This window comes from Triticum urartu, chromosome 3A (assembly GCF_056163025.1).
Source record: "Triticum urartu cultivar PI428250 chromosome 3A, HENAU_Tu73, whole genome shotgun sequence".
Lineage (NCBI taxonomy): Eukaryota > Viridiplantae > Streptophyta > Magnoliopsida > Poales > Poaceae > Triticum > Triticum urartu.
The window spans coordinates 565,135,697-565,207,137 of NC_141875.1; the positions used below are offsets into that span (position 1 = coordinate 565,135,697).

General features: G+C 47.0%; 1 protein-coding gene, 1 long non-coding RNA gene, 1 other non-coding gene and 3 pseudogenes across 7 annotated transcripts; 4 read left to right on the forward strand and 2 right to left on the reverse strand.

Annotated features, from left to right (window-relative positions):
- Positions 1–19,132: 19,132 nt before the first annotated feature.
- On the forward strand, positions 19,133–25,063 carry LOC125542477 (FAD-binding protein). 3 transcript variants are annotated; one of them, XM_087547727.1, is made up of 10 exons: positions 19,133–19,516; positions 20,217–20,610; positions 21,015–21,471; positions 22,159–22,226; positions 22,818–22,958; positions 23,180–23,289; positions 23,657–23,693; positions 24,065–24,198; positions 24,337–24,435; positions 24,518–25,063. In XM_087547727.1, the coding sequence occupies exons 3-10, from the start codon at positions 21,377–21,379 to the stop codon at positions 24,644–24,646; spliced, it is 813 nt and encodes a 270-aa protein (XP_087403853.1). In that variant the 5' UTR covers positions 19,133–19,516; positions 20,217–20,610; positions 21,015–21,376; the 3' UTR covers positions 24,647–25,063. The 3 variants fall into 3 exon arrangements, with proteins under 3 accessions (XP_087403853.1, XP_048561484.1, XP_048561485.1); XM_048705527.2 differs by lacking the exon at positions 23,180–23,289 and having other exon boundaries at positions 19,143–19,516; positions 23,652–23,693; XM_048705528.2 differs by lacking the exon at positions 23,180–23,289 and having other exon boundaries at positions 19,143–19,516; positions 21,341–21,471; positions 23,652–23,693.
- Positions 25,064–28,734: 3,671 nt separating this feature from the next.
- On the reverse strand, positions 28,735–28,816 carry TRNAS-AGA (transfer RNA serine (anticodon AGA)). The gene has a single exon. It is a non-coding gene; the product is annotated as a tRNA-Ser (tRNA).
- Positions 28,817–29,322: 506 nt separating this feature from the next.
- On the reverse strand, positions 29,323–33,119 carry LOC125542476 (phosphatidylinositol N-acetylglucosaminyltransferase subunit A-like; annotated as a pseudogene). The gene is made up of 9 exons (XR_015619404.1): positions 32,788–33,119; positions 32,344–32,487; positions 31,674–32,246; positions 31,220–31,374; positions 30,477–30,567; positions 30,262–30,378; positions 30,013–30,116; positions 29,666–29,756; positions 29,323–29,590 (listed from the first exon to the last, which is right to left on the reverse strand). The product of XR_015619404.1 is annotated as a phosphatidylinositol N-acetylglucosaminyltransferase subunit A-like (transcript).
- A 2,544-nt stretch (positions 33,120–35,663) lies between these two features.
- On the forward strand, positions 35,664–38,292 carry LOC147980543 (uncharacterized; annotated as a pseudogene).
- An 8,027-nt stretch (positions 38,293–46,319) lies between these two features.
- Positions 46,320–47,934, forward strand: LOC147980544 (uncharacterized). The gene is made up of 2 exons (XR_015619405.1): positions 46,320–46,887; positions 46,993–47,934. It is a non-coding gene; the product is annotated as an uncharacterized LOC147980544 (long non-coding RNA).
- A 2,983-nt stretch (positions 47,935–50,917) lies between these two features.
- Positions 50,918–52,264, forward strand: LOC125548739 (NDR1/HIN1-like protein 13 pseudogene; annotated as a pseudogene). The gene is made up of 2 exons (XR_015619406.1): positions 50,918–51,073; positions 51,182–52,264. The product of XR_015619406.1 is annotated as an NDR1/HIN1-like protein 13 pseudogene (transcript).
- The last annotated feature ends 19,177 nt before the right edge of the window (positions 52,265–71,441 follow it).

Genomic DNA, 71,441 nt, shown 5'->3' on the forward strand with positions numbered 1-71,441 from the left:
CAGTCCTTTATTTTCCAATACAATAAGATTGGCGTGAAACTTCAATCCTTCAAACTCAATAACCACATCCTGACAGTAATTCTGAGTGACTTGCTGAATCCCAGGGGACTTGATGATCATGGATTTCTCCAAAGGAAGCATCGAAAAATTATTTTGCAAAGCAAAAAATTTCGAAATGAAAGAGTGAGAAGCTCCAGAATCAAACAAAACCATTGCAGGTATTGTGTTGACAGGAAACGTACCGAGTACGATATCCGGAGCATTTTGTGCCTCCTCTTTGGTTACGTGGTTCAGATGACCCTTCCTGTGGTTGTTGTTGGGGTTGAAATTGTTTCGCTTGGGTGCTGAATTATTGCCACCATTGTTCGGCTTTGGGGTCGAGTTCCTTGGCTTGGGGCACTGCTTGGCATAGTGCCCTTCCTCCCCACAAGCGTAGCAAGTAACGCCTGGGCGATATGTGAACTCCTTGTCCCTTGCATGGAAATTCTTGGTTGGGCGTGAGATGTTTGTCGTAGGTTTGTGTGTCCCACCTTTCTGAAAATCTGTCTTGCTTCGGTGGTTGCGCGCAAGAGTAGTCTGGTCTCTTTTTCGCTTGCGGAAATCCTCCAAGCTACGTCTCTCATTTTCGAGAGTAATGGCTTTGTCCACTAGTGTCTTAAAATCTGGAAAAGTGTGCACGACCAGTTGGCATTTAAGCACGGGCGCCAGACCGTCAAGGAATTTCTCCATCTTCTTGCTTTCAGTCATATGCTCTTCATTGGCGTAGCGAGACAATAGAGTAAATTGACCGTTGTATTCTGACACTGTCATGTTCCTTTGTTTGAGGTCATCGAACTCTCTCTTCTTGATTTTCATAATACTCTTAGGAATGTGTGCACCACGGAAACCTTCCTTGAAATCATCCCAGGTTATATCACTTTCGTTGGGGTGCATGTGCAGAAAATTCTCCCACCATGATGCAGCTGCTCCTGTGAGACAGTGCGGGGCATATAGTACCTTCTCGGGGTCTGAACATTTTGCAATAATTAATTTTCTCTCCATATCTCGAAGCCAATCCTCGGCTTCAAGAGGCTTGTCAGTATGAGAAAATGTTTGGGGATGTGTCTTCTGTAGCTCAGATAACTTGGAATGCTGCTGATACTGTCCATGGTGATTTCCCATGTTGATGACTTGGTTCATCATTTCCCGATGTTGTTGCTGACTCTGCTCATAAAGGCGACACATTTGGGAAAATGCTGTTTCACTATCCTGTTGACTCGACTGTCCTTGAGTGAAATTGTTGCTGGGTTGTGTATCATAATTTTCCTCTGGTGGAGTTGGCATGGAGCGAGTCCAAGGACGAGACATTTTTCACTCTGGGGATATATTTTGTAAAACTCATAAGAAAAGCGAAAAGGGTCGCAAAAACAATTCCATAAATGCACAAAGCTGGCAAATAATTTAAATGACCAAGATCACGCAAGAAAAACAAATCGATTGCGCATGGAGAAGGACTGCTCATACATATCTTACACGCGGGTGGTAATTATACAATACATCACTCAGGATATGCGTACATATTCCTGACATGTTATTTAGTCTAGTGCACTTCTCCCGGTTCCTACATGATGCGCAAATAAGCTACTCCTCACAACCTATGTACATATAAACATATCGTACAAAGCGGTACATTGCATGGCGGCTAAGCGTACTCAGTCGGAGATGTTGACGCTCTCCTTTGCCCTGCCGAGGGTGAGGCGTAGCGAGGCTGGGGACTCGACTTCCTCCTCATTGATAGGCTCCATACGTGTAGTGCTGCGCCGGTTGGACGGAGCGGGCGCCAGGGACGGAACAACACGAATAGGAGTGGGCGCGAAGGGTGGTGCAGTGCGCGCTGGAGTGGGCGCAATGACTTGGTTGAACTCTTCGGTGGTAGGCAGGCGGCGAGTAGGTGCATAAGATGCTGAGGACGAGACAAAAGCCAGTGGCGGTGCGGTGGGCAGGAGCTCCCTCCTGTTGGCGGCACAGCCATGGACTGAGTCCATGCGGGCAGCCACGAAGTCGTCCACCAGGTTGTCGAAGGCTGCCTCCAGGGCCCGAAGATACTCAATAAGCATTTCAAAAGCCTCGTCTCGTTCTCCTCTGGGGCAGGAGAATGCGTAGTGATAGGTGTAAGGCACATGGCATGGAAGATAACGGTAACGACGAGCCTTCATGACGGGTAGGACATCCCTGAGACGCGCTATCGCCTTGCGGGCTGCCATCTGCATAGCATGCTTCTCCGTAGGCATGGCTCTTCCCACGAACCGGAAGCGGCGTAACTCACCACGCCCTCCCTTGAACTGCACCACGGCCTGGTGCATGGTCAGACTGTCGTTGACTCTGTGCTGACAGAGTGTGAAGACTGGGCGCACGGATGGCCCCATCGTGACCTGAACGATGAAGGAGAGAAGCTTGACGAACCCATCGGGCATGTTGGCGAAGGTCTGAGACTCGCAGCTGTTGTTGGCCATCTACAAAAGTAGGTAAAAATCCTGAATGGTCAGATCATAAATTTATGCTGACCGTCAGAAAATGACTACAGTTGCAAAAAAAAATATAAATGAGCTCTTATGCTAATAACCAATTAGCGATCGCACCTAGTGGCTTCCTACAGTCAGCCTGGCTCTGGTACCAAGCTTGTCACGACCGGTTTTCCAATAAAAATGTTTATTGAGAAACCAATCTTTTGAGTCCAGTATGAGAAAAATCCTCCTTACTGGTAGACAAATTCTTGATACAATAAGCCAGTGGCATAAAATATATTACAGGGTCGAGCTACGGTTGCTCAACCAAATTATTACAAGCACGCCAATAATTATACATAATGGCGGATATGACACAGTGGTGTGGAGGCATACTACTGACTCAAGGATAGGGTGGTGGTGGAAAATCACAGCGGGGAGTGAGATACATGACTCTAAAACTGGCATCTCATCGAGCGTCGAGGTGAGGCTCGATGAATTTATTTGGTAGCGGAAGCGGATATAATACAGTGACCAAATCCAGGGTCGCACGAGACTGACTGGGATTCCTCTAGGCGTCGGACTCGCTATCAAATTCTTCATCCATGAGATCGCCTTCGTCAGCATCTGGCCAAATCAACAAGCCAGGTGAGTACTTTGAAAGTACTCGCAAGACAGTTCGGACGTAAGATATAACAAATGCATGCATGGATGCGTCATGATTAATTTACCAATGCACATTCAACATTTAGCAGACAAGGTAAGTAAAAAGGGAATCGGCGGTAGTCCGCCTGAAAACCCAACAAAAAGAAATAATAGCAAACCGATCGGGTGTCTGAAGCGACGCCTCGAAGGGTGAACAAATAAATAAAGATCATGCCACAGTCGGACGTCTAAGCGACACCATGTAAAGGGCTTAAACTGAAAATAAAATACATGCGTGCCACAGTCGGACGTCGGGGCGACATCACAGAAAGGACTTATATTGAAAGTAAATAACAGTACTGCCGCAGTCGGACGTCTGAGCGACATCGCAGAAAGGGCTTTTATTGAAAGTAAATAATAACAATGCCACAGTCGGACGTCTGAGCGACATCGCAGAAAGGGCTTTCATTGAAAGTAAATAATAACAATGCCACAGTCGGACGTCTGAGCGACATCGCAGAAAGGGCTTTTATTGAAAGTAAATAATAACAATGCCACAGTCGGACGTCTGAGCGACATTGCAGAAAGGGCTTTTATTGAAAGTAAATAATAACAATGCCACAGTCGGACGTCTGAGCGACATCGCGGAAAGGGCTTTTATTCACAAGTAAATAATACTCATAATAAATATTCAATTCATGATAATAAACGGGTTAGTCCATCCACAGGAATAAACATTTAACCGGACTTAGCACTCATGTGATTCACCGGAGTCTCTGTCATCAAAACTGACATTTGTCAGGATAAGATAATACCGAACTTGGACATGGAATAGATGATTCAAAGGGATATATGACTCTGCAGAGTTTGTACGAAAAATTTTCCCACAGCCAACGGATTTCCGTAGTCACGAAGGACTAGTTCCGTTTACGGTATTTCGGAAGAAAACACAGCTAACCAGTACACACCCATCCTACCTCTTGATGCCAGGAATCACCCTAGACATCGTCCAAGAAAAACTTTTGAGACGGGGAGATCACAATCTCGAATAGCATGGGATCAAATTTATATACGCGCGCTCTAAGGGGTGCCCCCCTCTCGGTCCCAACCGGAAACACCCATGCCCCCTGACCGGATGACTGGCTTTAATCCAGGGCCATGGAACCATCATCACGGCATCTCCTTTTGGTGTGTACCAAGAAAGCGGTTTGCAACTTACTAAGCCATATTCCTTGCGGAAAACATGTGGTAGTACAGGGAAGTAAAAATGGAAGGAACTGGATCGATACGGGTTGACGCTGAAGTCATATAGTCTGGCATAAGACTGGCATGCTGCAACACTGCCATCTTACCCATCCTCATGCCAACACATGGCCATGCATACTCACATCCATCCACTTATGGATTTTCGAAACTCACTTGCCTCATCGTTGCATGTAACATGACATTCGTCGGTATGCTCATCAACATGCCATGAAACTACTTAATGCAAACATGCCAAAACAATCATCAAATCAAAAGTTCAAACATGCTTGCCTGGTTCAGAGTAGTCGGAGCCTAGGTCGGTGAAGTTCGCGGTCCCGTCACCTCCTTCGGTATCTACGGCATAAAGAAAATATACGCGCTATCGTGAATACCGTGAGGTGCACAAAAATTTATTCCAAATATTTTTCAAATAAATCTGATAAAAAACTAGACAAAATTCTAAAGAGGACAGAAAAAGAATCAATCAAAAATATATTTTTGTTTAAAAGTTATAAAGGTTTTTGTCCAGGGACTCATCTGTAATGAAACAGAAAGTTTCCAGGGTTTAACTTATAAAAACAGAAAACGCTTCGATAAAGAATACGCCGGCCCAGAGGGAAAACGCATTTGGCAGAAGACGCTTTCAGAAAACGGTTCATTTAGAAAGGACAGAGAGGCTGACAGGCGGGTCCCGCCCGTCAGGTTTGAATTTTCAAAAAGAGGCGGCAGAGCTCGACGGTGCCCGAGAGCCGCGATGGTCGACGGCGGCGATCCACGGCGAGGCAGGGGAATCGGAGGGTACCTCCGTGTTCAGGGCGTCATTCCGCGTCGGTTGGTGGTGGTGGTGGTCGCCGGCGAGCACCACGTCGACGGCGGCCCGTGCTCCGGCGGACGATGGTTCGGGCGTTGATGGAGCTCGCCGAGGAGGGCTGCAAGGATCGAATTGAAGTGGGGGTTAGCTCTTGGGTTGCTCGAGGAAGTTACTGATGAAGTTTGGGCGCCGGGGACGGCCTCACCGGAGTGGAACGAGGTGGAGGCCGAGGCGGAACGAGGCGGCCGGAGTTGGGGGAGGAGACCTCCTCGAGGTCCTCCTAGTGGCCTGGCGGGGTGTCTGTGGGGTGTAGTGAGGGTGTGTGCTCGAGGGTGAGCTCGGGGTCCCCTTTTATAGGCGATCCGAGGCGGTGGCCGTGAACGGGGTTCTCCGGCGATGGATTACGGCGGCGCAGTGCTCGGTCGGGGAGTTTAGGAGGTTGGGCACCAACGTGGAGGTCCACTGGTTCCATTCAGACGCTAAACGGACTTGGATTAGGAGCTTGGGATGGGTTTCGACGGAACGGGGCGGCGCGGGCCCGTCGGCGGTAGAGAGCGTGCCCAGTGCTTGCCGGGCCACGACGACGGTACAGCGGGGTGTGCTGGCGTGCATGAGGCCACGCGGAGCTACCAGGAGGATTGGGCGGCGCCGAACGGCGTTGAGCCGCCGTTCTGCTCCCTGTCGGCCGCTACGGTGGTTCGGCCGCCGCAAGGCACGCCGGCGCAGGCGGGCCAGGGTGCCACCGACGCCAAGAAGGCGCCAAGCGCGCGTGTGGAGCTCCGGACAAGCAGGCCAGGCGGCGAGCAACGTGCCAAGGGCACTGTGGACATGTGACCGAAATCTGACGAAGAGAAACGACACTGAACCCTGAAGTTTCTCTGAATTTTCTGAGTGTGCAAAGGAACAGTGCAGCTCAGGTATTCGACAGAATGTTTTTGGTATGAGGGAGGCTCTGCTTGAGCTGATTTTTGGTGGAGTGGCCTCTCATTTCACCAGGAGACTGCCTGAATTTTTGTGGAATTTTTGGGGAAGTGTAGATATGAATTTCACCAAATTTGGCAAATCTGGTCCAAACTTGCAGTGAGTGAAATTTGAAAATTTTGAAAAGAAGAAGAGTGGATCAAGATGGTTCTAGGTTGTGGGTACTAAGGACTATCCAGGGGAGTTGGTTTGAGATAAAAACTCAAAGGCAATGAGGTACTTGCTTTGAAAATCACTCAGGCTCAAAATAATTGGCAGAAATGATTTGAGAGATAAAATAATTGAAATAAAATCCAAAACTTGTTTGGACTTGTTGAGACAGAGAATTTAGATTGTGCAAAGGTGGAGGGAGGGATTTTGAGAAGATTTACTATAGGAGACATGGTAAAACCATGGGTGGTTTTCAAGATAAGAAAAACCTCAAAATTCATAGAGTTCTTTTTATAAGAAAAAGAATAATTTCCAAAAATATACTTTGAGAAGGGAACCATCAGAGAAAGAGTTTTAAATGGTCAAACACCATAGTTTGAAGAAGATACAAAAATAAAAATCCTTGCCAAAGAAGTTTTTAAGAGGAAGGTTTTCTGGAAAAAATTTAAATGGCCTCTTTTCAAAAACCAACAAAGTTTTTGCTGAAAACCAAATAAAATTTTTGGAGTGTCACAGCGGTTCCGAAGACGGCGGTAGATGAACATGATGCTTCGTCGTGGTACTTGTTGATCTCGGTTGAGGCGGCAAAACGTAGTCGAACTTGAGGTGGCCTTGACGATCCCAAAAACGTTCCTGCTTGAGAAGGCCTCTATCTTGGTCTTCACCGGGCATGGTACTTGGTGAAAGGGATCTCCGAAGGCGGCCTTGCGTCCCTGGATTCGGTGGCCTTGGCAACGACAAAAAAAGGCAGCGGGGCAGCGAATGGAAGGAGAAGCACGGGCAAGAGGTGAAGCGGTTCGTCCTCCTCGTCCTAGACATGACGAGGCAGGGGAAGTCTGGCGCTAGGCTCCAATGAAGCAGGGCACTGACGAGGAGGCAAAAATGGAGCTGCGGTGGCCTGCTGGTCTTGGGCGGCGACAACACACAGGAGAAGGAGGAGGGCAGCAGTGGGCAACAGCGGCCATGGGAGGCGCCCTTGGTGCGCCCGTGGCGTCGAGCACGGGAGCTCCTCTCCCTGGTGCGAAGCGTTCAGCGACTCGAGGAGACGAGAGGGAGAGGGTCGAGGCGCGAGGGAAGGAGGGACCGGCGCGGGATCTGGACCGCAGAGGGAGAAGGGCCACGGATCGGGAGGCGCGGGCGCTCTCCTGGCGCTGGCTATGAGCGTGCGTCGGCGCTGGAGGGAGTCGAGGGAGAGGCAATGGATCGAGAGAGAGATGGCGGCACTGGGGATCGAGAGGGAGAGGGGAATCGGGCCAGGGGGTAGCGATGCGGGAGAGCTAGGGTTAGGTTAGGTTAGGTGGGCTTTGGCCTTGGACCGGCCCAGTAGAGAGGGAGGGGCTGCCCTAGAGAGGCCGGCGGCTGGACCTGAGCCTGGCTTCTCTCTTCCTCTCTCTAACTTTATTTCTAAGCATAAAACAAAATTGGAGAAGAAAAGAAAGAGGGAGGGGGTTAGGGAAAGAATTAGCGCACGAAGATAATATTCTCGGACTCGCAAAAATGCGCTGGTTCCAAGAAAAATAGGAGAGGCATGATTGCAAGGATTTAATTCAAAGTCATTTGAATTTAATTCAAATGGTTTGAAGAAGGGCTAGGAAATAGAGGTGTCCAAAAATGTTCGGATTTTTGGTAGAGCTCCGAAATATGATGAAAGAAATATATGGCCATGTTGGAGACCGAGAAATAAGATAACAAAGGCATTGGGATACTTTGCAAGTGTGTTTGCGCTAAATCCAAACGAATGGAATATTTTTATTTAGCTCCCTAATATTGGGAGGATATGTTATAAATAGAATCACCATGTGAATTCCATCGATTTAAATGGACCGAAGATCCATGCAATTTATTTAGTTGAGTTGCAAAAAATTTATGAGATGATGGCATGATGACATGATGCAACGAACCAAACAAATCACACGACGAAAACCGGAAACCCTGGAAGGCATCTGAAGCTCCGGTCTTGGGGCGTCACATGATAAAAGCACCTACTTTTATATTTTAGTTCTCCGATATCATGCAAAGTTATCCTCTTCATACCCACAACGTAGTTTTATTTCTCGTTTCTAGTTGGAAGCAGATGTTCGGTGTACATAGAGTCGTATCAGTGGCAGATAGGACTTGAGAGAATATTGATCTTACCTTTAGCTCCTTGTGGGTTCGACACTCCATACTTATCACTTCCACCTTTGGAAAGTTCTAAGATGATTCCTTGCACTTGAGGATTATCACCTGCATCTACTACTATTACTCCACACATTGACCGCTATCCAGCATGCATCCAATATATTAAGTTCATGGAGAAATGGAGTAATGCAATAAGAACGATGACATGATGTAGACAAGATCTATTCATGTAGGAATAGACCCCATTTTTATCCTTAATGACAACGATACATGTGTGTCATGTCTCCTTCTGTCACTGAGAATAAGCACCGCAAGATTGAACCCATCACAAGGCACATCTTCCCATTGCAAGAAAAATCAATCTAGTTGGCCAAAGCAAACCAAAGTTTCAAAGAACAAATACGAGGCTATAAAGATCATGTATATAAGAGTTCAAAGAAGACTCAAAGAATATTCATAGATAGATCTGATCATAAACTCATAATTCATCGGATCCCAACAAACACACCGCAAAAAGCCATTACATCATATAGATCTCCAAGAACATCGAGAATTACATTGTATTGAGAATCAAAAAGAGAGAAGAACCCATCTAGCTACTGCCTACGGACATGTAGGTCTGTGGTAAACTACTCATGCATCATCGGAGGAGCACCAATGAGGATGATGAACCCCTTCGTGATCGTTTGCCCCTCCGGCAAGGTGCCAGAATAGGGCTCTGGATTAGATCTTGTGGTTCTGGAACTTGCGGCGGCTGGAATTGTGTTTCATCGACTCCCCTAGGGTTTCTGGAATATTTGGGTATTTATAGAGTTGAGAGGCGGTGGAAAATATCACCATGGGCCCCATAAGGCACCAGGATGCGCCTGGGGCTCTGGCGCGCCCTAGTGTCTTGTGGGCCCCACGGGCCTCCTCTGGCACACCTCCTGGGCTCCCTGGGTCTCTTCTGGGCAGAAGAAAATCTCAAAAAGTTTCATTGCATTTAGACATCATTGGATATGGATATTCTGGGAAGTAAAAAACAAGCAAAAAACAACAATTGGCACTCGGCACAATGTTAATAGGTTAGTCCCAACAAATGATATAAAATTGCTAGTAAATAAATATAAATCATCCAAGATTGATAATATAACCGCATGGAATAATAAAAAAATATAGATACGTTGGAGACGTATCGGGGTTAATTAAAAAAATGCATATCTTACCTAAATTGTTAGATCTCGACCGGATGGCTGGGGTTTGTCCGCTGCTTGGCTTATATGACGGATGGCCGAATACTGGAGTATAACATTTCGGAAGAAAATAAAAAAACAAGATATAATCTCATCGTTTATACACGATCTAACGGAGAGGGGGTGTTCGCCGATGCTTACACAGGACCCACGTCTGCGATGAAGGTCGCGGCAGCTCAGGCGTCGAGGTGGGCGGCGCTCCGGCTGTCCTCCACTGTAGATGTGAGGTCGGGGTGGTGCAGCTCAGTGAGGGGGTCCCGGTGGTGATGGAGATGGTGGTCGGGGACGACAGGCGGCGGTGGGGCGAGCTCGGAGAGCTTTGGGATCCCGCGAGAGCAGACGAGATTGAAACGGCGTCTCCGGTGGTTCCTGCGTGTCGTATTGGTGTAAAGCGAGATTGCAAAGAAGATAGACGATGATAGACGGAGATTGGAGAGTCGAGGGGGCTTACCGGCGTCGACAATGATAGGCGAAGTAACTCGCCCGATAGAGATTGGGTCTGCTCGTGCGTGCTCTCGAGGGGTTTTTCACTCTGTGCATTCGGTTTACATGGTTCAGATCATATAGTTTTCAGTTTGTACAGTATTAATACTTTGGTAAATGCGGTATGAAATTAAAATACGGTTCGGTTTCGGTATATACCAAATTATTTCGGTATGGTTTCGTTATATACCATAATAACCAAAGTTGACGCGAATTTGAAAATGACGTAATAAGAATTTGCAAATTTATGACTCAAAACACATGCTGCTTTACACAAATAGTATATAACTATATATATATAAGTATATATGCATGCATTTATTCATCTGTTGATGGCTATGTATGTGCTTAGCATTTTAAAAACAGAAAAATGACTATGTTACAAGAAAAAAATACGTGCTTAGTAGTGAATTTGGCTCATGTACAAGAAAAATGACAACTTGTATGGTTGTTCATCACAAGAAATATAAAATTATTTTTTACTTTGGTTTATTCGGTTAACCGTTTGGTTTTTTGGTATATACCATAAAAACCAGAGTTCAAATCGGTATGAAAAGTTCATACCATACCGAAACCAGAAACCATAAAAACCATAAATTTGGTTTTGTTCGGTTTATTTTCGGTATGGTTTTTCGGTTCATTTTTCAAATGCACAGAGTGAGGTTTTGGGTGCATGTGGTAGGGGGGATCGAAGGCGCGTGGCTTAGGTATTTATACGGACGTGTTCGTGGGCAAGGGGTTAAGCCAGAGATAAGAATCTTGAGTTCGTTTGAACTCGGGCGGCGTGGTGTGGACACGGTGGACTCTGTCCCGTGGCTTGGGGAAGAAGAAGGGCGGAAACCCACGAGTCAGTGGCAGCGGGAACGCGGGAGAGAGGGAGAGAAGCTGCTGGCGATCGGACGTAGTGATTCAGGCACTGGAGCACACCATGGGTCGAAAGACTAGCTGGCTAGTTGGGCCGGCAGCTGGCGCTGACCAGGCCGGCAGGATTTTATTTTTGTTTTGAAATAAATAGAGGATTTTCTATTTACTAATTTACAGAAGCACAACAATGAAGTAAAGACAAAGTAACATAATTTCAAAAAATACCAGAAGAATTCACATAAATATATGGGCTTACTTAATACCTTGTGAACTATTTTCTGGCCTAAATTAATTATTTTGAGAATACATTTTTGCAAAAGAGTTTATTTGGGTAACAAAAATAATTTCTCAACAGTTTTAAAATATCAAATAGTATTCAAATTCTTTCTCCAACTCATTTATTTTGAAGAAGCCCTTTTATCTTCTCTCTTGATTATATTTGAGTAGATGGAGAAAATAATTTAAATTCCAACTTTGATCCAACCTTCAAATTTGATTCAAATAAACTCCCAACTCTCTCCTTTTGCACATCGAAGACGTCATGTTTTCTTCTCGCAAAGAATCATTGAGTTGCACAAAGTTTTGAATCAAGTCAAATAAAGCTCAAAATGCAAAGGAAAAATATGATATGCATATGATTCTTAACATTCCAAATTTAGAAAATTTGGGATGTTGCAGCCACAAGGCACAAATGCTAAGTGGGGCCCCTTCACAACATTCATGAAGTTATTAAACTAAGCATTCAACACGGGATATCATATCCACAATAACATTTCAGATCATACACATACCAAGGTTCATCCATATCCCCGAGAACTTGGGGTCTACTCACACATGAGGACAACAAACATCTAGCAATGGTAATGAAATACATGGATGAGTGGTTCAAATGATATACCGAAGGATCCACTAGGTTTCTTGATGTTGCAGATCATAAGGATGTGGATGATGATGAAGTGGATGACGAGGATAGTGGTGATGATGTTGTCCCCTTCCTCGCGGTGGGAAGGATCCCTTCCTTCTCCTTGCCAATCCCTCTTTCCAGATGAACTCGAGAGGCTAGGATTCTGTCTTTTGGATGAGTTTCTAGTGTCTGTGGGCGTCTGATCCATGATCAGATTCAACGGGCGGGGGTGAAAATAATCGATCCAGCGGTGGCAGCGTGCCATATTGATGACCCACAAGTATAGGGGATCAAATATAGTCCTTTCGAGGAGCAGAAAGAAATGATAAGTGATTTTCAGCAAGGTATTTTCTGCAAGTACTAAAAGAAGTAGTGATAGATAGTTTTGTAGCAAGACAATTCATAACAAGTAACAAGTAACAAGTAACAATGGTAACAATGGTGCAGTAAGGTGGCCCAATCCTTTTTATATCAAAGGACAAGCCGGAACATTCTATTATATAAATAAAGCGTTCTCGAGGACACATGGGAATTGTCATCTAGTCACGTTCATCATGTTTAGTTGATTCACATTCGCTACTTAGATAATTTGATATGTGGGTGGACCGGTGCTTGGGTGCTATTATTACTTGAACAAGAACTACTAAGGCTTATAAATATTATTTGGATTATTCGGTTTATCGCGGGCGAGGGCACGTGTCTCATGCAACTCCTGCATCAACTCCATCCAGGTGAACATGTCATTGCAGATCGATCTTGTTGGGGATATAACCCCACGATATAACCCTCCATGATTGGGTCGGGTCATCAAGGTGGCGGTTGAGGAGCAAGACTCAAGACGGGCCGAGACGCCCAGGAGCAAGACCAGTTGGGCGGCTCATAGAGTGGGCCTGCTTAGGACCCAGCATCTGAAGACAGCATCTCATGGCCATGAAGTCCAAGTCGCCAAGAGTTTACTTGCTTAAGAGACAAGTTAGAAACATACCAAGTCATGGATCGTAGTACGACCCGGACTCTTGTAAGCCCTGGGTCTCGACCTGTATATAAAGGCGAGTCCTAGAGGCAGATATGACTAAGTTACAATAGATCAATAGCTAGGTCAAGCGAATCCACTCCATTGTAATTAATTGGTCTCCAAGCAATAAGCAAACAAGCAGGAATTAGGCTATTACCTCAATCGAGAGGGACCGAACCTGGGTAAATCCGCGTCTCTCGATTCCAATCAACCCCAACAAGCTAATCACATGGTTGCGATGGCCTCATGACTAAGTCCTCACACTAGGACATCTACTGTGACAAAACCATGACATGACTCGCCCGTTTCCTCCACAGCTTCAGCTACAAACCATTTGTATCCTCCGTTGTGACCGACTATATTGGTGGCATATTGAATGGCTTCATCTCCATCGCTCGCTCCCTCCACAACTTTGCCTACAGGGGGTGTAACTCTTCCGGCATGGCAAACCAGGTTGATGGAATATTGAGCGGCTCCATCTGTAGTGTCGGGAGTGGGGGCAACGCCAAAGGGGATGGTGCCACAGAGGTACGTCCATAATACTAAAGATCGAATCCATCTCCATCTTTAGCTAAATATCCCATACATAGATACTTTGCAACATCTAGACATTGAGTGTAAACATGGGTAATTGTATTTAGAATGATGACATGCTGTTATGATTAGGGAATTATTCATCCTCTACTAATCCTCAACCCTCAGTGACAACAATTCTTGCAAGCCTTTTTCATTTTTTGTCACTATTGTAGATTACTTGTAACTCTTGAACCAAACTAATGCGCACCACTTCCACAACGCTAGAAATCTAAGTTGGCCAAGAGAATACAGGCATCCAGAAGGAAATATGCATCCATATATCAAATATGAATCATGAACAAATCTGAACATATATAGTTAATCCATTACATGATCTACATCACCACCACAAACTCATCTGATAAACTACAATCATGTAGGGTAGCTCATGTAGTTATTGTATTAAACATGGAAAATACATCTAGGAGGAGAGATTACAACATTGGCTACTGTCATCCGGGGGTGTACAACTCGCAACTCATCTTGGAGCACGATGATCAAGTTTGATGAAGATGGTGATGAATTTCCCCCTCCGGCAGCGGTCCAGATCAGGGTTAAAAATGAAGATCACCTAGAAAACGCAATGTGGCGGCGATGGAAAATTTCTCGACCATTAGGGTGCGCAAATGGGGGTATATATGGACCATCGGGCACCGGAGGCCAGCCACCCCCCACGGGCCATATGCGCCTAGGCACTGGGGTAGCCTCTGGTGTGGGCCCCAGTCTCCAAGTGTCCTCCTATTCTCGAAACTTATGAATCTCGTTTTTTGGATTTTTTTCAAGAACTTTTCTGAGTATTATCTGAAACACAAAATAGCAAAACATATGAGCTAGCACTGGGCACTGAGTTAATATGTCAGTCCAATAAATTCAATAAAATTCATTTCCATGGTGTTTAAAGTTGATAGCAATATAGCACGAATCATGCAAAAATCATTGATTTGTTGGAGAGATAGTATCATTCTAAAAGTGGGCAGAGCCAAGTACAAATGCATGCATACATGCAACAACTACGCATCACATACACCACAATGGTTCCTCCCCACATTCTGTTTTCAGAACAGTGATTAAGGACTTCCCATGGATGCAGCTAAAGATAGTCTCCGCTGATCCCTATTGCAATGTTCAGGAAGGAGGGAAGTAGCTTATGTCATTGCGGTACCTCCGAAAACCCACAATCACATCAATGGTAATAATCTTTTCTCCCAAAGAGGTAAATGTTGGGTGATCGACTTCAACTAATTAACATCGAGAAGATTATTAACATGAACATACAAAGAGGATATCAAATCCTATCGGCGTTCATCAGCTAAACTTACTAGGCTTTCTTCATATCCCCGAGAACTAGGGAGTCTACTTGGACATGAGAATGATAAACACCAAAGGGTAAATCATGATGAACATAGATGAACGATCAAAGTAATACAAGAACGGATCCACTAGGGTTTTTTATTACAAAGAATGGAAATGGTTGATGTCGTAGTCCTCTTGACCGAGATGATGGTGTTGTGAAACCCTTCTATTGATTCCACTCTCCGGAACCCTTCCAGAGGCTAGGGTTCTTGAGTCTGGCGGAGTTTCCGATCTCTGTGTTGCTTATTCTCTCGATTTGAAGGCACGGGGTTAAAATAGTTGATCACGAGGTGGGGGCGGTAACTCATACGAGCGCGCGTGCTTGTACTAGAAGTTGTCTTCTTCCATGGAGTCCCTCATGTGGCTGATTTTTGCCGTTCTTGCCTTGTACTCTTTATGAGATGTTTTTTCACGTAAATTAACATGATTTTCACATCATATCTCAAGATTATTTTTCTTTGCATCTCACGTTAAGGATCCTGATAAAATCAATAAAAAGGTGTGCGAGCCCGGTAAAATTCTGACTAATCCCATGATACAAAACTAAACGTAAAACATGATGATGCATTTTTATACTTATCAATGATTGTTAGCATTGCTCTAAGCGTTGACTGTGTACGACCTAAAGACAAGATGTGTACTCATATGTGTTTGTATACTTGATGCTTTGTTTGATCACTAAAATTCACGCTTTATAAAAAGCCAACAACACAAGATCAGTTTAGTTTCTGCAACAATGAATGCATTTTTAAAGACAGTACAACTGCAGATGCTCACATACATGTATATACACCCACCCGTATACTTCAGATTGATGAAGTCGTCACACGCGTTTTGTAGTCGACGGAAACATTTCCTCCCACTGAACGGACATTGCCAAAACAAAAATCTAAAGTAAGTCTAGAACGTGAGCAAAGTCTAAGACTTGAACCCTACTTATCTCATAAAAAAACCGTAACACTATGAGCTACGGTCAAATCATTTCCGCCCTTCTTCTCTCTCTTGCGCGCGTGCGCGTGCGCGTGAGAACTTCCACAGCGAAGCAACCGACCATGCCCACCTGACGGCGGCAGCAGCAGTGAAAAGGACGATCATCCGCGCCGTGGACGGTGCCGCCGGCCCGACACCAGCCAGACCCTGCCCGCCAGGCTGCCCAGCAGGAAAAGGGAAATCCCTCGCTGCCGTCGCCTTCCTCCATGCAGGCATGGCCCGCCCCTCTCCCCCTAACAGCCCTGGCCCCATGCGACGTGGCACCCACCTACCAGTCAAACGAGGCGGGGCAGCCGCATTAACAGAGAGACAGAAAGGCCGGGCCCGCCTACTCCCTTCCGCTTTCTCCGCCACTGCCGCCCTTCCTTTTCCCCTTCTTCTTTTTTTCTTTTCTTTTCTTTCCCTTCTCCTCGCCCTCTGGCAATCGCCATCGCCGCCCCCCACCACTGCCGGCGCAGATTCTCTAACTTGCTTATAGCAAGTCAGAGGCAGCCCAACGCACGCCAGATGCCGCTCGTTCTCAATCGGTCGGCTGCTTCTTTCGATCCCTCACTCAGCCTAAAATAAGCAGCCCAGCCCAGATTTCATAGCCCACCTAAAGGCCTACTTCAACACAGTGGAGGGAAAACAAAACTTCAGGCGGGAGCACGAGAGGATTTTGGCGGGGAAACGTGTGCTGCGCTGCTCTGTCGCGCGCTGTCTCAGCTTTGGGCGATCGCTGCGGCAACTCCAAGGAAATCAGCTGGCCGATCGAGGAAAACTTCTGGCGATCGATTCCAGCCATCGTTCCTCCTCCTCCTCCTCCTTCCAGATTACAGGTAGCAACCACAAATCTCCCCTCTTTGTCTTGTATTTTCTTCACAAATTGGAAATTTTCTTACTTATATTTGTTCATGATTCCTGCAGTAATTATTGAGTTCATGTCTTCAAATTAAGAGATAATGGCAGAAACCAACAAGTAAGTTAGGCTTACACTGGAATTCCTTTGCTGACATCTAGATCTATAGCAAGTTAGGCTTACACTGGAATTACCTATATATTTATTTTGGTGCAGGGAGAATGTGATTCGTACGTCCTTACCTCAAGTTGGTCAGAAATTCACAGACTTGGCTGAGGCATGGTCATTTTGGGTTAACTATGGAGGCCGGGCAGGTTTTGAGGTCAGAAAAAGGTCAAGCTGGAAAAGTAAAATTAATGGAGTGGTAACTTCATGTAGATATGTGTGTGCAAAGGAGGGTCGTCGAGTACAAGACAAGAGGGATCATCTCACAAAGAACCCTAGAGCTGAAACAAGAACAGATTGTGATGTCCATATGTGTCTTTCATTAGATCGAGTGGCAGGACATTATGAAGTGGTGGAGGTAGTGCTTGCTCACAATCATGGTGTCTACTTACCACAAACTTTCCATTTGATGTCATCACAACGGAGGATTTCAGAATTGCAAGCCGTTGAAATTGAGGCTGCCGATGACTCTGGAATTTCAGCGCTTGTATGTATAATATTGAGGACAAGGCAGCCTTTGAAGAGGCATTTGACATCATGAGAAATAAGGTGGATAAGAAGAAGGCCTCATGGCTAGATAGCATCTACAAGTTAAAAGAAAAGTGGACTGAATGTTACATGAGGGATGTTTTCACATTGGGAATGAGAAGCACACAATTAAGTGAGAGTTTCAATAGTGATTTGAAAAAACATCTCAAATCAGATTTTGACATCATTCGCTTCTTAAAACATTTTGAAAGGGCTGTGCAAGGAAAAAGAAACAAGGAGCTAGATGTAGAATTTGAAGCTACTAAAAAACTGCCTAGAATAGGGATGGAGACTCCTATGTTGTTGCAAACAAGCGAAGCTTACACACCGACCATATTTGAAGCATTCAAATCTGAATATAGAAGATCCATGGCTGCATGTGGTAGAGCATTGGATGGAGATAATACATATGCTGTTACAATTGTGAGGGCTAATGGTGATTTGAGTTCCGAACTAGAGCGCATAGTTGTCGGTGATCCTTTGGAGCAAACGGCTTCTTGTAGCTGTTTTCAGTTTAAAAGGACCGGAGTATTGTGTGCGCATGCTTTAAAAGTTCTTGACTTGATGAATATCAAGTTATTGCCAAACCATTATCTTTTAAAGAGATGGACCCGAGAAGCAAAATCTGGAACTATACAAGATACCAAAGGAAGGGATATAATTGAAGATCCAAAATTGGATGCTATATTGCGGTACAAGTTTGTTTCTCACAAATTTCATGATTTTGCAAGTGAAGCCGCAAGCGATCCGGAATGTATCTTGTTGGTGGACAATGCATTGGACATCCTTGCCAAGCAAGTACGGGAAAAACTAAGGATATCTAGAAGTATTTTGAGTGAATCCTCTAATGTGCAGCCTAATGTTCAACAAGATGAGGGTTTGCTTAGTTCTGCACGCCTCAAGAAAAAAAGGTTCAACCGAAAAGTTCAAAGAGACATAAACCTTGGATCGAGAAGACACGCAAGTACAAAAAGAAAGACCCAAAGGAATCTAGCGTATGTTGCTAAAAATTCTTGCAATTTAGTGTACTTATTTATTACTACATCATATATAAATTTGTTGGGTTTCTTTGTGCAGCAGCAAGAGAAAGAGAATCAAGTTGGTGAAGAAACTCAAGCAACAACTGAAAATGCTAATAATGCCAGCAATGCATTCAGGAGCTACACAGACTTGCTAATGGTACTTTAAATGTTGTTGTATCTTCTCTAAACTACTATTCTATTCCAACGTTTCATTTTGATCCTCTTTCTTTGCAGGGTTCTAATGGAATTGATGATATGGATTTTGGAGATCTTCTTTAGGTTCCTATTTCATGACAAGAAGAAGATAGTCCATCTTCTTCTTTTGGCCTGAATATGTTCAGCTTGAAGAAATTTGTGAAAAACACTGCAAAATGGTGTTCTTTTGTGTAGAACCTGCAGCTCTAGTACTATATTTTGTTGGAGGTTATTATGGTTATTTGTATCATGACTACTGTCTGTATTCTGGTTGATTTTGGTTGAATTCTGGTTGAAAACGGAGTATTTTTACAGGTTTCTATCCAGTCTGAATATGTTCTGTTCCATTCTACTGTTTACATTCAGTTAACTGTCCATAGATGCACTTGTTGCTGCAGCTGGGCTGTTTGCTCCCGAATGGGCCTCCCTTGTTGCTTATGTGGGCTGGCCTGGCTGAACTGTGTTGTGTGAGGGAAGGAAACATGAAACAGAGCAGGGGACACACGATGGAAAAGAAACGGCATCCAGCTGCCTCAAGGCTGCCTCTGACTTGCTATAAGCAAGTTAGAGAATCTGCGCCGCACCACCGCCACCAAATCCGCTTCGCTGCACCGCGAAGTCGTCGCCGAAAGCAGCGGTCCAAGCTCCCGACCCGCACTTCTATCAGCCGCTGCCCCACCGCGCGGGGAGACGAAGACGCCCGGCACTGCAGCATTTCTGCGCTGACGCCGCTGTGATTTGACCCCGGCACCCGGTCGATCGCTTCTTGCTATTGGCTTCCCCTCCTTTTGGCCGGGTCGCTGGGTTCCAGTACAGGAGTTCAGCTCCGGCTGCTTTGTTCCTTCCGCTTCTTGGAGCTTTCCCTGCCCTCACCTCGTGGTAGCCGCCAGCCCGCCCGCCAGAGCCTCCTCGGAGGTACGCTATTGCTCATAGATAGTGAGCCCTGGGGGTCTCTGACCGATGGGATCGATTATGCTCGTGTCTTATTCTCTATCTAGTGTTCGTTGTGGCCTTATGGGTGGGGATTGAGTTCTCCTTGGGGAAGATCTGTGCCCCCCTTGCTCGATAAGCAGTAAAGATGATGGCGTTTTCACTGTTCGTGCTATGATTCGCCTGCTCAAGTCGGGGTTTAGCTTATCGATTTCACACCTGAGGCTCTTTTGATGCTAGATAGTGTCCCACCAGCGATGATCTGCCTAGTGACCGGCTTGCCCGTTGCAGCGTTTGATTTGTGCGTGTTATTGCCAATTGCTGGGTAATTCTGAATAAGAGTTGCTTATTAGCTCGCCTTATGTTTTCGTTAGGGTACTCCCGATCTAATTTTACTAGCTAGTTCTCCTATGGATCTGATGATCTTGTATTTGGCTCAATTGCAAAAATTGGTGCAGTTGGTCTATTGAGCTGTGGCTATTCGTATTAGCTCGGCTCTCTTTAAAATAGGTACAAACCATAACTTGTGTTCATTTGAGACTACTTTCAGGGTGGTTGAACATGGGATTGTCAAGTTAGCATAACAGATCTTTTTGGAAAGTATTTCGTATGCATCAATTGATACAAAAATTCTTTGTTTTACTAGATGAACCAACTGAAAATTTCTGTATTTCTTCAATGCTAGGTTTGTGCTGGAGGCTGAGAGGGTACAATCGGCCCAGTCGTCCCGGCCCAGTCGTCCCGGCCCGCAGCACAACAGGCCAGCAGGACCGACTCCTCTGCTCCAGCCGAGCGCCTGCTCTGTCCTCTCTCCCGCACCAGCCGCCCCCCGCCGGACCCGGACGCCCCGCCGTAGCCCGGCACGCCGCACCCTTCCCGCCCTCCAACTCAAGCCGCGTTGCCTGCAAGTGGCTGCGCGCCTGCGCCCTGCGCCAGCGGCCAGCCACATCAGTCTCCCCGGCGGCCGGCGGTGTGCAGGCGTGGAGACGTGCAACATAACAGGCTAGCAGCTGGGAGCTGAGCAGCAGCCTGCAGCCACTTTTTTGCAGAGTCGATTTGCGGTTTGTCCAGAGCCGAAGGTAAGACTGAGGTGGACTAGGTTGCTACTCCCTCCGTCCCATAATATAAGAACGTTTTTGACACTAGTGTAGTATCAAAAATGTTCTTATATTATGGGACGGAGGGAGTAATTGTTTGCTAATTGCTATTCAGAGAACAATGATGATCCCTGCTAGCTAGCACAAACAATCAAGAGCAAGTTGCTAATTGTTATCCAGTACAGTACAGTACATGAACCGATGAACACATACGCATGTACATAATTTTGTTGTCAATTTTTTGTAAGGTGGATCACTCTGTATTCAAATTCTAGATCCGCCGTTGGTCATAAGCGCCTAGTTTTTGGCCCGGGGTTCACTGCAACCCTGGCTCTGATGAACCTGACTCGTCTGTGCTCTTGAAGATCTGTGCTTGCTGTGTATAGGGATGGGCGCTTCGTCGCGACTTGGTATCCATGTCAACGAGTATGCTCACACCATATCCGCCGAGGAGTTCCTCGCGGCACATCCGAACAATGTGCTGGAGAGCAGCGATCCAACAAGGGCATATTAGTATATTTTTGTATAGTTTATTTGTTCTGTATTTGTAAAAACATCTTGAACATGTATCATCAAACCAAATAATCGACTTTGAATATTTCATCAAAGGCTGACTAACTTTGGATATATATGATCAAAGATCCATCGACTTTGTTACAGATCATCAAATTCCTCCAACCTTACTTCTATTTCTTTTTCCTTTTTCTTTCAGTCAGATCTTTCTCCGCGTCAGGTTTAGCTGGACTTTATGGTGGATGAAGCAGCAGTACACCAGGACTCCCCGCTGTTGGCGCCAATGTCCAAGGAGGAAGCTCGGCGCTGCTTCTTTGATTTCATGACCAAGTAATTAGTGACCTGAATCTTTTGAATATCATACACTTGATTGATTCACCATTTGCAGTGGACATAGTGAATTGGCGGAGCTGTAGTGGAAACAAAAGCCCATTGCGAATTAACATGGTTTGATGACACAGTTGGTAGGAGCAGAGAACCAGATATCGACAGAAAGTTTTCAACATTTAGTACTGACATCGGGTAACTCAGTTAAAATGTCGCAGAACATGTATATAGCTTTTCACCAAATGTCGCAGTACATGTTTATCAAAATAATTATTAGCTAATCTTAAAAAATGATGCTATTCATAACTGAAAACTTTATCAATCTATAACTGTGTTGTAACTTCATTTACAATTACTAGTAGAACAATCCACTTATTTTTGGAACAACAATGTGATTACCCAACAAGCGTCAGCCATCTCAAGGAGTCGTGTCTAGTATTCCCCTTTGAATTGTGCGTGAACTTTTACTTCTTGACTTGAATTTGGAAGGAACGATATATTACTCCCTTCTTTTGTGTGTTTTGGAGAACATTTTTTGGTGATATATGCCCAGCTGGTTTGTAGGATACAACTAGTATGTGTTTCCTTGCTCCGCATAGACACTTCTATTGAAATTTTATTTTTCTACTTTTCCTGTGGTTGTGAATTTTTTGTACTAATCATATATGTGTGTGTTGTTATTGTCAACAGAGTTACACAATATGAGGAGCTAGTTGATGCCGGAAAAATGTTTCTTGTAAAGTTTCGTCAGGAATTAGGTTGGTTCATTCTTCTCCATGAATACCCCAGTGTTGGTTCCTTTGCTTTGTATTGTATTCTCTGACCATTTTTTATGGAAGTCCCTTTCCTAGAATCCCTATTTGTACAATTAATAGGTCTAGTGATTCCCCCATTTGCTGACATGTCAGACCTATTGATAGTTAGGAACTTAGAAGATATGTAAGCAGCCAGGGTCCTAAAGTGTGCTCCAGACATGGCGCTAAACTGCTAAAGTAGAAACCTTCATCATTTGCTCTCACAGATGTCAACATTTTTTACTAGCATTTCTTGTACTGTAATACTGAACAAAGTGATAAATTGATTTCGTATTTCGACAATTTTATTTGGTAGTTTCTTGAAGCTGTAATTTTTTCATGAAGTAAATTTCTGCTCTAAGCTTTGGTGAATTTGCCAGTGAAGTTTATGAAGTAAATTTCATGGTAAGGTTTTGAGGTGTCAATTGCCAGTGAACAGCTTATGCATAAAAATCTTGCTTGGATTTCTGAACATTATTGTGTTGATAGATACTGCACAGTCCCCTATTATTTCTTTTGCACTCATGTTCAAATTCCATGACTCACTTATTTCAGAGCATTTTCGAAGACCAATGATTCCCATGGAATCAGGTGCTGTCAGTCAGTTAGTCAAATCTAACTACACTGATCGACTGAAGTCCTATCTTGAAGCAGGCTGCCACCTTCAGCACCAAAGTATCTGGAATATTAACCAGTGTAAGTTAAAAGTCACTTTTCCTGTGCCTGAGTGTATCGTGTATCTATACTAGAGCGCTGCTGTTTTATTATTAATCTAGCAGATATGTTTTTCCATTTGAATTTCTTCCTGGTGGTCTTTTTATCTAGTTGATTAGATGAAGTTACACTGCTGTGTGTATGTAACTCACAGTACAGAAAAATGCCATGTAGAATACTATACAATGCTTCAGCTTTTTTAGCGTGCTGCTGTGATCAAATGAGTAGGCCCTCTTGTGCAACCCACGATGCTGAAATATTGTGCATCTTGGTTACTGTGGCAGCAGGGCACAACTGCATTATCTATGTTCAGGTTTTGATCTGTTAGTTTAATTGTAAGGTTATCGATAAGAGTTTCGATTATATTAGAGTGTTAGATATAGAGTTTGAGCTCAGTGACAGGCCAATGACAGTGGATAGATTCTGATTGTTAGGGGAAATACCTGTTCTGTTGCAAATCAGCCAGAACTCATGGTACCAAAAGATATTATAAATTCAAGTAACTCTTTGTAACACTAGGGTTTTAATATAGGACCCTAGTTATTATGCATGATTCTTATCTTTGGACATGTCTATTTGGCTGAAACTAGTATCTCTCATTTGTAACAAACATATTTACATTTAGTCAGTAGCTTTTTAACTATTTCTGTCTGATAGTACAGTAACTTTTTGCAGTACAGTCTTGCGAGGAGAAACTTGAGGACCATATAAATAAAGGTAGCTTCATCTCTCTGTTAATCATTACTGCATAACTTATTCCATGGTCTCAGAAAAGGTGTTGTTACTTAGTTGCAGTGAAACAGCTGTGATGGTCTAATTTACTCAGAGGCACGCACACTGGTCTTTGTTTGAATTTTTGCGTTTCCTCATTCCTTCTCCCTTTTCCTCTTTTCTTTAAGACACACAGTACTTGCTAGTAGAAGCATTTTCTTTCACTTTCACGTCCTCATTTTACAATGTGCACAACAATGAACCTTCATGTTCTCTTTTCGTGGATATCGAACTTAAACTCATTATTCATCTGCTCATACCTTACTACTGACCTGTGCTGTCTAATATTTTTATGTTTTCCATTTTATTTTCCCCAGCTAAAGTTTTGATTGAAGAACTTGAATGCCTGGCCGAGGATGTTTATAGCACTACGCTAACAGCCAGCCTTAGTATCTTAGAAGCTTCAGATTGCTCTGATGGCGATAATAACCTGCCAGCAGATTGTTCTGAGGTGTGAATTCTCTTTGTAGTCTTTCCGCCCCATGCTTTATTACTTCAGCCTCGAGTTTTTTCAGTTGGTTAAAATACTATGGCCTGTAGGAACATTGACTAAGCCTCACCCAAAAATGTTGGCACCATATTTTACCAGGATGAAGGGCAGTCTGTGGATCCGCTGGACAGCGCAGTATCTTACTCGAGCGTTATGATTCTGGTTCAGAATATGTTAAAGTTGGATTATTCGATGCAGGTTCGCAAAGAAGCATCTACATGCCACTACTTTCTGTTTACTTTTGGTTGCTATTTTGTGACAGAAGTTTGCTATCCTGCAGGAGAAGATAGTCAAGGCACTGTGCCTTAAAACACCATCGTCGGAGCTAGATGGCTATTGTCTAATGTGGGACTTGCGGCCGTATATTGATGACAATGTGATGCAGCTTGCCTGGAAATTCATTTCTTAGAAGCGGAAGCGGACCATGCTTGATGATAAACTGAGCAGTGTGAACATTAGTGCCTCATAGACAATGATTTTCCAGCAAGTATCCCTATTTACCCTTAGCAGTTTAAATCTTTCAGAGATATTTCTTGATTCTTAAGTTGGTTATTTCCTAATGTTTGTTAGTTCGACTTAGCCTCCAAGTTTGTAAGTTGGCTATATAATGCCTAGGAATATCAGTGAATAGACAAGAAAAATAGTCCCAATTATCTCTCGAAGATTCTCCCCTGCTCTTAGTTGTAGGGAAGCCCCCTCCTGGCTGGGTGTCGCGCGTCATATCTTACAAGAAAGGCAGTGTGCGCTTTGCTGCGCCGCTTATGTCCTTAGGGTTGTACATGTTTTGTTTTATGTGATAATTTTTATAAGTTGTGAAAATTATTTACGTGCTAGTTGGTTTGGTGTGTGGGGGAAACAATGGAGTATGTTTTTTTACCAGAGATATCTATGGACAGACTTTACGGAATCATGGTTACAAATGAATGTGTCAATTTATGGTTAAAAATTAGGAAAAGAGTGGCCCAACGGTGAAAATCTGGGAAGTGATTGGTGGGAGAGTGTTTGCTATGGGCAATCCATAGTATAATTTTCATTTTTTTTATTGTGGTATTTGTGTAGGTCTTTTTGACCGTGTAATTAATACAAACACATTAGAAAATTACCTATGTTGTTGGCCGCATGTGTTGTGTTGATGCTAAACGTGTCATAGTCGATATTTTCTTTTTGTCAATGAAGGCCCACATCACCTAAGCACTTACCAAGGGATCCATTCATCTAGAGATCCCACCATAAAGCACAGGCCAACGACACAATCAATTGTGTATCCAATCCAAATTGAAGACCTCAGTTGAATGAGGGGCTTGAAAATCCGGGAGCTTAATGAAGTTAGAGATTTCATTAGGCCATAACCAAGGATTGACCAAGTCAAGTCAAGGATTAAAGGTCAAAATTAAATGATTAATTTTAAATTGAATACCTTAATTAATTGCAAGGCCTTTTAAATTAGAGAGCTTAGTGTTATAGAGGATATATGTGCAAACCCCACCTACCAAACAACTTTATACGAAGTGGATTGTATATGGAGGGGTTTGGGGCCTTTCAAAGGGATTTGGGGGGATTGGGTGTATAGCTGGTCAAACGGGCCAGGCCAACCAGGCTAGCACGTGAGCATCCTGGCACAGCCCGCGGCACGCCTTGGACCGTGCTTGGGCTTGGAGGCTGGGCACGCGGGTCGGCACGGCACGACCCGTTTATTTATTTTTTAATCTTTTCAAAATATTGGATGGAAAAAAAGTGGATTCACATACTCCTTAAAATCCCCACCTCCCAAAACCTCCCCAATTCTATTCCATCAAACGAGGCCTTAAGTGAGGTCTAGAGGGTGATTTGTCTGGTTTAGAATAGTTTTGGGGATGGCATTAAGAACTCAGTTTTAAACATGAAGGGTTATGTGATCCAAATTGGATACTCCTTAGGCTTATCTGTACTTTTTTCCCAAAGGGTATGATGAGACGCCCGGAATAGCAAAACTGCCACTGTCACTGCGATGCGTCATCCATGGCCAGTTCCGGACTCGCCGTACCGGAGGAAGCTACGCGGAAGGCTCCGGCCAAAGCAGCTCTATTTGCACAAGGCTCGGCCTTGGAGAATAAATACGTGTTTCATCAACCTGGCATGTTGAATTTCTTCAAAGTGACTGAATTGTCAATCTCGTCACCCGTACAACAATAAGTCAACACCCACACTAAGTAAAATATTAAAATGGAAATGATGAATCCCAAACGTTAGGCTTTTAATCATGGTAACCCGAATGTTTTTTATAGCAAGTTTAGTTGACGCGAGGTGGCAAGTTTAGTTGGCAAACATGAAAATCTGAACTAAAATTGCCATAAAAATATGTTCGGGTTGCCATGCTTAAAATCTGAACGTTCGGAATTTACCAGGGTCCTATTGAAATAGGTGAACGAAAAATGAGTTATAGAAAAAAAAATTACTACCACTCTTTGTGGTTAGAAACATGCCAATCTCACGGAGACAAATCACCGCGTAACCCATTCCATTGAATTAACTCTTCTTCCATCATTGCCAAAGAAAAGAAGCCACGACCACTCTCCCGAGACTCTCCCACAAAGGTGAAGAAGCAAGCACTCCTGACGCTAAGTCAAAGTGACTGAATTGTCAATCTGTCACTTGTACAACAATAAGTCAACACACACACTAAGTAAAATATTGAAACGGAAATGACGAATCCCAAAAGTTTGGCTTTTAAGCATGGCAACCCGAACGTTTTTTATGGCAACTTTAGTCGACGCAAGGTGACAAGTTTAGTTGGCAAACATGAAAATCTGAACTAAAATTGCCATAAAAAATGTTTAGGTTGTCATGCTTAAATTCCGAACGTTTGAAATTCACCGGGGTCCTATTGAAATAGGTGAAAGAAAAATGAGTTATAGAAAAAAAAATTGTGGAATAAAATGTAAACATAAATTAAGCAAAAAACGCATACAGAAAAATATTTGACAAAAAACTGCCAATCTCGTCACCCGTAACAAATATGAGTTATGGAACAAAATTCATGGAATAATACTTTTAATTAAAAATATTTTGTTGCAGAAAATATAATCATAAATTAAGCCCACATGATTGCATAGAGCACATTTGACGCAAAAATTGCGTGGTAACTGCCAATCTCGTCACCCGTAACAAATATGAGTTATGGAACAAAATTCGTGGAATAATACTTTTAATTAAAAATATTTTGTTGCAGAAAATATAATCATAAATTAAGCCCACATGATTGCATAGAGCACATTTGACGCAAAAATTACGTGGTCGGCAGGATTCGACGAATCCCAAACGTTAGGCTTTTAATCATGGTAACCCGAATGTTTTTTATAGCAAGTTTAGTTGACGCGAGGTGGCAAGTTTAGTTGGCAAACATGAAAATCTGAACTAAAATTGCCATAAAAATATGTTCGGGTTGCCATGCTTAAAATCTGAACGTTCGGAATTTACCAGGGTCCTATTGAAATAGGTGAACGAAAAATGAGTTATAGAAAAAAAAATTACTACCACTCTTTGTGGTTAGAAACATGCCAATCTCACGGAGACAAATCACCGCGTAACCCATTCCATTGAATTAACTCTTCTTCCATCATTGCCAAAGAAAAGAAGCCACGACCACTCTCCCGAGACTCTCCCACAAAGGTGAAGAAGCAAGCACTCCTGACGCTAAGTCAAAGTGACTGAATTGTCAATCTGTCACTTGTACAACAATAAGTCAACACACACACTAAGTAAAATATTGAAACGGAAATGACGAATCCCAAAAGTTTGGCTTTTAAGCATGGCAACCCGAACGTTTTTTATGGCAACTTTAGTCGACGCAAGGTGACAAGTTTAGTTGGCAAACATGAAAATCCGAACTAAAATTGCCATAAAAAATGTTTAGGTTGTCATGCTTAAATTCCGAACGTTTGAAATTCACCGGGGTCCTATTGAAATAGGTGAAAGAAAAATGAGTTATAGAAAAAAAAATTGTGGAATAAAATGTAAACATAAATTAAGCAAAAAACGCATACAGAAAAATATTTGACAAAAAACTGCCAATCTCGTCACCCGTAACAAATATGAGTTATGGAACAAAATTCGTGGAATAATACTTTTAATTAAAAATATTTTGTTGCAGAAAATATAATCATAAATTAAGCCCACATGATTGCATAGAGCACATTTGACGCAAAAATTGCGTGGTAACTGCCAATCTCGTCACCCGTAACAAATATGAGTTATGGAACAAAATTCGTGGAATAATACTTTTAATTAAAAATATTTTGTTGCAGAAAATATAATCATAAATTAAGCCCACATGATTGCATAGAGCACATTTGACGCAAAAATTGCGTGGTAACTGCCAATCTCGTCACCCGTAACAAATATGAGTTATGGAACAAAATTCGTGGAATAATACTTTTAATTAAAAATATTTTGTTGCAGAAAATATAATCATAAATTAAGCCCACATGATTGCATAGAGCACATTTGACGCAAAAATTACGTGGTCGGCAGGATTCGAACCTGCGCGGGCAAAGCCCACATGATTTCTAGTCATGCCCGATAACCACTCCGGCACGACCACTTCTGTGAGTATTCTCTGTTGGTTCATTAATAATATTAATAACATACAGCATGGGGCCAATCCACCGCTGCAACTTTTACCATGGAAAGACATGGCGGCAGCAGAAGCCGCCTCGTCTTCGACCGCCGCTACGGATGAAAGTACGAGTACACCGACCTCTAACCCTTTTATTCTCACTCTCTTTCTTTCCTGGTCTTATTCATGTTCGTATGTAGTAATAGCCAAACACATACTGAATTTGGATGGACCAACCAAGTTATCTCCATATGTTTCCAAAAAGAGCAAATTCATGACAAAACGAGCTTCAAAATTTTATGCCAACTGTCTCCAAAGTTTATCATCCAAATCAATATCAAAAACCGTAATCTCTTGTAGTCAAAACTAGCACGAACAAGCAGCTGGCGTCCCAGGATTGGCACAAGAGACAGTTCAACCGACATACTGATGGAGCATACAGTTACATCACACAAGAAGTTGAGAATGGCATTACTACCCACACCATTAGCTTTATGCAACAGGACTGTAAATTCCCGTATCAGCAATCTCATTCATAAAGACATGTTCTCAAAACAGTCATTGCAGGTCAAGGAAACACCGAAAGAAATTCCGGAGTGGGAGCCAGCCTAAAATAGATACCATGACCTCCTATACGATCCATGCCACAATGGTTGGAAGAATAGTTCAATTTACTTGCATCTCACACTGGTCATCTGCTGAATCCAATTGAATGTGCAGTGGCCCTATATCTGAGACCTCTTCAATACCTTCAGCGGGCTGAGAGGGAGAGAAACACTATTACAATTTCGTCAATCTCCAGAAAATGAGAAAAGCATGGGTAAAAAAAATTACCCAGAGGAATTCTAGAAGGCACCACACAAGGTAATTTATGATCATAACGAGGCAAAACAGTTTGCCTGCCCAAACTCCACATGTGAGGTATCTACACCATTAAGGGTACAGAACATCAGCGACTTCCTTTTGTGTTTGCCGTCGTTGGGAAAATGTGGTGGTATTGCCCACAGTTTGACCAGTACAGCTAACCACTATATGGAACATAAAAAGTATAGAATTAACACTTTGACAGACAATATATGTAAGGACAGCTGACGATCCAAAAATAAAATCTGGTCTTCAGTTACAAATAATCTGAAATGACAGAAGATGAATTTACAGTCCCTGCTCTACCTTTTACTCACCGGGGAAGACGATCTAGCAAATTAGTGTTTGATGACTGCATTGCACGATCGTAGACAATCTCTGTTCTTTTGGCCACATCATCCCAACTATAGAGTTTTTTCATCTACGATGCACATTAGATTTGAATAAGCACAAAAGGACTTTGCATATCAATTTTCTACTAAAGGAAAAACTGGTGCAGAACGCCCTTTTCTGAGAGTGGTCCAATGCGCAGTAAGGTCGACCAGGTGCATAGAGTTAAAACTCACCGGACGATGCATAATTTGGGGATCTATACCAGGAAGTATGTCGATGGCTTGCCTGACAGCTCGTACCATATCTTCTGGATCTGGTTCTGCAAGCACTATCATGTCATCTGGTAGAACCTGAAAAAGAGTCATTTGTAGGAAACTGCAAATTGTCCAACTAGCTGGAATTTATTTTTCTCTACAAAAGAAAAACTTCAAAATTATAAATAGCATACCTCTGGAACCCCTCCGACTCTAGTGCTTACTGTCAACAGCCCGCAGCTTGCTGCTTCCAGAATGGCTATGCAAAATGCTTCTGTAAGCGAACTACAAGAGCAAAGGCTAAGCCTCACGTCTCAGTATTACCATGGTTAATTGCACTATGCACAACTTTCATAAACAATGTTAACTTATCCACCTTCTAATTTTCAAACAATATTAGGATTATGTAAGTGAAAAAGAAAAGCTATTTTCTTTCTGTTTGCATTAGATCCATGAAATACATACTTATAATTCCATAAGAAATATTCCCGCAACATCAGTATGTTTTATCACATGATATTCTACATACATGTTTGAAGAACCAGAGGTTCACAGGAACAATTATTCAATAATCTGGCACGAATATGACCAAGTGCAGAAAAGATCCAATGTATCCAAAGTGGCTCAAAATATCTGTTCTAGGAGAGCGCTAAGCATTCAAACATTCAAATACAGCAATTTTAGCTACTCTGTTAATGGTAGTGATCATTGCCACAGACGCCATGGGTTTTCAGAATTCAATGGACAAGTTTGGTAAAAGCAACTTCATCCGTCGCAACAAAAACTGAAAATTGGAACCTGACAGGACTATTTCAACAGATAAGAGTATACGATAATCGATGGCAAAGTAGAAATCCAGTAAGAACAGAAAAAGGCACATATATAACCAACAATCTAGATATTTTGAACACAAAAGAATGAATACTCAGAAAGGTACCTGTTAAGAAATATATGACCAGATATCAGAACAGATCATACTTGAGCACGAGGTACAGCCCCTAACATCTCAACTCTATTCTGAAGGGAGAACTTCTCCCTCATCTCTTCAAGTCGCACACGTTTTGGACCATCGCCTCCAACAATAAAACGAACCTGAGAAATCCAAGATTTATTAACTGAGGGAACATAATCCACTATAACTCCAAAACAACATAGAATAAGAAAGTAAAGGTGCAAGATGGTAACGTATGAACCAAAACATTCTATGAAGCTGAACTGTCAGGCAATTTATTATATATATCAGACCAGAAAGGACGACAGTGATCAAAACAGTATGTCTATATGCCGAGTTACGAACTTTTTCGGCCTTATAGTAAATACATGTAGTTCACCTTTTCTTATTTCATGAGTGGCTCATGCAAAGAGTGCTGTAGGTTTTAGCTATAACCCACCTTTGGAAATAAATGGCATACTTCTGGAATGACTTCAACAAGAAGGTCGGCACCTTTTCGATATACTAATCTACTTATCACAACAATAATGATTACATCACAGCTTAAGCGGTTCGAGGAGGGAGTAAACATTGTAGTATCCACTGCATTAGGAACCATGAAAACCTTCTCTGGAGATATCCCTTACCTCAAGACAGTGTTCTCTTTGCTTGTGTGAGATACACATATGGCCTGATCAATATCTGCAAGAGTAAACTGCAGCACCTTATTCATGTGAATGCTTCCAACATCAGCAAAACCATAAAGCGAGTGGTCCGTGAAGACAACTTTGTACCCCATCGTCCTAGCATGCATCAATGCTTCATGACACATTGTTGAAAAGGCCTGATGCCCATGCACAACTGATATCTTCTCACGAATAAGAATGGTCCTTATAATTGGAAATGTCATGAATAATGTAGGCAGTGTATTCTGCATCAGGAATGGCCTCCATGGCACATAATAAACCTTCAAGCCGTCAGTAACATATCGTACTCCAGAACGTTTCCCATATGCATGTGTCATGACAACAACCTATAGAATAACAAATGGCATTTTCTCAAAAGTTTACTCAGAAATAGTATAAATGAGCAGAGCAGGATAACAAACAAGCAGTTCATTAGGTAAAGACCTTATGGCGAAGCTTAAGGAGGCACTGCGATAGATAATAGATGTGGCTTTCCACACCGCCAAAGTTTGGGAAGAAAAAGTCAGACACCATCAAAATCCTGTGCTTTCTGCTCTGCCCATCCATTGTGTTCCGAAACACTGAAACCTGAAATAACATAAGCCGATTCATTCACTAATGGAAAAGAGAGTCTAAACAACGCAGGCTAGTGACCTTTAAATCAAACTCATGTTGTCCATATTGATACATCATGCTTAATCTCTAGCTAAATCACTGGCGTATGGAAACAAATTCTGAACATGAAAAGGTGTTAAATTATAAGTAATGATTTTAAAGTGGCGTGTCAGATAAGGGCAATTATCAAATGTTCATTGCCAACCAAAATAAAGTAGAAGGTTTGCCAGAAAGATCTAGGGGGTAGGAGGAGAAGGAGGAGGTTCTGCTCGCCTGTGACGTGACGATTGGCTGAAAGAAGAGGAGGAACCGTTGCCCGTGTTCGTGGATCTGGAGCAACGAGCTCACGAGTGTGGGGCACGATGAAGGCATGAAGACGGAGAAGCAGAAGGAGGTGGGAGAGGAGGGGGGCTAACCTTAGTCGAAGCGGGAGGAGGAAGGCGACCGCCGGACCGTCGCCGGAGCGGCTGGGGGGTTCGAGGGCTTGTAGATCCGGGCCACCTGAGAAGTGCGTTTGGGCGGTGTGACCATTCCGCCAGATCGAAGCCGTTCGGAGTGCATCGGACGGTGGGCGGTTTTCGACCTCTGTTAAAAAGAGTTTAAGCAAACAAAACCCTGCCACGAACCGAAAGCCCACCCTGGCCGAGCGGGAGTGTCGGCACCGATTCATGCTGCCGCTACTAGGGACACGGCCACCGCCGCCGCCTCTTCTCGGCATTGGAGGCGGCGGGAAGCCCGCACTACGGCGACGACAGGCGGCGGTGGTACGAGGAGGAGGGCAAGGCGGTGAAGGTGTCGGTGTGGTGGGACTTCAGAAACTGCCACGTCTCCCGGAACATCAACGTTTGCCGCGTCGCCCAGCGTGTCTCCACCGCGGTCCGCACCGCCGGCGTCCGCGGCCCGCTCGCCATCATCGCGCGGTGCATGATGCGCTAGTTGCCACTGGCGTCGTCATCTCCCACTTCCCAGGCAGTTGCGTCCTCCCATCCTATCTTTCCGTTCCATCTCCATCTGCGTGCTTGTGATTTCAGCTGCGTGTTATTTGGGAATTTCGTGGTGTGTTTCGCTTGTTGTGCTGCTGGTGCCTGGTGATTTGCAGCGCATTGCTATGTTTTGCGTCGTTAGTATGCTTGGGTTAATGGTCATGAATTGCGAATCATAGTTCTGTTTATTCCTACTATTTCGCACAATCGAATACCACAAATGAGTGACTTTGACAATACACTTGGGTTTTTTATAAGGAAGGAGGACCCCCGGTCTCTGCATCTGAGCGATGCATACTGCCACTTTATTAGTTATTCTCACAAGACCTTATAAAATCATACAACAGTAAAACTAAAGTCACCGTCTAAGCAACAACTGTCGTTACTCCTATCCAATTGATGAAGAGGCGATGATAGCCTGAGCCTAATACCAAATAGACATCGCAGCCAAACCTAAACATCTAAGACCTGAGGTCCCAACCAAGACGCCTGCCGGGTATGGGGCACCTACGAGTCCGGTGCACTCCTCAATCAGGACGCGTGCCGGGTATGAGGCCGCCGCAGCCACCTGTCATCAATCCATCTTCAGTGTTGTACTGCTGCATCCACCTTGCCCGGTCTAGCGGCCGTCGACGCCACCACGACGCCAGACAATGTCACCCTCCTGCGCGAGTCCATCATCGCACATCAGACTCCTAATCTCCGGGGCGCCATGCCAGCTAGATCTGTCACCATCCATGTGTATGATGAAGCACCACTCCACCAAAAGACGTCGTCCACTGGTCCCGCGAGCCCGCGTACACCCGAAGGTAGCATATAGTAGTAACTTCTCCACCGCGATGCCTTCAAGAAGGGAACGACGTCGTAGAGCGCCGCCACCGCCAGCTTTGGCATCTAGCCAAGAGCAGGTTTTCACCCAGATCTGTTTGAAGAACTCCATCCAGCTTCTTGTGCACGGACCGCCGCCTTCTCTGTCGGAGACTAGATCAAAAGGATCCAGCCGCCGCCGCCAGATCCATGCAGCCAACATCGGGAGATGACGACAGTCTCCCCATACCAGAGCTAGCAGGAACCGGAGCAGATCGAGTCGGAGACGATGATACTCCTAGATCTCCGGCAGACCAGCGAACCACCAGCGCCAGCCGGGCCGCCGCCACCTCCCGCATCGTCCGGTAGTCACCAGATCCGGGACGAGCCGGAACCGGTCGGACCAACGGGCGCGCCGCCACCCAGCCGTGGGGTCGTCGCCCCGGCCACCGTCGCCCCCTGTGCATCCGGCCGATTCCCACCGGCACCAGCACAGCCGCCGCCGCCGGCCGAAGTGGGGCCCGCATCTCCACGGATCTGGGCGTCTGCACCACCCATGGATTCGGGGGAGAGGGGAGAGGCCCTCCGTCACCGCGTTGCACGCACGAGCTTTGCCCGGCGCCGACTACCTGCGGCGGCGGAGGGGAGGACGGGATGTCGAGGAGGGTCGTTGGCGACAGAGGTTGGCCCTCGTGTCACCCGCGAGGGGGGCGACGCGAGAGGGGAGCAAAACAAAATTAGCAAATGCAAACACAGATGCACCGCCTCGCACTTGGGTTGCTTAGAATTGAATTGCGCTTGTGCTTTTGAATAATGCTATCAATTTGACAGCTAGTAGTACATCAGTTTTTGTGTTGCTTTTCAGAAAGTGTGGCTTCCTCCTTATGGAAATTTCATGCCATACTGGCATTAGCGACTGGTATGGTACATAATAGCCAGCCTGCTACTTGACTTTACACTTGCCTGCTCTGGAGTTAGAGCATCTCCAACAGCCGCGCAATGAGCGGCGCGCTAAAAAAATATTTATAGCGTCGGAATAGCCAGTTTTTGTGCGCCGTGGAGCACTGGCTCCAGCGGCTGCTGCAAAAAATTGCGCACGCGCGCCGTTCCAGCAGACGCGCTAAACTACAGAGCGCGAGCAGCCGGCGCTTGCAATATGTTCATTTTAGAGACAATATAGTGATATTTCAAACATCGAAACAAGATATAGCATAGTTTAAAATCACCCAACCAAGTTCATGACATAGAAGTTCAAAATCATGCCACATCACATCATCATCCAACCAAGTTCAAAATCATCTAACCAGGTTCAAAATCACCCAACCAACTTCATCATGACATAAAAGTTCACACAAACAAATGGCACATCAACAATCATGCCGCATCCTCATCTTCGTCCTCCTCTTCCCCCGATTCTTCTTCCTCACCCGAAGACGATTCTTCCTCCTCTTCATTGTCGCGCACCGCATCATTATGGGAAGCTCGGAAGGTGTTGGCAAGATCTCCAACGGCATCATGCAAAGGTATGTGAGGCACACCGGAAGACATGCGTCCATCCATGTCACCCGGAGGTGCTCCCATGCCTCCCATGAGAGACTCAAAACTCATGCCTCCCATAGTAGCTCTGGATCTTCAAATCGCGAGTATCCACAAAACTGGGCCGTGTTCGGCATGGCTCTCGCTCGGGCGCCTCCGCGGCCCTCACCTACCGCTCCTGCCTCACCCGCCGCGCCATGCGCAGCCCCCCTCGCCGCGTCGGCCTTCATTGATGCTGCCTTCGGCCGGGTCCTGCCCTGTGTCGCCTTGCGGGACGCATGGGATGCCTCGACGCCCAGCCTCGCGGACTCAGTCTCCGGACGGATCTTCCCATGTGTGGCTCTGCGAGAGGTGAGCGCTGGTGAGATCCGGGTAAGTGATTCCCCCAGCTCCTCTTCTTGCCCTCTGTCTGCTTCGCAGCCGCCCGTCGCAGTGCTCCCACCTCCATCTTGGGCCGCAGTGGTGGCTGCGCCCGACAGGTCTAGCCTGCAGTCGATCGTGGTAGTGCATGGCCGCGAGGATTCGCCTGTCGCCGGGCTGGAGCCTTGCCCTGTGGATGGCCCTAATGCGGCGATGGCCTTGGCTGCACCGGTGATCCGTTTCTCTCTTGCTCCGTCTGCCTCGGCATCTATTGCTGATGGGGCTGGCGTGGGCCGGACGGAGGTCTCCTCTCGGCGTGCTCTGAAGACGGCGAGGCGTCAGGCGTGTGAGGATGCCCGGTGCTCAAAAGATTTGCGTCTGCGGACCCATGATCGCCCTACTCCGTCTGCTGCCGCTGAAGGATTCAAGAGGAGATTTGGCAATCTGTGTTACCGCTGCCTGGGCTCAAGACACAAGTTCTTCGAGTGCCGCGACCCTATAACTTGCTACTCTTGCAAGCGGCCTGGCCATCTTGAGCATGGCTGCCCTGAGCGCCCGAAGAGCAATCTTGCCGCGAGCCGCGCGCCTTTGCCCGCCCCGCCTCCGCCTCCGTCTGCTGCTACTGTGGTGCCCTCTCTGCCGCCACCGCCTCCGTCCGCTCCTCCATCTCCCCCGTGTCCTATTGTGAGCCGTGCTGCTGCACCCGTGCTGCCCATGGACTATGTCCCGGGCGAGGCGGTGCGGAGGCCGGCCAACTCTAGCTGCACGGTCGTCAGCACTCCGGCGATGGAGGCGGAGGCCCATCGCCTGCGCTCGTCAGCGATCATTCTGACAGCGGTTGGGCAATGCTCCGGCATCACCGCCGACATGGTGGCGCGCGCGGTCGAGCGGGACTTCCGCTTCCCCTGGAGCGACATCGCCGTGGCGCCGTTCTTCCCCGACGACTTCCTCCTCACCATGTTCCAGCCTGCCCAGAGGGATCTGGCTCTCGAGCAGAGGGGCATCGAGGTGGTTGGCGTGCAATTCAAGTTCTGGCCATGGCTGCCTCCCCCCGGCAGCAGCCGCGTCTGGCGGTACTACTGCCGCGTGGCCATCGAGAGGCTGCCGCTCAACTCATGGGACTGGGACAACGTCAAGGAGGTCATCGGCAAGGACTGCGATCTTGACCTCATCGAGCAGCAGTCCACCACCAAGGCCAACTGTTCTGCCCTCTTCGCCTGGCTATGGACATGGCACCGGGACAAGATCTCGCGTGCATCTGACTTCAACATGCTGCAGCGTCCCGACATCGCCCGCCCCAGGGAGTTCTTGCCCGAGGGCATGCCTGCGGAGGAGGGCAAGGAGGGCCCGTTCTTCTCGGTTCTGATCCACCTGGATGTGGTGAAGGATTACACGCCCATCTCGCCGGACGCCTCGCCGGTGCTTGGCGGGCGAAGGGAGTGGCCGCGCACCTACCGGTTCAAGGGCAAGTGGCGCTTTGGGGCGCGCGATGGAGATGACAGGGCGCGGTCGGTCCGGTCTAGTTTGGCTCGGTTCGGGAGCCGTCAGAGCGACGATGAGGAAGGTGACGGCGGCAGCAGCCGTCGTCGCGGCAAGCGGGGCGGTGTACACAAGCGATTCTTCTAGAGCATGCGCGAGCAAGCGATGTGCAGAGACACTGCGAGCAGAGACCCCCGAGCCTCGCCGCCACAGGCGGCATGCTAACCTTCATGGCGGCGATGCGCCGATGGGTTCGGGCGCTCCGCCCGTGCGGCAACGGCGTGGGAGCCTGCCGGCGGCCAGCGTGTCCATCACTCCTGCGCTTGAAGTGGTCCGAGTTGATCAGAGGGAGCCAGAGAGGGAGCAGCCCGACAGTCATGAGGTGGCTAAGGCCGTCAGCGATGCCATGAGCACGACTGCTGAAGGGGAACATGTGGGGCTGCCTGAGGCCATGCAGCTCGAGGAGATCCTGCCGATTGAGCTGCCTCCTGCTGATCTTGCGGCCAGGGTGCTAACTTTTGGCCACGGAAAGCGGCGGACTTGCGATGAGGACCTTTTCAACACCAGCACTACCACTTTTGGGATGATGCAGCTGTACTGGCCTCCTCGGTAGCGGTCCCTGTTTTGCTTCAGCCCAAGCACTGTCTGGCCATAGCCGGATGTAGAGGCCCTAACAGCGGCTGCTGTTGGACCTTACTTTGTTGCCGCCCCCGACAACTGCGCGCCGCCCTTCGTTCCAACAACGCCCGACAGCCTTGCTTTGCTCCCACTGCCGCCGTCCTTTGCTGATGGCCCACAACTGGGCATGGCGTTTGGACCAAGCTTCGGTATCAGTACTTCCCAACCCATGGGGGAGGGGCTGCCGCTCAGCGAGATGATGGGATGGTTCGCCTCTGGGCCCGATGTGTTGTTTGGGCCAGGGGTCCAGTGCACCCCCACTCTTTCCAGCCCGGGCTTCGATTCTGCCCAACAAGATATGAGTGTTGGGCCTTGGGTCTGTCTGACCCAGTCGGTGGAGGAACAACGCGCTAGACGCGCCCTGGTGGAGGCAAACTTGACCGGCCCAGGCCCGGTGACGGCTATCACGGCACGAGTGGCAGAGCTTCACATCGACGAGCAGCATGCTTTTGTCAGCAAGATCGCTGCACTACTTTTGTGTTTTGGGCTCCCCTCCCGCTACGACCTCCAGCTCACAGAGGCGTTCGCTGCGCCAACGCCTTCTTGGAGCAGGGAAAGGAACCCCGTCAGAGCGCTCGAACTTCTCCACCTCTAGGCGCACTCAAGCTGCAATCTGCGTCAAGCTCGGCATCATCAAGAAGGCTGAGGAGTTCTCTGACGACACCATGTTGTCTTATGTGTTTTTCCGTGCCCCAATGCCGCCGGAGAATGTGGCAAAGTTAGCAGAGATTGCCGGGCTATCCTCGCTGGCGCAACTCCGTCTTCCTGATGAGGAACTGCAGGCCATCCTCGAGGAGCTCTCTGTGAGGGCTGCCTGAAGTGCGTGCCGCTTCCCCCGGTAGTACTAGAGTTCCTATGATTAGTGCCTACTGTGTTGTCTGTCTCTACCCCCCTTTGTGCGCCCTTGGCTGCCTCTGTACCGCTCGCATTTGCTCTTTGTTGGTGCGCCCTTTGGTTGCCCGGTGTCTGTCACCTGAACCCGGCTCCCAGTAGCCGTCGAACCATCAATGTACCCTCGGTTGTTATGTTTGTTTTCCATGAATGATCAACTATCTCTCTTGAATTGGAATGTTAGGGGGCTAAACGATTCCGCGCGACGCGCGACGGTCCGCGCATTGATTGACCAGTCTGCAAGTTTGATTATCTGCTTGCAGGAATCCAAGCTTGCGGCCTGCTCGGCGGCGGACCGGACAGAGATCCTGGGGCCGAGGTTCGATATGCATGCTGCTCTTAATGCCAACGGCACCAGAGGAGGGATTCTTCTAGGTTGGAGGTCAGATCGTTTCACTACGACCGCAATCGAGGCACGCGAGTTCTCCATTACGGCCTGCTTCTCGCCCGTGGATGGAGGGGATCAGTGGTCTTTGACTACTATTTATGGGCCACATGATGAGCCCAGGAAGCCGTCATTTCTTGCGGAACTTGCGCAGATTCATAACGCAATTCGGGGACCTTGGCTGCTAATAGGCGATTTCAACCTGATCAAAGACCCGCAGGACAAAAACAATAATCGGATCTGCCGGCGTTGGACGAACCGTTTCCGCCGCACCCTTAACAGATCAAGCCTGCACGAAATCCCCCTAATTGGTTGCAAATACACATGGAGTAACGAGAAGCAAGTGCCCACCCTTGTTCATCTAGATCGTGCCTTCTGTAATGTGGAGTGGGAGCTGCTCTTCTCAGCCGCCAAGCTCTTGCCACTTGCCTCTGCCATCTCCGACCATTGTCCACTGATGTTGGTGAATGAGGGGATCATCGCCACCAACCGTCGGTTCCGCTATGAGAGCTATTGGTAGTTCATCACGGGTTTTAGCGAGGTAGTGCAGCTAGCCTGGGCAGAAGGAACTGGTGGCAGATGCCCAATTTCGCGCTTCAATTTGAAGCTTTGGCGCACTAGTAGAGCACTGAGAAACTGGAGCAGAACACACATCGGGGACCTGCAAAAATAGCTGGCCATTGCAAATGAGCTAATTCTGTAGCTTGAGATAGTGCAAGAGTCCCGCCAGCTAACATTCGCAGAGCATGAACTGCGGCATACACTAAAATCCAGAACGATGGGCTTGGCGGTCCTACTTAAGATCAAGAGCCGTCAACGGAGCCGTGTGCTTTGGCTCAAGGCCGGAGATGCCAATACAAAATTCTTCCAATGGAAAGCGAATGCTCAGCATAAGCGGAACATGATCCATGTCCTCCATGGTCCACAGGGCGCGGTGTCCTCTGCCGAAGGAATGTTGCAGCTAGCCCATGGCTATTTCACTGATGTCTTTGGGACAACCCAAACGACCACAACCACTTTAATTTGGGACGAGCTGGACCTCGATCAGATTGATATGGATGACATTGAAGGGGAATTCACCCTCGAAGAGGTCAAGGCTGCAATTAATGACACACCTGCAGATAAGGCGCCCGGCCCGGGTGGCTTTTCGGGTGGCTTTTTCAGGACATGTTGGGAGATAATTAAGCTTGACCTGCTCGCGGCGCTCAACCAGCTGTATCACATGGACAACACTGGTCTAGCTAGGATCAACAAAGCTCGGATTGTCCTTTTGCCTAAGAAACTAGGTGCAGATAGCCTGCAGGACTTCCGGCCGATCTCTCTTGTACACAACCTGATCAAAATATTCACTAAGATCTTAGCCAGAAGACTTGCGCCAAAGCTGAGTCAGCTTGTTGACCCATGCCAGGTTGCATTCATCAAGTACCGCAGCATCCAGGAGAATTTCTTATACGTCCAGAACACCGCAAGGTTCTTCCACAAAAGCAAGAAAGCGACCGTCTTGCTAAAGCTCGATATCGCTAAAGCATTTGACTCGGTGTCTTGGACCTATCTGTTGGATATGCCAGAGCAAGGGGATTTAGCGTTAGGTGGAGGGAGTGGATTGCCATGCTCCTTCGAACCTCTTCATCGAGTGTCTTAGTCAACGGAGCCTTATCAGAGTCAATTTTGCATCGGCAAGGACTGAGGCAGGGTGATCCCATCTCACCATTCCTTTTTGTGCTTGCCATGGACCCTTTGCAGCAAATCATGAACCTATCCACCGAACGAGGCCTCCTTTCTAAGCTACCCGGGCGCCGTCCGGTGATGCGCTGCTCCTTCTACGCCGATGATGTTGTCCTGTTTCTGAAGCCGTCGGCGCCGGACGCTAATATGATAAAGCTACTGCTCACATTCTTCGGGCACGTCACTGGCCTGCACACGAACATTTCCAAGAGCTCGGCCATGCCCATCCGATGTGGAAACCTAGACCTACAACAGCTACTGCAGCCGCTTGGGGTGTCGGTGAAGCACTTTCCGTGCACATACCTTGGCATGCCGCTCTCCTTACGAGCTCTCAGAAAAGTGGACCTTGAGCCTTGGTTGCTGAAATTTGGTGACAAAACTGCTTGCTGGAAGGGTGGCATGATGGCCAAGAGTGGAAGACTAGTGCTACTAAAATCAACGTTGATCTCCCTTGTTGTCTACTTGATGACTGTGCACAAGCTGCCCGCGTGGATCCGGAAACGGGTTGTCAAGCTCTACACGGCGTGGTTGTGGAGCGGTGAGACGTCGTGCAATGGAGGCAAATGCAGAGTCAATTGGGCACTACTGGCACGACCGAAGCATTTGGGGGGCCTGGGTGTCTTTGACCTACAGAGATTTGGGCGGGCGCTTCGCCTACGATGGCTATGGATGTCCTGGCAACAGCCGGAGAGGCCTTGGGTCGGTCTAGGCTTGCCTTGCGACGACTCTGACAGGACGCTATTCTCCATGGCAACATCGATCACAGTAAATGATGGCAGACTAGCCAGCTTTTGGCACGACCGATGGCTACAAGGCCTCTGTCCAAATATAGTTGCTCCAAACCTGTTCAGGATCTCCATCAGAAAGAATCGCTCGGTTCGGGAAGCATTGCATGAGGATAAATGGATGTTAGATCTAGCGCACGGCCTAACGTCACAGATGGAGGGTGAGTTGACACGACTAGCCGGTTTGCTTGACTCAGTGCTACTGGTTGATGATGCTGCTGATAAGATTGTATGGAGGTTCAAGTTTAGCCAAGAATACACTGCCAAATTAGCTTATCAACTCCAGTTCCTGGGATCGGTGCATCCAAATGCGAATGCGCTGATCTGGAAGGGTTGGGCGCCTGCTAAGTGTCGTTTCTTCCTCTGGATGGCAGCTCTGAGCCATATCCTAATAGCCGACTTGCTCCTTCGCCGCGGCTGGGAAAATAACTATTTCTGCGCGCTATGCGAGCGCAACCTGGAAACGGCCTTTCACCTGCTGGTCGAGTGCCCATGGGCGAAGCAGAGCTGGGAGAGATTGGCGGGGCTTGCCAACATGCCGTCACTGCAGCCTACGGGCTGGGCACATGTAACTAGCATCAACGAGTGGATGCTCACCTGCTGCACGAATGCCGGACCAACAAAACGCAAAGGGGCACTGTCTCTGGTGCACCTAGTCTCGTGGGAGCTATGGGGCAAACGTAACAGACGCATTTTTCAGGATAAAAGGCTGGATGTACGCTCATTTCTACAGCGCGTGAAGGAAGAGATCATTCTTTGGAATATGGCAGGAGCTAGGATCCCTTTCGACCCAGGTTGAGGGGTTTCCTCGTGTAATCTTTTTCCTTTTGGCATCTCTCCTTTAGATGCTTTGCCCCTTGGCCTCCCTTGTACTGGTGTTTTCCCTCTGATCAATGAATTTGGTAGATCAACTACCAACATTCAAAAAAATAGTAGCTCCGAAGCCACCCATGCCTCCCATGCCACCCATGCCGCTCATGCCGCCCACTCCACCCATGCCTCCCATAGTAGCTCCCATGCCTCCCATGGCCACGGCTCTTTTTTGGACCAAGACCTCTTCACGGGCAAGATTGGCGTACTCCTTTTACTTCTCATCGAGGGTAGATGTGTCCATGAAGAACAAGTACTTCTCCCATTCCAACAATCTAGTTCGCTCCTCCATGGCCAATTTCTTCTCCTCCAATGCCACCTTCCTCTCCTCGACTGCCACCCTCCTCTCCTCAGCCGACGCATCTTGGTTCCTTGCCATCTTCCTCACCCTCATTTGTTTCCTTTCTTGCGTTCACAATAGCTTTCATATCATTTTTAGCTCATCATCTCCTTTCATCTTCTTCTTTTCTTTTCCGTCTTTCTTGCATCCATTTGGTCTTTTTGGCTTGGAGTATGCAACTGAGTTTGGTGTAGGGCTTCTCTTGCCGTCATCACTTGATGTCTCCTCATCATCATCATCCAAATCAATAGTTCCCTTGTGTTTGTTGCTCTCCTCATCGACACCATCACGGGGTTTCCATTTATCATCATCCTTCAACGCATCATAGCAATGAGGCAAGGTAAATGATCTCCCTTTCTTGGTCTTCTTCTCTTCTCCTTGAAATAAGTTTTGTGCAGTAGTGAACTAAAAACAAAAGAAGAAGTTAGCACTTGAAACACCAAGAAGAAGCATGAACATGGAAGAATCATGAAAGAAATGGAACTTACCCTATCTCTATCATTAGTGCCACTTGGGTTTAACGTGTCAACTGCCTTAACTGTGGCCGCCCACCTTTGACAATCTTTGTTGATTGTCGACCACCGGAACAAAGAGGTCTTTCCGTGCGGTCAATTCCACTTTTGTTGTGTAAATCAAAGTGCTCCTTCATCCAGATCCAATATGCATCTCTACTTTGATCCCCTCCAATGGTGGCATCCCTAGACACTTGCAACCATGTATTGCATAGCAAGATATCTTCGTCCATGGTGTAGTTGCCCGCTCTTCCTTTCGGTGCATCGACGATACCTTCACCATCCTCATCCACCTCAAACTCATGATCATCGAGATGCACATCATTGGTTTGAGACCAATGAGAATTATTGGAGCCAACACCCATAGTTGACATATATGTCTCATCGTTGAAACTACAAAGTATATACAACAAAGCAAATAAGCTATCCATATGTATGCATTCAAAAAGCAACAACAACAAAAAGTGGGAGAAATTTTACCTTGTGGGAATTTCATCGAACACCTTGTGGGCATCGGCCACCGGCGCAACAAGCAAGCTCGCCGGCGCTTCGGTCGCCGCCGCATCCATTGCACGCCCTGCAAGCTTCTTCTTCGGCCGCCTAGAGGAGCCGTCCGCTGCCTTGTTCTTCTTCCCGGACACCTTGCCCGCCTTCGCCCGCGCCGCATTTGGGAGCTTCGAGGGAGGGGCACGTGGCTTCTCGGCGGGCGTCGGCGCGACGCCACCCGCCGCCGAGGTCGTTCGTGGCGCCATGCAAAGCCTGCGCGCGAGACCGGTGCTTGGAGGAGCACCGACGGAGGCGAAGCCAAAGCTCCCCGCGTTAGGATTTGCGCCGGCGGAGGCGGCGAAGGGGTCGCGGGTGTAGGAAGGGGTGAGGGGGATGTCAGCGCGGCCGTCCATCGGGCGAATTTGCCGGCGACGGCGCGGCCGGAGAGGGTGCGGCGTGGGCGCTCGAGTGTGCAGCATGCGGGAGCGGGCACACGAAATGAGCGGCGTGCGATGTCATTTCACCCCGCGCGCTGAACCACTTATGCCGCGCGCGTGTTTTTTTCGCCTCTGCTGGAGCGCCCGGAGCGGCCGCGCGCGCAAAAAACAGAATTTTTCCAGCGCGCGGCTGTTGGAGATGCTCTTATGTTGCTCTGTCAATAGCCAAGCATATTTGTAGATGGATAAATGAGTATTCTTCTACCTTGGAATGGATTTCCTGATGTTAATGGACTAGAACAATGGAAACCATGTGTGTGTTTTATTTTTTGTAGTACCAGAAAGGTTAAAACTTTCTTTTGGCATGGCTTCAGTAGCAACATCATAAGGCTATGAGAAATAGTTAATCGATTTACAATCACACAATTTGGTAACATCTTAATGGATTGATGATCATTTAGAAGCATAGTCCATGGGTTTTATGATTGTTATCGTTCTCTGTAGTCATTCCTTCAAATATTATGGGGAAAATCATGATGTTTGTTATACATATTTTGGATTGATAAAATATTGCAGTTTCGGCTGCCTGCTGATACAAAGTATAGGACGATTTTGCGGTCATTTCGCCGCAATATGGGTCATGTCAGATGATATTGAATGGATTTTGTAGTTCTCTACCTAGGTTGTAACAGATCATGAACGTATTTTGTCTCAAATGAGCATATATAGAAATAGTTTTGAAATGTGGGAAGGGTAGTTTTAGCATATTTTGAATTTGAGAATAGATACATATTAGTAAGCACTCCCAAAGAAAGCATAATTTATGTTTAGATTATGCAAATACTTTGTAATCAACAAATAATGAAAAGCAAGTGAATGTATGTTTTACCTGAATTGTAGTTCAGATAAGTTGCATGCACACCTTCTTCAGTGTATAAAACAACACATAAGTAGTAATAATACTCCATGATAAATGAACTAACAAATCAGACATCCCGATTACATGAATGTATTGTCTTATCCTTGAAGAACTCTGGAAGTGTGAGGTAGAAGGTGTTCTTCAATACATGCTCATGGGTGCACAAACCTTTGATGTTGTTGCGGTTTAGGCACTATGAATGTAACGAGTGGAGTCAGTAGAAAACAAGCAGTCGAAAGCAATTTGAATGAGATTAAGTGATATAGATGGAAATTTACTATCATTCCAGCCGGTAGATTCAAATCCATTTGGGTTTTGTAGGGTACGGCGAGCGGGGTCGCCGCTAGCAGACGAGCACAGGCAGTGCATTTATTGGCTGGCGATCGTTGGCGGCAAGGACTTGCGGTGACTGGCGCCGATGACATAGGGAGATGTCACGGCGGATTGATTTGAGAATTTGATTGGGAAGAAAAAGGATCATGCAAAGAAGATTACGGAGGAGGAAGCTGATGCGACTACAACGGAGGGTCTGCGGTTCAAGTGGAAATAAATGTGAGAACATCATTTGAGGGTGTGAACCGGAAATTAGCCCCCCCCCCCCCCCCCCCCCCCCGCGTCACCTCCTCTAGCGACTCAAGGGAAACCCTACTCGCGCCGCCGCCGGCCCCCTCCCCACCCCTTCCCCTGCTTCGCCGCCGCCGGAGGGAACGCAGGCGAAGCCGCGCATGACCCAGGGAAGGTGGCGGCGGGGCTCTCTTCGTCGTCTCTGTCCCGCGCTGGTGCCGCAGCCGCCAGGTGGTACAAGATCTGCGCCACTCCGGGGCGGCAGCCTCTCGTCCCGGCGGGAGGGCCGCACGACAAAGGGCGTCGGTGGCCGTGCTGCTCGGCGGAAGTTGCCCTGTGGCGGGCGGCAGGGTCAGATCTAGGCCCTCGAGGTACGGCGCCCTGCGCGAGTTTGTGGGAGGGCTGAGGGCTCTCCACGGCCATGGGGGCGCGGTGCCGGCCGCCCGTGCTCCGGTGGCGCTGCCCAGGGCGCGTGCCGGCGTTGTCTATGGCTCGCGTTGGTGGTCCGGGCGAGGCAAGCTTGGCGGCGGGGATGGTCTGGCTGGTGGTGGTCGGGGTGTGATGGTCAGGATATGGCATGGCTGGATCTCCGCTCCGGTCTGCGCTGGTGCCCGAGGTGAGCGGTGGCGTCACCCGAGGTACCTTTTTGGTTGGTCCGGCGGGGATGCTCGTTGACGAGTTGCAGGAGGTGGTAAGGTCTCGTGCTGCTATGCTTTTCCAGACTGGGCGGCCGGCGTCTGCGGTGAGGTTAGAGGTGCGATGCTTCAGGCGAAAGCCTGGTGTTGGACTTGTGTCGACAGCGATGACGGTGACGCCTTTGGGCGCCATTTTTTTCCTTCTTGGAGGAGTCATTGTGAAGCTCCCGCAGCTCATCCTTACAATGTGCTCCGGGCGAAAGCCTAAGATCTACTGTTGGATCGGACTACAACGATGTCCTCGATGTCGTTACCCCCTTGGGGGCGAAGTCTTGGAGCCATTGATCCACTGTTGGTCGTTTCTCGTCTTGGCTCGAGCACGATTGGTCAGGCTGGGGATGTGGGGTATCTAGTGGTGGTGGTGGAAGCAAACTATGGTTATGGCTACTGCCTTGGTCATCCTGGTGCTAACTATTGACCTCTCCTTTGGGGGCTCGTGGCGTCGGTGAAGTCTCGAAGTACGGTGCCCTTCGGCGACGCATGAGGTTTGGTTGCCTCTCATAGTGTTCTGGTTCTCTCTAATTGTGGTGGTGGCCATGGTGTGGCTCAGAGGAGGTGCACGGCTGTCTTGGCGAAACATTGCCCTTCGGCCCGGTCTGTGGCTCTCTCTATCGCGTCATGGCTCGGCAGTGGGAAGCCCTTCGATGGCGGTTGCTGACTCTCCTAGCTCTTCAAGGTGCAGAGTGACCGCAGTGCAGCAGGCAACTTCTTTTCTACATCTTCTCGGTGTTGATTCTCCCTTCGACTGATTCAACAATGCTAGTTTCCCGTTTCTTATCGGTCTGCTTAGTGGTGTTGGGTGCTAAGTTCTTGGTGCTGGCTAATTGTCATAGCTTGTTTCTGGTTCTTCTCTCTTGTTCCTTATTCTTTATTGTGTGTGTTGGGTGCTACTTGTTGTAGCCGTCGTGTTGTATCTCAGTCCCACTTATGATAATGAAAATGGTTCAGGCCGGCCTAAGCCCGCCGTAGCACCGTCGAAAAAAACCCGGAAATTAGGAATGTAAGCATGAAATTGCAAAACTAGATGTGTTAAGTTTGTCGGTACAAAACATAGACGTGGACGTACATTTCGTAATGGTTGGGTTTACGCCAAAAAAGGAGAATGCAAGCGAGGGAATGAGAAGAACGCAAGTTTGAGCATACATGATTTGACAGTAGAAACATAAACTAGAATAGAAAAGAAAGTAAAGGCAAGTTTCGAAAAATGTAACTTCATAGAAGAATTTTTTTGAACACTCATAGAAGAATATATAATATTAGGATTAAGAAGAGATGATGACGACAATTATCTCGCAGAAGAATCGTTGCATTTGGAAGGATGAAATCATAATCGTGTTTGCAAGGAAAATATCAAAATTAAGGATGAACAGAACAAAAAATGCACGTTGGCCATGCAAGGATGTGGTGTAAACACTGAATAGTTAGCAACAGAAAAGAGTGTGTCCCATGAATTAGGAATTCATAAGGACATGTATGGGGGACAAAAGAATGCAGAGTGATGAATTAAGAACCTAAACAGGAAGATAGGTGGGCGGATGTATCACGAATAACGTGACTGAATGATTGAAAGAAGAATACAGATGACCCGAATATGAAGAGCATGAAAAACTCACAGAGTGACGGGTGTACCAACGAAGAAGTTGATGAACAGTACCAATGCAAAAAATATAAATGAACAATGATAATGAATGTGAAGACGATTGAACGGGACGACCGGTTGAAGGAGGAGGAAGGAAAGACGTACAAGAACAATTGCGTGATGTAGTAGCACAAGGTGGACATGTATATTATGACGTGTTCACACGCTTCCCAATTTTTCATCTACTCCTTATGTTTCAAAATGTAAGACAAAAGCAATTTCCCTATCGAATCGGGTTTTCGGATCACATCGCAGATCACGACGGCGCACTTATGTACCCTTGTGAATCCCTCAGTGCATTATTCTACTTCAAAACAAATCGATCTCTTGTAGGTTTGGGACAAAGGGACGCCTCCAGATCCCCTCCGCCTCCAGATCCCTTATGATCTCCTCCGCCTCCCCTTCCCTCTGCCTCCCCTCCCGCCGCCGCCGGATCCCGGCTGGGCAAAGCCCGTGTGGGGGGATGATGGCGGTGGTAGGGCGTTCCTCCGTCGCCATTTGGAGGCGTGGTTGTGACGGTGGACCTTGAGTGGGCGTCTCGGGACGACATGTGTGTGGCCCCGGCGTCGGTCACGCAGCAATGTGACCTCCTCTATCTTTCGTTGTGCTCATCGTCGGTTCAAAGGGATTTGGTGGTGGGTGTTGCCTCGCGGTGGCTTCCCGGCGACGGATCAAGTGGAGGGGAGATGGTGGCCTAGCTGCTGAAGTGGGCGAGGATGCCACCATCGTCGGTGGCGCCCGTAGGTGTCGTTTTTCTAGTTGGAGGCGATGATGGGGACGTCCCTCCCTCCATTGTTTCCGGGGGAAACCTCAGATCTGGAGGAGGCTACCATTGACGGCGGCACCCGTGGGTGTCATAGCCCTCGTTGGAGGCGCTGAGGGGCCTCCTGGATCGGATGATGACGACGTCTTCTTCGTCGCTCCCGTGGGGGCATCATCTTTGGAGACATTCATTGGCTGGACGGACATGTGGGCGGCTTGATGGTTGGGCGTCGGTAGGTGGTGGAGCGGTGCTTCATCCTACACATCGATGGCGGCGGATGGTGGCGGCGTGGCGCAGTGAAGACTCGGCGTCCGATGGGTGACAATGGACTCGTGCAGGAGGAAGACGTTGTCTGGCGTCGTGATGGCATCGATGGCAGAGAGACCTGGCAAGGTAGATGCATCAGTATCTGATCTGAGGATGGATCGATGGACGAAGGAGGTGACGGCCCTTGCAGTGTGCGCATGTGGTGCCCACTGAAAGTGTCGGACCGGTGTGTAACCCAATCCAGATATTGTGGCTTGGATGTGTCATTTGGCATTAGATGTTAGGTGTTGACGTGATGTCTATTTGATATTAGGCTCAAACATTCAACATCCTTCATCATGGGGATAGGAGTAGCGACATGTGTTGCTAAGATGATGGCTTCTGATGTATTACCTTGTAAGAGCTTTATGAATAATTAATAAAATGAATGCATACATCACCCACTCGAGAGGTCAGGGATACATCCTTCTTGTAAAAAAAGAGTTGGGACAAAGAGCAAACCGGGCTTGTCTCTGACTTAGCAGTAGCGGAGTAGTAGCAGGCACGACTAGGAAGACGCGGCACGGCCTCGATCGAGCGTGGGCACGCATCACTTGGGCATGGACCAAGAATTCGTCATCGTACTCTAGGAGCCTCCTGAGGCGTCCATCCAGCTCCAGCTGCCGCCTGCCAGGATACTCCGTCGATCGATCTATCCACTGCATAGCACTAGTAGGAGTACTATTCTTTGGCTCCAAGAGCTTATCTGACGTGACGTGTTGGACCAAGCTGCTAAGGCGGAGCACCAATACGTGGGTCGCGTTGCCTACCTGTGTGCCCTCCCGCGCCTCTGCTGGTTCTCGCCCCTACCCGTGTGCACCAGCACGGCTGCACGTACGGCCGGCTGTTTTCACCCAGCCGCGTACCGTCAGCTGGGCTGCCAAACAGCCGCCGCCGCCTTCCTGCTCTGGTCGCCGTGAAAATCATACTCGGGCTCGGTTCACCATGCGATGCGTGTCCCCTCGAACTACTCTACTGATCGGACGCCGATGGATCCAGCTGTGTGCATTAACGAGCAGAGATCCGTGTTCGCGGTTGCCAACACGCATCGCTTGCCTTGCCTTGCATGCGGTGCAGTCCAGGATTGATTTCACACCTTTGTTTCCCCCTTAATCAAAACCTTCCATAAACCCGCAGCCGCGACCGCCACGCGGTTTCCAGTCGAGTCCAGTCCCCCTCCTTCGACAGCAAGCAGCCCCACCCGACCCGACCCTCCCCGCCGCCGCCCTCTGCTCTATATAACGCCCTCCGCCGCCGACCCTCCCCGCTCTCTCCCACCCTCATCACCTCCTCGCACGCCACGTCCCTATCCTTCCCCTTCCTCTGCCACAAGCAAGCAGAGAGAAACCCCAAGCCAGCAGGGAGAAACAACGCCGGCGACCACACACAGCCGTACAAGGTGCGTCGCCGTCTTCCCGGTCTCCGGCCCGGTTTGTTTGGAATGTACTACCAATGTGCATCAATTATAACTGACAGCGTGGCACGGACGGTTTTCATGGTGTCGCAGATTGATTCGCACGCGCGCCGCGAGGAGCAGGAGCGGCCGATGATGAGCGACGGCCGGGTCCACCCGGCGGCCACCAGCTCCGACTTCTCCGGCGAGTACGCCTACTCCTCCTCCGACCCCTCCTCCAGCCCGCTCTACAGCTTCCACTTCGAGAAGCCCATCCCGCCGCCTCCCCCGCATCCCCAAAAGCCGCCGGGGCCGCTGCCCGGCACGTACGTGGTGCAGGTGCCCAAGGACAAGGTCTTCCGCGTGCCGCCGCCGGAGAACGCGCGCCTCTTCCAGCACTACACGCGCCGCGCCAAGCGCCGCGCCGGCTGCTCCTGCCTCCGCGCCTGCCTCTACGCCGTCATCATCGTCCTCTCCCTCGCCGTCCTCCTCGCCGCCGCCGTCGGGGCCGTCTACCTCGCGTTCAAGCCCAGGCAGCCGTCCTACTCCGTCGTGTCCCTCGCGGTATCCGGCCTCGCCGGCGTCGGCAACGCCTCGGCCCCCGGCGCGCTCTCGCCGGGGTTCGCCGCGACCGTCCGCGCCGACAACAGCGCCAACGCCAAGGTCGGCGTGCACTACGACGGCGCCGGGAGCCGCGTCGCCGTGTCGTACGAGGGCGTGCGCCTGGCGGATGGCGCGTGGCCGGCCTTCTACCAGGCGCCGGGCAACGTCACGGTGTTCGTGACGAGGGCCAAGGGCGCCGGGATACGGTTCGCGGAGCGCGAGCGCGGGCAGATGGCCGCGGCGGAGCGGCTCCGGTCGGTGCCGTTCGACGTGGACATCACGGTGCCCGTGCGGCTGCAGCTCGGCGGGGTGAGGACGTGGGCCGTGCCGGTGACGGTGCGGTGCGCCATGGCGGTGGACCGGCTCGCCGCCAGCGCCAAGGTGGTGTCCAGGTCCTGCGACGTCAAGGTGCCGTTCCTCTTCTGGAGGAATTGAAGACGCCGATGCAAGAAAAAATGGTTACTGGCTGATTAGGAGAGCAGTTCTTGCAGGTGGCAGCAAAGGATTCTTGCTGCTTCCGTGATGTTTTTTCTCCCCATTAATTTGTACTGTATGTTGGTTTGATCGAGCAATGTTAATTCTTTTGTCCGTCGAGATCATGTTCTGCCGCGAAATTGTGCTGCAGTTAAGATGTTCACGAGGTGCAACCTCTCTTCTCCTGAAACACTGAAAGAAAATGGTGTTGGTGCATTGGTACCTTTTGTGTTGCTGCTGACGGAAAAAATAAACCTAGTAGGAGTATAAGTTTTGTCATATGGTTTTCAGTAGAAACTATACATTTTATTTTGGAACATTAGCAACTACATATCGTTCGCAAACTTGGATGTACTCCACTTTATAATTGGTCATTTACGCTTTTGCAATCAATTCGAACTATGAAGTCTCACACACAAGTCCCATGACAAAGTTGAACATTCAGCACCAAGGCAACACGCATGCTTATTAGTCCGGGGGAAGTAACTCAAAATTCTGTGTAGACATGAACATACTCAGCTCGTGCCTGCACTAAATGTTCAGACTAACACCGACTGAACAAATCAGCTCGTACATATGTTCAGACTTGCAGGTCAGATATGTGCAGTTCAAGCACTTCTGAAGAATCGTTCAGATCCATTTCGGAAGCAGTTTCGAATGCACATTAGTGTGTATGCCAAATTAAATCAGCACTTCAGCACAACAATCTTTGACAATATGTAGCTCGATGACGATGATTAGGATAGAGCCTGTTCTTCTGCTGTTATCTTTGTCGTCTGGTCAATGCTGAAAAGAATGTTGTGAGCTCCCAGCGGCTAAGTGTAGTGCCTCTCACGTCTTGGCCGGCTGAACGTGAAAACCATATCAGAGAAATTGTCAGAATCTGATCTGCACTTCTGTTCGGATTGGATACCCGTTTCTAGCTCTCAAGACAGTTAGTGCAGCTCCATGAACTTTGAACTAATTTCCAAGCCTTTTCGTTTGCCAAAGTCCATGTAGGAAAACATCTTGTCCGGCTAATGTGATATATGCTCAATTCGAGATGTGAACCTGGAAATGTTATCATAAATGGTCGTTGTAAGGATATGGATCGCAACTTAGTTGACCTGACAAGAGCTTATTTAAATATTTTCATCACTTCAATGGTCCTGAAAATTGATTTAACCAGTTAGCCATTGTCAAAATATTGGTTAAGATGGTAAATGGACATTAGTACCCTGGAAAGAAAATATTGCTAATTCTTCTTGCTGCCAACCAACATTTTTGTAAAGAAACACCTCTAGACACTAACTAACTAACGGATCGTTGCTCAGTTACGAAGCCAAAACTTAGGTGGAAACTGCCTTTGGTGACCGAACTCACTAAAGGCCTCCAGATTCAAAATTTAAATTTCACTGAAACTCATATTTTTACAGAACTTGCCTTGTATATTCTAACAATGGGCTTCCTTAAATACCCTAGTCTTCGTGGGCAAGTAAGTTGGATGTATACACACTTAGTTTCTTTTGTTGAACTTTCATACATTTATAGCTCTAGTGCATCCGTTGCATGGCAATCCCTACTCATCGCATTGACATCAATTGATGGTCATCTCCATAACCCGTTGATTAGAAGCGTCAATGTGAGACTTTCTCCTATTTTGTCTTCTCCACACAACCTCCATCATCATATTCTGTTTCATCCATAGTGCTATGTCTATGGCTCGCGCTCATGTATTATGTGAAAATTGAAAAAGTTTGAGAATACTAAAGTATGAAACAATTGCTTTGCTTATCATCGGGGTTATGCATGATGGGACCATTTTGTGTGACAAAAATGAAGCATGGTTTTGTAAGGATGAGCTTTCTTTGGCTATGTTATTTTGAGAAGACATAATTTCTTGGTTAGTATGCTTGAAGTATTATTATTTTTATGTCACTATTAAACTTTTATCTTGAATTTTTTGGATTTGAACATTCATGCCATAATAAAGAAAAATTACATTAAAAATTATGTTAAATAGCATTCCACATCAAAAATTCTGTTTTTATCATTTACTTACTCGAGGACGAGCAGGAATTAAGCTTGGGGATGCTTGATACGTCTCCAACGTATCTATAACTTTTAATTGTTCCATGATATTATATTATCCATCTAGGCTATTTTATATGCATTTACATACTATTTTATATGATTTTTGGGACTAACCTATTAACCTAGAGCTGAGTGCCAGTGCCGGTTTTTGTTTTTTTTTCTTATTTTTGAGTTTTACAGAAAAAGAATACCAAATAGAGTCCAATTGACGTGTCAATTTTTGATGATTTTTTATGGACCAAAAGAAGCCCCCAGAGTAAAATAGTTGGGCCAGAAGAGTCCCGAGCCGTCCATGAGATAGGAGGGCGAGCCCAGGGGGTAGGGCGCGCCCTCCACCCTCGTGGACGACTCGAAGACCCCCCTGACGTGAGACCGACACCAAAAATTCCTATAAATACAGAAACCTCCAGAAAATAACCTAGATCGGGAGTTCCACCGCCGCAAGCCTCTGTAGCCACCAAAAACCAATCGGGACCCTGTTTCAGCACCCTGCCGGAGGGGGGAATTTCTCTCCGGTGGCCATCTTCATCATCCCGGCGCTCTCCATGACGAGGAGGGAGTAGTTCACCCTCGGGGCTGAGGGTATGTACCAGTATCTATGTGTTTGATCTCTCTATCTCTCTCTCTCTCTCGTGTTCTTGATTCGACATGATCTTGATGTATCGCGAGCTTTGCTATTATAGTTGGATCTTATGATGTTTCTCCCCCTCTACTCTCTTGTAATGGATTGAGTTTTGCCTTTGAAGTTATCTTATTGGATTGAGTCTTTAAGGATTTGAGAACACTTGATGTTTGTCTTGCATTTGCTTATCTGTGGTGACAATGGGATATTCACGTGATCCACTTGATGTATGTTTTGGTGATCAACTTGCAGGTTCAGTGACCTTGTGAACTTATGGATAGGGGTTGGCACACGTTTTCGTCTTGACTCTCCGGTAGAAACTTTGGGGCACTCTTTGAAGTTCTTTGTGTTGGTTGAATAGATGAATCTGAGATTGTGTGATGCATATCGTATAATCATGCCCACAGATACTTGAGGTGACTTTGGAATATCTAGGTGACATTAGGGTTTTGGTTGATTTGTGTCTTAAGGTGTTATTCTAGTACGAACTCTAGGATAGATCGAACGGAAATAATAGCTTCGTGTTATTTTACTACAGACTCTGGAATAGATCGATCAGAAAGGATAACTTTGAGGTGGTTATACATGAAGGCATAATACACATGTGTGTAAATTTTTAGGGCAAAATACGTTGAAATGAGGGTTGTACAAAAAAGACAAATCTGAGGCTATTTAACACATGATACTATTCATCCTCCTAGGCCATAAATTTATCTTTTTTGCACAGGTCGTATTTCAACGTATTTCAACATGAAATTTTACACACATGTGGGTTACGTCCTTACATACACGCATATATTCTTTCAGAATTTTTTAAAACATAAAAATTTTGAATTTGATTTTTTCAAAAATAAAAGGCATCCATGAAGCTCGGCCTCCAAAACGCCATTCTCAAACTTAGGACGATATAGAGTAAGTCACCTGAGACATCCATCTCAGATGTGTTTGGTGCCAAGTGAAAATACAAAGAACAGTAGAAGAAAATCAGCATAGATGAACACTAATATTTTATCAAAAAAGGCTTTCGCCCCGCTTTATAGATAAAGCAAACCACCACAGCCAAACAGTACAACAAATGTTCACCCACACACACACACACACAGTCGCACAACATAGAGTACAAATAGTTTCTGCTGAGGGCACAACTCAACAAGCCCAAAAAAAGGAAAAACGAAGGCGGGTCAACCGCAGCAGCAACTAAGAAAGCTAATCTGGCTCGGGTGGTGGAGGAGGGAGCGGCGGTGCCAAGCGAAGACCCATCGCGCGAATGTCGGAGATGATGATGGTGATGGCGTCTCGGTCCTGATGGCGGCTAAGCGTCCGCCAGAGCTGCAAATATCCACACATTTTGAACACAACATCAGTAGCACGTCGAAGAGGAACCCGATGAATGACAAGCTTATTACGCACGGTCCAGAGCGTCCACGCAAGCACCCCAATGAGCAGACACCTAATGTGGCGGCCCATCATGGGGGAGGCCTGGACCTCAGAGAGGAGATCTGGGAAGTAGGTGTTACACCAGCAGCCACCGACAGCCTCACGGAGGCATCCCCATAGGAACTGGCAGACACGCATGAGAAGAAGATGTGATTCAAGGTTTCTTCCGTCCCACATAGGGGGAAGATGCCATCGCCCGGGCCAGAGGGATCAAGGCGCCAGGACAGCCAGTCGTGGGGCTGCGCCACGGCAGCCGGTCGTGGGGCTGCGCCAGGTCGGGCTCATGGAGAGCCACGACGTCAAGGAGCTCGTGCCACGCGGCAACCTCCGGGGGGCCAAAGGGTCGCCGGAACGCGAGACTCCCTAAGTCAATAAGGACCGTCTCGATGGAGATCCTAGGTTCGACCACAATGGAGAAGAGGTCTGGAACCTGGGGGCGAAGGGGAGATCCCTAGCCCACCGATCGAACCAAAACATCATGGACGTCCCAGCTCCGACCGAGATGGAGGTCCCAATGCGGAGGACCGGGAGCAGCTGAATGACGGACTGCCAGAACTGGGAGCCGTGTGTCCTAACGTAAAAGGCGAGGGGTTGTCCGCGCAAATATTTGCGGCTGATGATCTGCAACCACAAGCCACCATCGCCATTTGCAATGTGCCAGAGCCACCTCGTGAGGAGAGCCAGGTTCATGCGCTTGGAGGACATGATTCCGAGACCACCTTGGTCCCGGGGTTTGCAGATGTTGGTCCAGCGGACCATATGGTACTTCTGCTTGTCACCCTTGTCGGCCTAGTAGAATCGAGCCTGAACCAAACCAATGTCGTGATGTAGCGTTTCAGGGAGACTGTAGAAACTCATAATGAATAGGAGACTGGATAGGGACGAGTTGATGAGGATCGTGTGGGCCGCCTTCGATAGCCATCGGCCCTACCACGACTCGATTCGGTGCTGGAGCTTGAGCACCGAGGGCCTCAGATCAGCCTCCAATAGGCGGGAGTCACTAATGGGGATCCCTAGGTAGGTGGTTGGGAATGACCCTAGCTGACAGTTAAGGCGGTTCGCAATACTCTGGCTGCCAGAGGGTGAATATCCAAGAACCATCACCTCGCTCTTATCGAAGTTTATTTTGAGGCCTGACAGGTGTTGGAAACACAGCAGCAGGAATTTCAGGTTCGAGATATCGGCCTCCGAGCCTTGCACCATGATGATGGTGTCATCGGCATATTGGAGGAGGGACACACCTCCTCCCTCCACCAAGTGTGGGACGATGCCTAGAATGTGACCAGCGGCCTTTGCCTTATCAAGGATCGAGGCCGGGGCGTCCACCACCATGTTGAACAGGAATGGGGAAAAGGGGTCCCCCTGTCTAATCCCACATAATGTGGGGAAATAGGGCCTGATCTCCCCATTAATGTTCACCGCGGTGCGCCCAGACGTCACCATTTGCATGACTTGAGAGACCCATCGATCGTCAAACACTTTTCTGAGCAACACTTCCCGAAGGAAGGACCAACTATCCGTGTCGTAGGCCTTATGGAAGTCAATCTTCAGGAATACCGCTTTGAGGCTTTTGGACCGTGATGTCTACTACACAACGTTCTTCTTGTAGACTTTGTTGGGCCTCCAAGTGCAGAGGTTTGTAGGACAGTAGCAAATTTCCCGCAAGTGGATGACCTAAGGTTTATCAATCCGTAGGAGGCGTAGGATGAAGATGGTCTCTCTCAAGCAACCCTGCAACCAAATAACAAAGAGTCTCTTGTGTCCCCAACACACCCGATACAATGGTAAATTGTATAGGTGCACTAGTTCGGCGAAGAGATGGTGAAACAAGTGGTATATGGATAGTAGATAAAGGTATTTGTAATCTGAAATAATAAAAACAGCAAGGTATCGAATGATAAAGGTGAGCGTAAATGGTATTGCAATGCTAGCAAACAAGGCCTAGGGTTCATACTTTCACTAGTGCAAGTCCTCTCAACAATACTAACATAATTGGATCACATAACTATCCCTCAACATGCAACAAAGAGTCACTCCAAAGTCACTAATAGAGGAGAACAAACGAAGAGATTATGGTAGGGTATGAAACCACCTCAAAGTTATTCTTTCCAATCAATCCGTTGGGCTATTCCTATAAGTGTCACAAACAGCCCTAGAGTTCGTACTAGAATAACACCTTAAGACACAAATCAACCAAAACCCTAATGTCACCTAGATACTCCAATGTCACCTCAAGTATCCGTGGGTATGATTATACATATGCGTCACACAATCTCAGATTCATCTATTCAACCAACACAAAGGACCTCAAAGAGTGCCCCAAAGTTTCTACCAGAGAATCACGATGAAAACGTGTGCCAACCCCTATGCATAGGTTCATGGGCGGAACCCGCAAGTTGGTCACCAAGACATACATCAAGTGAATCACGTGGTATCCCATTGTCACCACATATACGCACGACAAGACATACATCAAGTGTTCTAAAATCTTTAAAGACTCAATCCGATAAGATAACTTCAAAGGGGAAACTCAATCCATTACAAGAGAGTAGAGGTGGGAAGAAACATCATAGGATCCAAATATAATAGCAAAGCTCGCGATACATCAAGATCGTATCACCTCAAGAACACGAGAGAGAGAGAGAGATCTGAAAGTGCGTTATATCGACTAGAGGGGGGGTGAATAGGCGATTTTTATGAAAGTCTTCAAAACGTGAGAGTTATGAAGACAAACAGTGAAGATTATGCCTATTACTATGCAGCGGAAGTTAGATTACACTAGTCCAGCCATGGTCATGTATTCAATAGAGTGAAAGCGCAGTGACAAACAGCTTCAGTGTAATAAGGATCAGGTAGGAAGAAGTTATGAAGCCAAACAGATCATACATTCATGTTCTGAAGACAAAAGATAAAGCAAGCATGCAATGGCTTCACAATGAATAACTGTAAGCGAAAGGAAGTGAAGATGAAACCAATGACACGTTGAAGACAATGATTTGTTGGACCAGTTCCAGTTGCTGTGACAACTGTACGTCTGGTTGGAGCGGCTAGGTATTTAAACCAAAGGACACACAGTCCCGGACACCCAGTCAAGGACACTTAGTCCAAGACACCCAGTCCTCACCGTTTTCTCCTTGAGCTAAGGTCACACAGACCTCGCCCAATCACTTAGGTAAGTCTTCAAGGTAGACTCCCAAACCTTCACAGACTTTGTTCACTGACAATCCACAATTTCTCTTGGATGCTCAGAACGCGACGCCTAACCGTCTGGAGGATGCACAGTCCTCAAGTGTAATAAGTCTTCAAATCACACAGACACGAAGACTTAAGTGATGCCCAATTTACTCTGGCTCTGGGTGGTTAGGGCTTTTCTCCTCGCTAGGAATTTTCTCTCAAAGGCTTCGAGGTGGGTTGCTCTCAAACGACAAAAGCCGTGCACTGAAATCTGAGCAGCCAACCGTTTAAGGTTGTGGGGGGTGGACTATTTATAGCCACTTGGCAACCCGACCTGATCTGTCCGAAATGACCCTGGGTCACTAAGGAACTGACACGTGTACCAACGGTCGGATTTCGAACTTACACGGCAACTTTACTTGGGCTACAAGTAAAGCTGACTTGTCTGACTCTGGACAAGATTTTCTCTCATAGGCTTCGCTCGAAGACATAGGATTTGAATTAGGCATCACTTCAGTCATTCTGACTGGTTCTCTTCGACCCCACTTAACAGTACGGTGGTTCCTATGACACGACATGAATGAAATAAAACTACGAAGGATCTAGGTCTTCGAGTTTCAAAAGCTTCATAGGGAGTCTTCTCATGTCATTGTCTTCAATATGAATATCTTCATAAACCACCATTGTCTTCAATGTCTTCGTACATTTTTAGGGGTCATCTCTGGTAGTAAAACCGAATCAATGAGGGACTTCTACCTGTGTTTTCCTGCAATTCTCACAAACACATTAGTCCCTCAACTAGGTTTGTCGTCAATACTCCAAAACCAACTAGGGGTGGCACTAGATGCACTTACAATCTCCCCGTTTTTGGTGATTGATGACAAACTAGTTGAAGTTTTCAAAGGGAAACATAATTTGTGAAATTGTAAAAGAATTGTCTTCATAAGTTGCAAGGGCTCCCCCTGAAGATGTGCATATAAGTAATTTGCTTCTTGAATGCAAATGCACATGGCAGGTTGTACTTGTGGAGATCCACTTCAACTTATGACAATCCACTATGCATGTGAAAGTATATGAAGATAATGACATGCATAATGGAAAATGGACGTCTGCAGAATGAGATGAGTGCGGAATTTATCTTCGCAAACCGGAGTGACAAACAGGTAGCAGACGACCATCAGGGCTAAGTGTTACAACTCAATGAAGCAAATGTAGCAAAAAAAAACGGGAGTTGTAAGCACGAAGCAAAATGTAGCAAAATATGAAGGCACCCGCCCATAGTGACCCGCTTGAAGACTATAACCATCATATGCTTCTCCCCCTTTTGTCAGTGATGACCAAAAAGGTTTGAAGACATAGAGGTTTCTACGCGTTCCCAGGCGCAGCAGGGTCGGTGGAGTTGTTTGGCGGTGGTGCAGATGAGCTTGGTGCAGATTCGACGCGCGTTGAAGCAGGTGGAGATGATGTCGCATCGTCTTCTTCTTCAATAATCCAGGCAGACACGGTGGCAGCAGAAGAAGAGAACTCTGACTCTTCAAGTGATGGTGTGCTGCGCATCACCGCTCTTCTTGGAGGCGTGGAGTCAAATTTGAAGTGCTCTGTGAAGCCATCCTCATGCAGTTCAGCTTCAGGGCACATCATGGTGAGGCCCTTCCAAGTGCGGCGACAGGTCTCGTGTGTGACAAATGCATTCTTGGTTGCCATATTTCTGATGCGATTGACGTCTTGCATGATGCTTCTCATCTGCCTCTTGAGCCAGTCGTGATGCCTATCTTGCTTTTGGTGAAGAGCCACAAGAAGCTCTCTGTCATTGAGTGCACGAGCGCGCTTCTTGGGTCTCTTTGCAGCTGTGCTGTTGGTGGCTTCAGTTGATGCAGGGGCACGTGTGGTGCCAGCGATTGGATACACTCGGGAGAGAGCTTCAACACCTTCAATATTTTGAGTGAAGCTCTGGTGTTCTGCATTCTGAAGACTTAGTGGTTGCTTGGCCGGCTCTGGATATATTGCTTCAGCAGATGTGTCCACATCTGGCAAAAATATCCTATGATTGCGGGCTGAGGGTTGATAGGAGATTGCAGAGTGAAGCTTGATCAGCCTCATAACCCAAGGAGCATAAAACTTTAATCCAAACAGTTCTGAAGCAGACGCTGCAAATTGACGGATGAAGAGATCCTGTGCATTGAAGCATTTGCCATGAAGAATGCAGAAGATGAGAGTCTTCATTGCACCATCAATCGTTGCATATCGAGAGTGTCCCTTGATTGGCCAGAGAGTCCGCCTTATGATGTGATATATTGTTCTGGGCAGGTACTCTAAGTCTTCAACGAAGAACCTAGTTGGATAGGGTGCATTTGGAGGAAATGGCTTCATCATTGAGAGCATCTGACTCATATCTGGCTCTGGCTCAGGACGCTGAAATATGCTCTCAATTGCTTCAGCATGGAGTTGGCACCCTTCTTCAAAGAATTCGCCAGGAGTGGGAAGGCCGGTAAGCTCAATTAGGTCGAAAGCATTGGCTTCATGATGGATATTGCCTGTCATCCACTCCAGGATCCATGTCTTCAGATCTCTGTTATAGCCTTTGATATGCAAAGTGGCATAGAACTGGAGCAGAAGCTCTTCGTTCCAGTGCTCTTCGTCGGTGATAAATGGCAGCAAACCCACTTGCTTGAAGCAATCCAGTGCTTCTTCCAGACCAGGCAGACCTGCAACAGCTTCAACCTCAAGGCGCTTGTGAGGAAAGATGCGGCCTTGGTTGTAGAGGATGCATGAATAATAGCTGCGCTGTTGATGGCTCCAGAACCTATCTTATACAATCCGTTCCCTTGAATAAGGGTTCTTGGAGCGGTCGAAAAACGTGTTATCTGCCCTGAAGCCGTTGATGTTGAAGGAACCAGGAGCTGATGCAGGACCTGGGAACCTTGGTAGTCGTGGGATCGGCTTCTGGACTTGGGGCCTGTGCGCAATATGATAGTTGAATTGTGGTCCGGCAGCAGACTCAGGCACAGAATGTTCAGGAGCAGTAGCTTCGGTGTCTTCTGAAGCTGTTGTTGGGGAGGGCTCCACATTTGCTTCGGCGTTGTTTGTGGCAGCCTCAACATTTTCAGCTTCAGACACGTTCTCCTTGAGAACTGCTTCTTGTTGGTGCGGGGGAGTTGGAGCTTGTGGTATTTCTGCTTGCTCTTCGGCTGATGCAGCCGGAATGTCTTCAGCAGCCTGAGCCCTTGGCCCTTTGCGAAGCCTATGGAGTGTAGGCGCTGGTGGAGTTGCAGTGGGTTGGGGCTCATCTTCCTCCTGTGGGCGATCTGCCCACGACGCATTTTGTGTGATTGGCGTCAATGGACGACCAATACTGATCTGTTCGCTTGTCTCCAGCTGAGGAAGGGCTGCATCACCTTGCACATTGTCTTGGGGACCAATGTCTTCAGCAGCATTGGGGTTGGCTGCTGGAATGTCTTCAGCGTGCGGAGCCTCTATGTAAGCAGGCTCATGCACTGTCAACTGACGATCTGCGTCAGGATAGCGGACGCAGAGGGGTTCAACTATCAGGGGCTCTGTGGGAGCAGCCCGAGATTTCTTGGTCTTGCGCTTCTTGATGATGGGTTCAGAAGGAGAGGCTTCAGAATGTTTTCTCTTCTTAGCTTCAGCCTCTGCAGTCCGTGTCTTCTTGTGCTGTGAGGCGGTTGATCAACTCTTTGGCTTCGAGCCAGTCATTGCAGCGGGGAAGACAATCGGAGCATCAGGTTCTGACCTTGGCGCTTCAGGTTCGGGCACAGCCGCCTTCTTTTTCTTCTTCGCGGCCATCCTGGGGTCAATGCCGGGACGCCCAAGTGCCTTGCGCTTTTCTGCCTCATTGTAGGCTTGCACGCAGCGATCAGCCAAAGTCTTCATGCGTTCTCGCGAGCCTTGAGCTTCGGCACGCGTCTTCAGGAAGTTTTCTTTCAGCTCGTGCAACATGATCTTGAAGTTTTTCACTTCTTGCACACTGAGCTTGGCCACGTGCTTCTTGAACTGAGCCTTTTCATGATCAATTTTCTGCTTCAGTTCTACAATTCGCTGGGCTATTGCAAGTTCTGAAGCGATTGCACCTTGAAAGGCAACGCTGAGGCCTATGGGTAGCTGCAGATCATTGAAGCTTATGTCTGGTGTGTCAAACCATTCATCGATAAAGTTGTGGATGATGGCGACATCAAACAGAGGCAGATTGTTAAAGATTTCAGCCTCCTCCTTGCTCTTGATGAGCTGCTCAAGAGCATCATCTCCAAGATCTTCATCGCTTGAGAGATCAATGGCTTCGCAGCGCAGAATGTCAGCAGCTGTGAGCTCTTTGCCTGTGTGTGGCTGAGGCTTCTTGGCTTTTTGGGGCTTGGACACTCGTGATAAGCCTTCTGACTGCACACTGGCTTCAGGAGGTGCAGTTGCTAAAGGCTTCACTCTTGCGATCTTGGGAGAAGCGGCTGGCTTTGAAGCTTTTGGAGCTTTTGGCTTCTTCTGCTTTGGCTTCAGAGCAGCAGGGGCATCATCTGACTCAGTATCTGCTGGAGGGTCATTCACCGCAGTCCCTTGGACTAGGATGCGAGTGATGAGGCCTGCAAGATTGGCATACGGCCCGATGATATTGGGATCGGCGTTGCGTGTGCCATCTGCCCTTGGTGAGGAGGGACCAGGGTTGAAGTCAAGCCCAAATTTCTTCTTGTTTATCTTCGCTGACTGTTGTGCAAACTGAAAGTTGCGCTTGAAGAGATTATCATCGCGGCACCAGAGAAGTGATGACAGATGTGCCTCAGCTGGCTGTGGTCCTCTCACCATGCATGGATAGAAGCCTTGAGCAATGGCTTCGTCTCTGGACCTGGGTATGAGATTTTTGTATAATACATCTCCCCACGGTCTCTTGATGGCGCACTTCTCCGCATATTCCTGAGTGACGAAGCGGTAGTGGAACCATTGCTCTGCCCAATATCTTCGAATCCATTGGATTCGTGTCTTGCGCTGACCATAGCTTTCTTCAGGATCAGTTTTGTACATCTCTGCCAATTCATCAGGCAGATCTTTGGACGTTCCACCACGTCGCTGTCTGCCTCCCTTCCTTGCTGCTGTTTCTGAAGCCATGAATAACTTGGAAGGCTTCAAGATGTTCAAAGGCTTCAAAGGCTTCCTTTTGCAAGAACTGGCTTCAGGCGAGTTGATGTGATGCTGCAAGTACTCTGCAAATGAATGCAGACTATGAGAACCAAAGGATTCTCCCACGGACATGTACCTATGACAGCATTAAGGTGCGAGGGAAGGGGAAGAGGTCATATGCATTCTCAGAAGATTTTGAAGATAAATCGGTTTAGAAGACATTGACCTCATTATACGAAGACATTCACTTATAGATAAGAAGTTGGTTCCAGATTTGTACGAACCCATAGATCAGTACAAGTGAGGAATCTAACTACTTTATGAAGCACAAGTGAATATACTAGGCATGTTATGAGATGCAGCGAGAGATTTAACTGGTGTGAAGAGAAACTTCTTATGGCAGAAAGTGACTGAACTGTAGGATCAAAAGAAGCTGTAAAAAGAGGTTTTATTTACCACACTTGGAACTGCTAGACGAAGTGAGATTTGAGGCCAAGCAGTTCGATCCTCCGTGCCCTAACTTGGCGACGGAAGACACCTACGGCGACGGCGGAGAGAGCGATGTCCGCTGTCGACGTGAAAACGGCGTCGGAGAGGTTGCGGCAGTGAAGCGCTTCGTCGCCGGCGTCGTCGAGTGCTAGCGGTGGCGCTAGGGTTCGTGCGAGGGTGGAAGAAGGAGATAATGACCGCAGTGAATCGTGTATTTATAGGGATAGAGGCGGCACTGCGCTATTACGCAGGTACCCCTGGCGGTTCGCATTTGAGGCACGCGTGGCCAGTTAGAGGAAGATTGGGATTTGTTCCATGTCCCACGCACGCCTAAATTGTCGGGCGGTCGTTCCTTCTTCTCCGGATCTTATGTGGAGGAATGAGCATTAAAAACGGACTTTTATGGTTGTCACTATGTCTTCAGCTGACAAGGACACAGTGAAGACATTTGACAGTTTCAACAGAATGCATATGACTTGGAGAGATAGAGTTTGAGATAGAAAGCATAGAGAGGTTAGGGTCCGATCACATTCACTTAGTTCAAGAGATTCAACCAAGAAGACATAGCTATAAGTGAATGATGTAGAGGACAGAACATCAGTACATATATATCCATATAATCAACGCAGTGAAGATAATCATGAAGACATATTGAGAATGAAACCAAACCAATTGTGAAGACATTGAGAGGTAACGCCATGAGAGAAACGCTTCAAAATGGAACGTTTGGTGGTGGCGTTACCCACCGTATAGGAAGTATTAGACCCAGACACGGCGCACAATTATCGTGGCGCTCCGAAGTCAAATTTCACATTAATGTATTCACACTTAGAATGTATGTCTTCATTGTTTGAAGATATACGCTACTTCGTGTGTTGCACATCTAAGTCATCAATATGCTTAAGTGTTAGGATGTGTGCCTGATCACAGGACATTTGAGGATTCCAAGATATTTAGCTCACACCGTAACTTGCAAAATCTCTTCTCATCCAAGGGCTTTGTGAAGATATCTGCCAATTGCTCTTCAGTGTTGACGTGTATGATATCAATGTCTTCCTTCACAACATGATCTCTGAGAAAGTGATGACGAATTTCAATGTGCTTTGTCTTCGAGTGCTGAACTGGGTTGTTGGCAATCTTGATGGCGCTTTCGTTGTCGCAGTAAAGTGGCACTTGCTTCAGATGAATGCCATAATCCTTGAGTGTTTGCTTCATCCACAGAAGCTGAGCGCAGCAAGATCCAGCAGCAATGTATTCAGATTCAGCAGTGGAGAGTGATACACAGTTCTGCTTCTTTGAAGACCAACATACAAGTGATCGTCCCAGAAAATGACATGTGCCTGATGTAGATTTGCGATCAACTTTGTCACCAGCATAATCAGCATCCGAAAATCCAACCAGATCAAACTCTGAGCCCTTTGGATACCATAATCCTAGAGTTGGGGTGTGAGCCAAATATCGAAGAATTCGCTTCACAGCTAAGTGATGCGACTCCTTTGGTGCCGCTTGAAATCGAGCACACATGCAAACACTAAGCATGATATCTGGCCTAGATGCACATAAATAAAGCAAAGACCCAATCATGGAGCGGTATACCTTTTGATCGAACTCTTTACCATTGTCGTCGGGACCCAGATGATGCTTGGCTGGCATTGGTGTTGTGAAGCCTTTGCAGTCTTGCATACCGAACTTCTTCAGGCACTCTTTAAGATATTTCTCTTGTGATATGAAGATGCCGTTGCGTTGTTGCCGTATTTGAAGACCGAGAAAGAACTTCAGCTCCCCCATCATGGACATATGATATTGCTCTTGCATCATATATCCAAACTCTTCACTATACTTCTGATTGGTGCAGCCGAAGATAATGTCATCCACATATATTTGGCACACAAACAGTTCACCATCATATGTCTTCGTGAAAAGAGTGGGATCCAGGGAACCAGGTATGAAGCCTTTGCTCTTCAGAAAGTACTTGAGTGTATCATACCAGGCCCTGGGGGCTTGTTTGAGGCCATACAGTGCCTTGTTGAGCTTGTATACCATATCAGGATGTTTTGGATTTTCAAAGCCAGGTGGTTGTGCAACATACACTTCTTCTTCAATCTTGCCATTGAGAAAGGCACTTTTCACATCCATCTGATAGAGAAGTATGTTATGATGATTTGCATAGGCCAGCAGTATGCGTATGGCTTCAAGCCTAGCCACAGGAGCAAATGTTTCATCGAAGTCAATGCCCTCCACTTGAGTATATCCTTGAGCAACTAGACGAGCTTTGTTTCTGACAACTTGACCATGCTCATCTTGCTTGTTGCGGTATATCCATTTGGTGCCTATTATGTTGTGCTTCCGTGGATCAGGACGCTTAACCAGTTCCCATACATTATTCAGCTCAAACTGTTGAAGCTCTTCTTGCATAGCTTGAATCCATTCAGGTTCCATGAAGGCTTCTTCAACTTTCTTGGGTTCTGATATTGAGACGAATGCGAAATGCCCACAGAAGTTTGTTAGCTGAGTTGCCCTTGAACGAGTGAGTGGACCAGGTGCATTGATGCTGTCCAGTATTTTGTCAATTTGTACTTCATTTGCAACACGAGGGTGTGTGGGGCGAAGACTTTGCTCTTGCTGATCTATGTGGTCATTTGAAGGTATATCTTCAGGCTGAGCATTGTCTTCATGTGGATCAGGTGCAGAGATGATAAGTTCTTCTTCAGGTTGAGCTTCAGAAGGTACAATTTCTCCAGTTCCCATAAGCTTGATTGATTCATTTGCTGGAACTTCATCTAGCACATTTGGCAATTGCTCTCTTTGTGATTCATTGGTTTCATCAAACCGCACATCCACTGTTTCAACCACTTTGTAGTGGAAGAGATTGAAGACTCTGTAGGAGTGTGAATCCTTTCCATATCCAAGCATGAAGCCCTCATGTGCTTTTGGTGCAAACTTTGAGGTGTGGTGTGGGTCCTTGATCTAGCATTTTGCGCCAAATACTCTGAAGTAACTGACATTTGGCTTCTTGCCAGTTAGGAGTTCATAAGATGTCTTGTTCAGGAGCTTGTGAAGATAAACACGATTGATTGTATGGCATGCAGTATCAATGGCTTCAGTCCAGAATTTTCTTGGAGTCTTGTATTCATCTAGCATTGTTCTGGCCATCTCAATGAGTATTCTGTTCTTGCGTTCGACGACGCCATTCTGCTGTGGCGTGTATGGAGCTGAGAATTCATGTGTGATGCCCAAGGTATCCAGATATGCATCAAGGCCAGTGTTCTTGAATTCAGTGCCATTGTCACTTCTGATGTGCTTTATCTTGGCGCCAAAATTGTTCATAGCTCGATTTGCGAAGCGTCTGAAGACATCCTGCACTTCAGTCTTGTAAAGGATTATGTGCACCCAAGTATATCTAGAATAATCATCAACAATTACGGAGCCATAGAGGCATGCAGAAGTAGTAAAAGTTGAGTAGTGAGTGGGACCGAAAAGATCCATGTGAAGCAGTTCGAAGGGTTGAGTAGTGGTCATGATTGTCTTCGAAGTATGTTTTGCCCTCGTCATCTTTCCTGCTTCACAGGCACCGCATAAGTGATCTTTCTTGAACTTGACGCCTTCGATGCCTATGACGTGCTTTTTCTTCGCAAGGGTGTGGAGGTTCCTCATGCCAGCATGCCCAAGCCTTCGATGCCAAAGCCAGCATTCTGAAGCTTTTGCAAGAAGACATACTGCAAGTTGTGGTCCTGCTGAGAAATCTACCACATACAAATCACCTTTCCTATACCCTTCAAACACTAGAGATTTGTCAGATTCCATTAGCACCAGGCAGCGATATTTGCCAAACATTACAATCATATTCAAATCGCAAAGCATTGAGACAGACATTAAGTTGAAGCCAAGGGATTCAACAAGCATGACTTTATCCATGTGTTGATCCTTTGAGATTGCAACTCTACCTAGACCTAATACCTTACTTTTACCAGTGTCAGCGAATGTAATGTGGCTCTTGTCGGATGGACGTAAAGTTGAGTCCATAAGAAGGCTTCTTCTGCCAGTCATGTGATTTGTACACCCACTGTCAATAATCCATTATGAAGACTTTGAAGTCGCTGGTATCGTACCCTACAGTGCAGTTAGGGGGATAGGCTTCACGAAGAGTGTTGTGAAGCATAAACATTTGACGAACCAGTGGGTTATGAAAACTTAGATCCAGATTAGGACTAATGGGGAGAGTAGCATGCGATTCAGGAACGAAGTACATAATGATGCCATTTGGGCATTTTATCTTGCGCCCCACAAGATTTTTATGGTCCCCAGCAATAGCATCAGAAGATTTTGTTTTTGTGCTGGAGACCTTTCCCTGCAAAGGAGAGTTAAGCTTTCTTAACCACCCACATCTTCAAGGGTGGCTTAGAAGCTATAAGTCTAAGTGCAGCATCTGAGAATTTTGGCTTTGAAACCTTAGCAAACAGTCTAGCAGGTGGACAATAATACTCATAGGAATAAGCAGAATAATTTTTGGTCATATGAACATGACGGTTCGATGAACCACTCTCATATTCATATGCCTGAGTATGGTTCCCCTGCAAAACATTTGCGTTAGTGCGACTCAGGTGAGTCCCCTGTTTGTATGAAGCATTTGGACCATATGAAGCCTTTGGTCTGAGGTTTGTCTTCTTCAAGTGAGGTGTCATGAAGACATTCACAGGAAGATTTTCCAGACATGTTTTCGGAACCCAGATCTTCTTCATAGGCGGTCCATTCCTGCAGTTAGTACCAATGTACCTGGCAAACACTTCATCATTCTGATTCTTAAACAGTTTATAGTTTGCATCAAAGGATTCATCAATGATAATTGGGTTAGCACAAGTGAAGCTAGACAGATTGGATGGATCTGCTAAGGATTCCTTTGCAGCAACCCATGTGGTTTTGGGGTACTGCTCAGGTTTCCAGTAAGACCCATCTGCATTAATTTTCCTCACGAACCCAACACCCTCTTTCCTAGGGTTTCGGTTCAGAATCTGCTTCTTAAGGACATCACATAATGTCTGATGCCCTTTCAGACTTTTGTACATCCCTGTTTCAAGCAATGTCTTCAACCTAGCATTCTCATCAGCAATAGCAGTGGTATCCTCAGCAGAGGGGTTAGTTACCACATCAACAGTTGAAGATATTGAAACAGTAGTAGCAGTGGAACATTCAGCAACAGAAGCAGCATTATCACGCTCAATGCATTTAAGACATGGTGGTTCAAATCCTTCCTGAGTGGGACTGATCTGTTCAGCGCGAAGTGACTCGTTTTCCTTTTGAAGATCTTCATGAGCCACCCTCAATTTCTCAAGTTCTTGCTTCCTTTGAAGATAATCATAGGAAAGCTTTTCATGAGTTGTTGAGAGAGTATCATGACGATCTTCAAGTTCCTGATACTTAACGTGAAGGTTTTTTATGTCTTCAATTAAGGATTCAGATCGAGTCATTTCAGCACCCAACAGATCATCGCTTCTGTCTAACAATTTTTGAATATGTTCCATAGCTTTCTGTTGTTCAGTTGCAATTTTAGCAAGTGTTTTGTAGCTAGGTTTTGAATCACATTCAGAGTCATCGTCACTAGATGTTTCATAGCGAGTTGTGCGTGTGTTTACCTTGGCACCGCGTGCCATGAAACAGTAGGTAGGAGTGGAGTCGTTCTTGTCATTTGCGTCAGTGTCGGTGATGCAGTCATTGTCTTCAGTATTGAAGATGGACTTGGCGATGTATGCTGTAGCCAGACTCGCAATGCCAGAATCAGACTCCTCCTCAGACTCCACCTCTGCCTCCTCAGATGCGGATTCCTCCTCTGAATCCATCTCCTTGCCTACAAACGCACGCGCCTTGCCAGATGAGCTCTTCTTGTGTGATGAAGACTTTGATGAAGACTTGGAAGAAGACTTTGAGTGTTTCTTCTTCTTCTTGTTGTCAGAATCATATTCCTTGCTCTTCTTCTTCCTTCTGTTCTCATTGTCCCACTGTGGACACTCAGAGATGAAGTGCCCAGTTTTCTTGCACTTGTGACATGTTTTCTTCTTGTAGTCATGAGCAGAAGCTTCATCATTCCTTGAGCTTGATCGTGAAGATTTTCTGAAGCCTTTCTTCTTGGTGAATTTTTGAAACTTCTTCACTAGCATTGCAAGTTCTCTTCCAATGTCTTCAGGATCATCAGAACTGCAGTCAGATTCTTCTTCAGATGAGGAGACAGCTTTTGCCTTCAAGGCGCGAGTTCGCCCATAGTTTGGACCGTAGATATCTCTTTTCTCAGAAAGCTGAAACTCATGTGTGTTGAGCCTCTCAAGTATGTCAGACGGATCGAGTGTCTTGAAATCAGGACGTTCTTGAATCATCAGGGCCAGAATGTCA

Coding starts and splice junctions, on each gene's coding strand:
- LOC125542477 (XM_087547727.1), top strand. CDS start 21,377: ATGGTGGATGAAGCAGCAGTACACCAGGACTCCCCGCTGTTGGCGCCA. Junction 22,227..22,817: donor AAAGTTTCGTCAGGAATTAG/GTTGGTTCATTC, acceptor CACTTATTTCAG/AGCATTTTCGAAGACCAATG. Junction 24,436..24,517: donor AGTTGGATTATTCGATGCAG/GTTCGCAAAGAA, acceptor GCTATCCTGCAG/GAGAAGATAGTCAAGGCACT.